General features: G+C 42.3%; 2 protein-coding genes and 1 long non-coding RNA gene across 5 annotated transcripts; 1 reads left to right on the top strand and 2 right to left on the bottom strand.

The window, feature by feature from the left end:
• Positions 1-8,784: 8,784 nt before the first annotated feature.
• Positions 8,785-26,278, bottom strand: LOC110495070 (nuclear transport factor 2). 2 transcript variants are annotated; one of them, XM_021570419.2, is made up of 5 exons: positions 26,185-26,278; positions 24,421-24,542; positions 19,503-19,574; positions 19,245-19,343; positions 8,785-9,704 (listed from the first exon to the last, which is right to left on the bottom strand). In XM_021570419.2, exons 2-5 carry the CDS (start codon positions 24,517-24,519, stop codon positions 9,591-9,593), a joined length of 384 nt encoding a protein of 127 aa, XP_021426094.1. In that variant the 5' UTR covers positions 24,520-24,542; positions 26,185-26,278; the 3' UTR covers positions 8,785-9,590. The 2 variants fall into 2 exon arrangements, with proteins under 2 accessions (XP_021426094.1, XP_021426102.1); XM_021570427.2 differs by lacking the exon at positions 26,185-26,278 and adding an exon at positions 25,486-25,659.
• Positions 26,279-26,621: 343 nt separating this feature from the next.
• Positions 26,622-35,026, bottom strand: LOC110495051. The gene is made up of 5 exons (XR_002469371.2): positions 34,068-35,026; positions 33,889-33,956; positions 31,277-31,412; positions 31,016-31,185; positions 26,622-26,939 (listed from the first exon to the last, which is right to left on the bottom strand). It is a non-coding gene; the product is annotated as an uncharacterized LOC110495051 (long non-coding RNA).
• A 192-nt stretch (positions 35,027-35,218) lies between these two features.
• On the top strand, positions 35,219-63,035 carry LOC110495034 (ran-binding protein 10). 2 transcript variants are annotated; one of them, XM_021570394.2, is made up of 15 exons: positions 35,219-35,647; positions 47,734-47,845; positions 48,088-48,140; positions 54,942-55,109; positions 55,301-55,323; positions 58,038-58,222; positions 58,320-58,432; positions 58,561-58,669; positions 59,445-59,593; positions 59,723-59,918; positions 60,054-60,193; positions 60,765-60,910; positions 61,384-61,495; positions 61,759-61,900; positions 62,121-63,035. In XM_021570394.2, exons 1-14 carry the CDS (start codon positions 35,449-35,451, stop codon positions 61,887-61,889), a joined length of 1,836 nt encoding a protein of 611 aa, XP_021426069.2. In that variant the 5' UTR covers positions 35,219-35,448; the 3' UTR covers positions 61,890-61,900; positions 62,121-63,035. The 2 variants fall into 2 exon arrangements, with proteins under 2 accessions (XP_021426069.2, XP_021426061.2); XM_021570386.2 differs by having other exon boundaries at positions 59,723-59,930.
• Positions 63,036-64,388: the final 1,353 nt, after the last annotated feature.

Raw genomic sequence — 64,388 nt, 5'->3', positions numbered from 1 at the left:
TCTGAGCCGTTGAATTGTGAGTCCACTTGGTCTCTGTACTGACGTTTTGCCTGTTTGATTGCCTTACATAGTTGAATAGTTGCAATAATAGCATAGTTGAATTGTTTGTACTCGTACATGTTCCCATTCACCTTGCCGCAGTGAAATGCAGTGGTTCTCGCTTTCAGTTTTATGCGAATGGTGCCAACTATCCACGTTTTTTGGTTTAGATAAGTTCTAATTGTCGCAGTGGGAACAACATCCTCTATGCTTTTCCTGATGAACTCAGTAACAGTCAGTATATACGCCAATGTTATTCTCAGAGCCATCCAAGAACATATCCCAAACCGTGTGATCAAAACAATCTTGTAGCATAGATTCCAATTGGTCAGACCAACTAAGAAAACAAATAACGTGTCCATCTCAAATATTCTGCACCCTTTCTTTAGCCTTGCTGAAGGCCAATAAAGGTTGCCAATAAACACAAGGTCATACTTTTTATACGTCTTTTATTTCTGTCTGCCACCAGAATAGTACAGTGGGGCAAAAAAGTATTTAGTCAGCCAACAATTGTGCAAGTTCTCCCACTTAAAAAGATGTGAGAGGCCTGTAATTTTCACCATAGATACACTTCAACTATGACAGACAAATTGAGAAAAAAAAAATCCAGAAAATCACATTGTAGGATTTTCTATGAATTTATTTGCAAATTATGGTGGAAAATAAGTATTTGGTCAATAACAAAAGCTCAATACATTTAGCTCAATACATTGTTATATACCCTTTGTTGGCAATGACAGAGGTCAAACGTTTTCTGTAAGTCTTTACAAGGTTTTCACACACTGTTGCTGGTATTTTGGCCCATTCCTCCATGCAGATCTCCTCTAGAGCAGTGATGTTTTGGGGCTGTTGCTGGGCAACACGGACTTTCAACTCCCTCCAAAGATTTTCTATGGGGTTGAGATCTGGAGACTGGCTAGGCTACTCCAGGACCTTGAAATGCTTCTTACGAAGCCACTCCTTCGTTGCCCGGGCGGTGTGTTTGGGATCATTGTCATGCTGAAAGACCCAGCCACGTTTCATCTTCAATGCCCTTGCTGATGAAATTAGCTTTTCACTCAAAATCTCACGATACATGGCCCCATTCATTCTTTCCTTTATACGGATCAGTCGTCCTGGTCCCTTTGCAGAAAAACAGCCCCAAAGCATGATGTTTCCACCCCCATGCTTCACAGTAGGTATGGTGTTCTTTGGATGCAACTCAGCATTCTTTGTCCTCCAAACACGACGAGTTGAGTGGAGGACAGAGGAGCCTCTTAAAGAAGAAGTTACAGGTCTGTGAGAGCCAGAAATCTTGCTTGTTTGTAGGTGACCAAATACTTATTTTCCACCATAATTTGCAAATAAATGCATAAAAAATCTTACAATGTGATTTTCTGGATTTTTTTCCTCATTTTGTCTGTCATAGTTGAAGTGTACCTATGATGAACATTACAGGCCTCTCACATCTTTTTAAGTGGGAGAACTTGCACAATTGGTGGCTAACTAAATACTTTTTTTTCCCTACTGTATATATTGTAAGTCTGTGAATGACAGCATAACTTAGAGACAGATGCCTTTAATCTTCTTTATTGAACCAGTGACACCAGCAAAATGTTTTAACCAGTAACCCCAACAGACAGGCTGGTAGAGGAAAAGCATCAGTTATGCAAGTCCTTGATTGACAGCAAAAAATAGTAACAATAGAAAATTAGAAACTGTCAACCAAATAAAAATAGAAAATAAGAACACACTCCCTTCCCAATCTGCCTTTACTGTTAAAATATTATAGCATGAGATAATTCTTGGTGATTTCCTTGTCACACAACAAGCAAGAACTGTTTCTCTGTTTTCCAAAACAATGTGTGTAATTAAAGGCGCAGTACTTACACTGTCCCTTCTGGCAACGAGACTGCAGTAAAGCTTAGACTCCCCTCCCTATGTATTTGGACAGTGAAGCTAAAATAACTAAATTTGTCTCTATACTCCATCTAGGATTCGAGATCAAATGTTTCGTATGAGGAGACAGTACAGAATGTCACCTTTTATTAGAGGGCATTTTCATCCATATGTTTAACCGTTTTAAATTAAAGGACTTTATGTATCTAGTCACCCGCATGTAAAGTATTTTGACAAATTCACTTATAGACTATTAAAGTAGTCAAAAGTTTAGTATTTTGTCCCATATTTCTTGCACTCAATGAAGCTCATCAAGCTTGTGACTCTATGAACTCTCTGGATGCACTTGCAGTTTGTTTTCGTTGTGTTGTTTGCCCAACTGAATGGTGAATGATAACTGGAGTAATTTTCTTTCTAAGTGGGTAAATAAGATGTTTCTGAAAACTTTAAATTAATCCTGAGAATACCATGTTTAAGAAAAAACATGAATGAATCGTGGAACAATGATGAGCAAGATGCCATTCAGAGGCTACATCAAAACATGCTAAACTCTCACCATTACCAATAACAAGGGAGCTAAGCATTTTTTGGGGGGGTATGACTTTCGTGCCTCTGTAACCTTATTACTCATCATTATTCATGATTCATTCATGATTATCCATAATCATGGCAGCATCTACATGAATGTAGAAGTGTTCAGAAACATCTTCCATTCTTACTTACTATAAAAAGGACTCCAAAATGGAACAAGTCATTATTCACCATTCAAAATGCATCCAACAAGTCTGTAGTCACACTCTTGATTTAGTGATTGTGTGCAAGGAATATGGGACAAAATACTAATCTTTTGACTACTTTAATATAAGTTCATTTGTCCAAATACTTGACTTCTTCAAATGTGGAGACTGTTTCCACATAATGTTTTCATTTGTAAAATGGTAAAACAGATAAAGCATGTATGAAAATATCTTCAAATAAAAGCTGACATTCTGCACTGTCGCCTAATATGAAACATTCTATTTCAAATCTAAAGTGCTGGAGTATAGAGCCAAAAGATATATATATATACACTGCTCAAAAAAATAAAGGGAACATTTAAACAACACAATGTAACTCCAAGTCAATCACACTTCTGTGAAATCAAATTGTCCACTTAGGAAGCAACACTGATTGACAATACATTTCACATGCTGTTGTGCAAATGGAATAGACAACAGGTGGAAATTATAGGCAATTAGCAAGACACCCCCAATAAAGGAGTGGTTCTGGAGGTGGAGACCACAGACCACTTCTCAGTTCCTATGCTTCCTGGCTGTTGTTTTGGTCACTTTTGAATGCTGGCGGTGCTTTCACTCTAGTGGTAGCATGAGACGGAGTCTACAACCCACACAAGTGGCTCAGGTAGTGCAGCTCATCCAGGATGGCACATCAATGCGAGCTGTGGCGAGAAGGTTTGCTGTGTCTGTCAGCGTAGTGTCCAGAGCATGGAGGCGCTACCAGGAGACAGGCCAATACATCAGGAGACGTGGAGGAGGCCGTAGGAGGGCAACAACCCAGCAGCAGGACCGCTACCTCCGCCTTTGTGCAAGGAGGAGCACTGCCAGAGCCCTGAAAAATGACCTCCAGCAGGCCACAAATGTGCATGTGTCTGCTCAAACAGTCAGAAACAGACTCCATGAGGGTGGTATGAGGGCCTGACGTCCACAGGTGGGGGTTGTGCTTACAGCCCAACACCGTGCAGGACGTTTGGCATTTGCCAGAGAACACCAATATTGGCAAATTCGCCACTGGCGCCCTGTGCTCTTCACAGATGAAAGCAGGTTCACACTGAGCACGTGACAGACGTGACAGAGTCTGGAGACGCCGTGGAGAACGTTCTGCTGCCTGCGACATCATCCAGCATGACCGGTTTGGCAGTGGGTCAGTCATGGTGTGGGGTGGCATTTCTTTGGGGGGCCGCACAGCCCTCCATGTGCTCGCCAGAGGTAGTCTGACTGCCATTAGGTACCGAGATGAGATCCTCAGACCCCTTGTGAGACCATATGCTGGTGCGGTTGGCCCTGGGTTCCTCCTAATGCAAGACAATGCTAGACCTCATGTGGCTGGAGTGTGTCAGCAGTTCCTGCAAGAGGAAGGCATTGATGCTATGGACTGGCCCGCCCGTTCCCCAGACCTGAATCCAATTGAGCACATCTGGGACATCATGTCTCGCTCCATCCACCAATGCCACATTGCACCACAGACTCTCCAGAAGTTGGTGGATGCTTTAGTCCAGGTCTGGGAGGAGATCCCTCAGGAGACCATCCGCCACCTCATCAGGAGCATGTCCAGGCGTTGTAGGGAGGTCATACAGGCACGTGGAGGCCACACACACTACTGAGCCTCATTTTGACTTGTTTTAAGACACATTACATCAAAGTTGGATCAGCCTGTAGTGTGGTTTTCCACTTTAATTTTGAGTGTGACTCCAAATCCAGACCTCCATGGGTTGATACATTTGATTTCCATTGATAATTTTTGTGTGATTTTGTTGTCAGCACATTCAACTGTGTAAAGAAAAAAGTATTTAATAAGAATATTTCATTCATTCAGATCTAGGATGTGTTATTTTAGTGTTCCCTTTATTTTTTTGAGCAGTGTATATATAAACTCAGCAAAAAAAGACATGTCCTCTCACTGTCAACTGCATTTAATTTCAGCAATCTTAACATTTGTAAGTATTTGTATGACCACAACAAGATTCAACAACTGAGACAAACTGAACATGTTCCACAGACATGTGACTAACAGAAATGGAATAAAGTGTCCCTGAAAAAGGGGGGGTCAAAATCAAAAGTAAGTCGGTATCTGGTGTGGCCACCAGCTGCATTAAGTACTGCAGTGCATCTCCTCCTCATGGACTGCACCAGTTCTTGCTGTGAGATGTTACCCCACTCTTCCACCAAGGCACCTGCAAGTTCCCGGACATTTCTGGGGGGAATGGCCCTAGCCCTCAACCTCTGATCCAACAGGTCCCAGACGTGCTCAATGGGACTGAGATCCGTGCTCTTCGCTGGCCATGGCAGAACACTGATATTCCTGTCTTGCAGGAAATCACGCACAGAACGAGCAGTATGGCTGGTGGAATTGTCATGCTGTAGGGTCATGTCAGGATGAGCCTGCAGGAAGGGTACCACATGAGGAAGGAGGATGTCTTCCCTGTAACGCACAGCGTTGATTGCCTGCAATGACAACAAGCTCAGTCTGATGATGCTGTGACACACCGCCCCAGACTATGACGGAACCTCCATCTCCACCTCCAAAATCAAAGCATCACCCCTGGTGAGACAAAACCACAACTCGTCAGTGAAGAGCACTTTTTGCCAATCCTGTCTGTGACCGTGGGTTTGTGCCTATAGGCAGGCAACGTTGTTGCCGGTGATGTCTGGTGAGGACCTGCCTTACAACAGGCCTACACGCACTCAGTCCAGCCTCTCTCAGTCTATTACGGACAGTCTGAGCACTGATGGAGGGATTGTGTGTTCCTGGTGTAACTCTGGCAGTTGTTGTTGCCATCCTGTACCTGTCCCGCAGGTGTGATGTTCAGATGTACCGGTCAGCTGTCCGTCCTGTCTCCCTGTAGCAGTCTTAGGCGTCTCACAGTACGGACATTGCAATTTATTGCCCTGGCCGCATCTGCAGCCCTCATGCCTCCTTGCAGCATGCCTAGGCACGTTCACGCAGATGAGCAGGGACCCTGGGCATCTTTCTTTTGGTGTTTTTCAGTCAGTAGACAGGTCTCTTTAGTTTTCATAACTGTAATTGCCTATCGTCTGTAAGCTGTTAGTGTCTTAACGACCGTTCCACGGGTGCATGTTCATTAATTGTTTATGGTTCATTGAACAAGCATGGGAAACAGTGTTTAAACACATTACAATTAAGATTTTTATTAATTATCTTTGAAAGACAGGTCCTGAAAAAGGGCTGTTTCTTTTTTTGCTGAGTTTATATATACACAAACAGGACCAGTCAAACGTTTGGACACACCAACTCATTTAAGGGTTTTTACTTTATTTTTACAATTTTCTACATTGTAGAATAATAGTGAAGATGTCAAAACTGTCCAAACTAACACATGGAATCATGTAGTAAACAAATATATTTTACATTTGAGATTCTTCAAAGTAGCCACACTTCGCATTGATGACAGCTTTTCACAATCTTTGCATTCTCTCAACCAGCTTCACCTGGAATGCTTTTTAAACAGTCTTGAAGGTGTTCCCACATTCTTTTTTTTTTTTTACCCCTTTTTCTCCCAAATTTCGTGGTATCCAATTGTTGTAGTAGCTACTATCTTGTCTCATTGCTACAACTCCCGTACGGGCTCGGGAGAGACGAAGGTTGAATGTCATGCGTCCTCCGATACACAACCCAACCAGCCGTACTGCTTCTTAACACAGCGCGCATCCAACCCGGAAGCCAGCCTCACCAATGTGTCGGAGGCTACACCGTGCACCTGGCAACCTTGGCTAGCGCGCACTGCGCCCGGCCCGCCACAGGAGTCGCTGGTGCGCAATGAGACAAGGAGATCCCTACCGACCAATCCCTCCCTAACCCGGACGACACTAGGCCAATTGTGCGTCGCCCCACGGACCTCCCGGTCGCGGCCGGTTACGACAGAGCCTGGGCGCGAACCCAGGGACTCTGATGGCACAGCGCTGTAATTGAGACGGTTTGGGATGAGTTGGAAAAGTACAGCGCCCTTAACCACTGCGCCACCCGGGAGGCCCCGTTCCCACATATTCTGAGATACAGAGAGACACAACGTAGGTGAACGGATGATTTTCACATGTGTGATTCCCACAGTGAAGCATGGAGGACGTGTGATGGTGTGGGGCTGTTTTTCCTTAACTTTTCCAACTCATCCCAAACCGTCTCAATTGGGTTGAGGTTGAGTGACTGGGGAGGCCACGTCATCTTTCCTTATTTGAGCTGTTCTACCCATAAATTGGACTTGGTCATTTACCAAATAGGGCTGTCTTCTGTATACCACCCCTAACTTATCACAACACAATTGATTGGCTCAAACTCATTAAGAAGTAAAGAAATTACACAAATTAACAAGGCACACCTGTTAATTGAATTGCATTCCAGGTGACTACCTCATGAATCTGGTTGAGAGAATGCCAAGTGTGTGCAAAGTCATCAAGGCAAAGGTTTGCTAACTTGAAGATTTGTTTAACACTTTTTTGGTTACTACATGATACCTACCATATGTGATATTTCATAGTTTTGATGTCCTCACTATTATTATATAATGCAGAAAATAGTACAAATAAAGAAAAACCCTGTAATGAGTAGATGTCCAAACTTTTGATTCATAACTCTAGAAGACCCAGAGTTACCTCTGCTGCAGAGGATAAGCTCATTAGAGTTAACTGCACCTCAGATTGCAGCCCAATAAATGCTTCACAGAGTTCAAGTACCAGACACATCTCAACATCAACTGTTCAGAGGAGACTGCGTGAATCCTGCCTTTATGGTTGAATTGCTGCAAAGAAACAACTACAAACCACTACACCAATAAGATGAAGAGACTTGCTTGGGCCAACAAACACGAGCAATGGACATTAGATTGGTGGAAATCTGTTCTTTGGTCTGATGAGTCCAAATTTGAGATTTTTGGTTGCAACCACCATGTCTTTGTGAGACGCAGAGGAGGTGAACGGATGATATCCGCATGTGTGGTTCCCACCATGAAGCATGGAGGTTGTGGTGTGATGGTGCTTTGCTGGTGACACTGTGATTTATTTAGAATTCAAGGCACACTTAACTAGCATGACTACCACAGAATTCTGCAGCGGTACACCATCCCATCTGGTTTGCGCTTAGTGGGACTATCATTTGTTTTTCTACAGGACCTCCAGGCTGTGTAAGGGCTATTTGACCAAGAAAGAGAGTGATGGTGCTGCATCAGACGACCTGGCCTCCACAACCACCTGACCTCAACCCAATTGAGATGGTTTGGGATGAGTTGAACAACAGAGTGAAGGAAAAGCAGCCAACAAGTGCTCAGCACATGTGGGAACTCCTTCAAGACTGTTGGAAAAGCATTCCCCATGAAGCTGGTTGAGAGAATACCAAGAGCGTGCAAAGCTGTCATCAAGGCAAAAGGTGGCTACTTTGAAGAATCTCAAATAAACAATTGGATTTGTTTAACACTTTTTTGATTACTACATGATTCCATATGTTATTTCATAGTTCTACAATGTAGAAAATAGTAAAAATAAAGACAAATCTATATATAGATATATATAGGCTTCACTGTCCAAATACATATGGAGGGCAGAGTATACAACCATAATTGCTGTAAAAAATACAAAAATAAAAAGCATAATTTGATGTATGCCTGTTCCCTATTGCAAAACTTCTCCAAAAGTACTCTGATGGCACAAAGTGCTCCCAATTGCCAAGAGCATCCTTCAATTCATTATTGGCTATTTATGCGGTGTTGTCCAAAAAAAAAAAAGACAGTTTAAGAAAAAAATAAAATAAATGGGAACCTTATGTCCATATACACTGATGATACAAAACATTAGGAACACCTGCACTTTCCATGAGATTGACCAGGTAAAAGCCATGATTCCTTATTGATGTCACTTGTTAAATTCATGTGGATGAAGGGTTGGAGACAGGTTAAATATGTATTTTTTTGTTGCATTTTATCTGCATCTTGCTTGAGAAAATCAGTGATAGAGCAGATCATATAAAACACTGTGCTATAGAACTACTGACTAGAACCTAAATTGTTGTCCATAAAATGCCAAGACAATTAAAATAAGAGTGAGGAGGTAGGTGTAAGGAGAGAAAGGCAGAGGAACAATGAGCTGAAATCATTAAGAAAAAGTCAACTTTTATTGTGTATCGTGGCTTTAGTATTCATTGTCACAGAGAGCAGTGAGCAGGAAATGGAAAACTTGCTGGTCTGAGGGGAGGGTGTCTTATTGACCATATTTTCTATGATTCTTTGGATCGCTGCAGCAACCTGATATGACAATGAATGTTAATATAAACTTAACAAAATAAGCTAAATGTAGTTGTATACACCAAGGCAAGCCACAACACAAAGGGGAGTAAGAGAAAACAACAGGATCTAAGAAATGTTGAGTCCAAACATAAAACTAAAATGGAAGAGAAAATGGTGCAGGTAGGTTGGTATTTTTTTCCTTTTCTGGCATCTTCAGATATTCAAGCTCCCCAGCATCATGCAGGTCAGCGTAGGGCAGTGTTTCCCAACTCCGGTCCTCACATACCCCCAACAGCACACATTTTAGTTGTAGGCCAAGAAAAAAAAACGAATTAAACATATCATGGGCATGATGATTAGTTGACAAGTAGAATCAGGTGTGCTTGTCCGGGGCAACAACAAAAATATGTAATGTTGGGGGTACTCAAGTACTGGGGTTAGGAAACACTGGCGTAGGGAACGAGACTGATGGTTCTGCGAGCTCTCAGCAAAGGAACACATCTCAATTCAGTTGGAGGCATGTAGCCTATGTGCCTGTAGGTCTCTGTGATTGACATCTGGAATCCGGTGTAATTTCTCTAACAGGTATGGAAGATACAGAGGGATGGTTGGGCATTTAGGTGTCGTCAGCCTTCCCTCATATCCTTCCTGCACACCTCTGGTGTCCTTAGCCGAAATTGTGCAGCGCGAGCCGGAACATGTCATTGGTGCATACCCAAGCATCATTAATGTTTTTCAGGATGAAACTCTGATGAAATCCCATGATGGGGTCCTCATCGGCCTGTAACACAAAGACAGAGCTTAGTCAAGTCACAGTTCTATGGCTGTGTATCCAATCCACAGTTGGGTGCATCTCTGACAAGGGTTGATTTTGGCTGGGTCCACAAACACAACAAACACATTCCTGATACTCTACTATCAATTAACTTATCCGGAGTGGCCGCGTTGCTAAATTCTCTGGATGCCTCTTCCCGATTAGCTAAACAACCGAAGCTTCTGCACATGTGTGGGATTCTCTACTTTACGCACAGTCTGTACTCGTTCGGCTGCCCGGAGAACAGGATACTCTGGCAAATTTCAGTTATGATGGAGAATGGTGCTTGTTTAATCATGTTAGATCAAACCTGAATAAATGTTAGCAAGAGCACATAATGATAGTATTCTACAAAACAGAATAGCATTGTATAACGTTACTGTGAGACAAAAAACACCACCTAATTTGTTATGGATTTCTGGATGATTGTGCTAATGGTTGTATTTCTCTCTCATGCGGCCAAAACGCAACAGCACGCGCCATAGGCAAAATATGTGCTTTGATTTGTTAACACAATCTGCAAAAAAATTATCATTGTACATAATTTAAAACACTGTACATAATTAAAGAAGATCTATACTGAACAAAAATAGAAACGCAACATGTAAAAACTGTTGGTCCCATGTTTCATGAGCTAAAAGAAAGATCCCAGAAATGTTCCATATGTACAAAAAGCTTCTCTTGCTCAAAGTTTGTACACAAATTTGTTTTTGAAGGAGTGTGCAAATGGCATGCTGACATGCAGCAATGTCCACCAGAGATGGTGGACATTGCAAGCTGAAAATGTCCCAGTTCTTCCATGGCCTGCATACTCACCAGACATGTCACCCATTGAGCATGTTTGGGATGCTCTGGATTGACGTGTATGACAGCATGTTCCAGTTCCCACCAATATCCAGCAACTTCACACAGCCATTGAAGAGGAGTGGGACAATATTCCACAGGGCACAATCAACAGCCTGATCAACTCTATGCATAGGAGATGTGTCACGCAGCATGAGGCAAATAGTAGTCACACCAGAAATTGACTGGTTTTCTAATCCACAACCTTACTTTTTTTTCTTTTTAAGGTATATACAGTGCCTTGCGAAAGTATTCGGCCCCCTTGAACTTTGCAACCTTTTGCCACATTTCAGGCTTCAAACATAAAGATATAAAACTGTATTTTTTTGTGAAGAATCAACAACAAGTGGGACACAATCATGAAGTGGAACGACATTTATTGGATATTTCAAACTTTTTTTAACAAATCAAAAACTGAAAAATTGGGCGTGCAAAATTATTCAGCCCCTTTACTTTCAGTGCAGCAAACTCTCTCCAGAAGTTCAGTGAGGATCTCTGAATGATCCAATGTTGACCTAAATGACTAATGATGAAAAATACAATCCACCTGTGTGTAATCAAGTCTCTGTATAAATGCACCTGCACTGTGATAGTCTCAGAGGTCCGTTAAAAGCGCAGAGAGCATCATGAAGAACAAGGAACACACCAGGCAGGTCCGAGATACTGTTGTGAAGAAGTTTAAAGCCGGATTTGGATACAAAAAGATTTCCCAAGCTTTAAACATCCCAAGGAGCACTGTGCAAGCGATAATATTGAAATGGAAGGAGTATCAGACCACTAAAAATCTACCAAGACCTGGCCGTCCCTCTAAACTTTCAGCTCATACAAGGAGAAGACTGATCAGAGATGCAGCCAAGAGGCCCATGATCACTCTGGATGAACTGCAGAGATCTACAGCTGAGGTGGGAGACTCTGTCCATAGGACAACAATCAGTCGTATATTGCACAAATCTGGCCTTTATGGAAGAGTGGCAAGAAGAAAGCCATTTCTTAAAGATATCCATAAAAAGGGTTGTTTAAAGTTTGCCACAAGCCACCTGGGAGACACACCAAACATGTGGAAGAAGGTGCTCTGGTCAGATGAAACCAAAATTGAACTTTTTGGCAACAATGCAAAACGTTATGTTTGGCGTAAAAGCAACACAGCTGAACACACCATCCCCACTGTCAAACATGGTGGTGGCAGCATCATGGTTTGGGCCTGCTTTTCTTCAGCAGGGACAGGGAAGATGGTTAAAATTGATGGGAAGATGGATGGAGCCAAATACAGGACCATTCTGGAAGAAAACCTGATGGAGTCTGCAAAAGACCTGAGACTGGGACGGAGATTTGTCTTCCAACAAGACAATGATCCAAAACATAAAGCAAAATCTACAATGGAATGGTTCAAAAATAAACATATCCGGGTGTTAGAATGGCCAAGTCAAAGTCCAGACCTGAATCCAATCGAGAATCTGTGGAAAGAACTGAAAACTGCTGTTCACAAATGCTCTCCATCCAACCTCACTGAGCTCGAGCTGTTTTGCAAGGAGGAATGGGAAAAAATGTCAGTCTCTCGATGTGCAAAACTGATAGAGACATACCCCAAGCGACTTACAGCTTTAATCGCAGCAAAAGATGGCGCTACAAAGTATTAACTTAAGGGGGCTGAATAATTTTGCACGCCCAATTTTTCAGTTTTTGATTTGTTAAAAAAGTTTGAAATATCCAATAAATGTCGTTCCACTTCATGATTGTGTCCCACTTGTTGTTGATTCTTCACAAAAAAATACAGTTTTATATCTTTATGTTTGAAGCCTGAAATGTGGCAAAAGGTTGCAAAGTTCAAGGGGGCCGAATACTTTCGCAAGGCAATGTATATGTGACCAACAGATCTTTGCTTCACGGAAACGTGGCTCACTGGAGAGACTCTGTCCGAAGCGGTGCAGCCAACGGGTTTCTCCACACATCGCGCAGACAGAAACAAACATCTTTCTGGTAAGAAGAGGGGCGGGGGCGTATGCCTTATGACTAACGTGACATGGTGTGATGAAAGAAACATACAGGAACTCAAATCCTTCTGTTCACCTGATTTAGAATTCCTCACAATCAAATGTAGACCGCATTATCTACCAAGAGAATTCTCTTCGATTATAATCACAGCCGTATATATCCCCCCCAAGCAGACACATCGATGGCTCTGAACGAACTTTATTTAACTCTTTGCAAACTGGAAACCATTCATCCGGAGGCTGCATTCATTGTAGCTGGGGATTTTAACAAGGCTAATCTGAAAACAAGACTCCCTAAATTTTATCAGCATATCGATTGCGCAACCAGGGGTGGAAAGACCTTGGATCATTGTTACTCTAACTTCCGCGACGCATATAAGGCCCTGCCCCGCCCCCCTTTCGGAAAAGCTGACCACGACTCCATTTTGTTGATCCCTGCCTACAGACAGAAACTAAAACAAGAGGCTCCCACGCTGAGGTCTGTCCAACGCTGGTCCGACCAAGCTGACTCCACACTCCAAGACTGCTTCCACCACGTGGACTGGGACATGTTTCGTATTGCGTCAGACAACAACATTGACGAATACGCTGATTCGGTGTGTGAGTCCATTAGAACGTGCATTGAAGATGCCGTTCCCATAGCAACGATTAAAACATTCCCTAACCAGAAACCGTGGATTGATGGCAGCATTCGCGTGAAACTGAAAGCGCGAACCACTGCTTTTAATCAGGGCAAGGTGTCTGGTAACATGACCGAATACAAACAGTGCAGCTATTCCCTCCGCAAGGCTATCAAACAAGCTAAGCGTCAGTACAGAGACAAAGTAGAATCTCAATTCAACGGCTCAGACACAAGAGGCATGTGGCAGGGTCTACAGTCAATCACGGACTACAGGAAGAAATCCAGCCCAGTCACGGACCAGGATGTCCTGCTCCCAGGCAGACTAAATAACTTTTTTGCCCGCTTTGAGGACAATACAGTGCCACTGACACGGCCTGCAACGAAAACATGCGGTCTCTCCTTCACTGCAGCCGAGGTGAGTAAGACATTTAAACGTGTTAACCCTCGCAAGGCTGCAGGCCCAGACGGCATCCCCAGCCGCGCCCTCAGAGCATGCGCAGACCAGCTGGCCGGTGTGTTTACGGACATATTCAATCAATCCCTATACCAGTCTGCTGTTCCCACATGCTTCAAGAGGGCCACCATTGTTCCTGTTCCCAAGAAAGCTAAGGTAACTGAGCTAAACGACTACCGCCCCGTAGCACTCACTTCCGTCATCATGAAGTGCTTTGAGAGACTAGTCAAGGACCATATCACCTCCACCCTACCTGACACCCTAGACCCACTCCAATTTGCTTACCGCCCAAATAGGTCCACAGACGATGCAATCTCAACCACACTGCACACCGCCCTAACCCATCTGGACAAGAGGAATACCTATGTGAGAATGCTGTTCATGGACTACAGCTCGGCATTCAACACCATAGTACCCTCCAAGCTCGTCATCAAGCTCGAGACCCTGGGTCTCGACCCCGCCCTGTGCAACTGGGTACTGGACTTCCTGACGGGCCGCCCCCAGGTGGTGAGGGTAGGCAACAACATCTCCTCCCCGCTGATCCTCAACACTGGGGCCCCAGTGTTGGGTGCGTTCTGAGCCCTCGGAGTGTGAGGTGTCAGGAAAATAACCTCACACTCAACGTCAACAAAACTAAGGAGATGATTGTGGACTTCAGGAAACAGCAGAGGGAACACCCCCCTATCCACATCGATGGAACAGTAGTGGAGAGGGTAGCAAGTTTTAAGTTCCTCGGCATACACATCACAAACAAACTGAATTGGTCCACTCACACAGACAGCATTGTGAAGAAGGCGCAGCAGCGCCTCTTCAACCTCAGGAGGCTGAAGAAATTCGGCTTGTCACCAAAAGCACTCACAAACTTCTACAGATGCACAATCGAGAGCATCCTGGCGGGCTGTATCACCGCCTGGTACGGCAACTGCTCTGCCCTCAACCGTAAGGCTCTCCAGAGGGTGGTGAGGTCTGCACAACGCATCACTGGGGGCAAACTACCTGCCCTCCAGGACACCTACACCACCCGATGTCACAGGAAGGCCATAAAGATCATCAAGGACATCAACCACCCGAGCCACTGCCTGTTCACCCCGCTATCATCCAGAAGGCGAGGTCAGTACAGGTGCATCAAAGCTGGGACCGAGAGACTGAAAAACAGCTTCTATCTCAAGGCCATCAGACTGTTAAACAGCCACCACTAACATTGAGTGGCTGCTGCCAACACACTGACACTGACTCAACTCCAGCCACTTTAATAATGGGAATTGATGGGAAATGATGTAAATATATCACTAGCCACTTTAAACAATGCTACCTTATATAATGTTACTTACCCTACATTATTCATCTCATATGCATACGTATATACTGTACTCTATATCATCGACTGTATCCTTATGTAATACATGTATCACTAGCCACTTTAACTATGCCACTTTGTTTACATACTCATCTCATATGTATATACTGTACTCGATACCATCTACTGTATCTTGCCTATGCTGCTCTGTACCATCACTCATTCATATATCCTTATGTACATATTCTTTATCCCCTTACACTGTGTACAAGACAGTAGTTTTGGAATTGTTAGTTAGATTACTTGTTGGTTATTACTGCATTGTCGGAACTAGAAGCACAAGCATTTCGCTACACTCGCATTAACATCTGCTAACCATGTGTATGTGACAAATAAAATTTGATTTGATTTGATTTGAACAGATGCATATCTGTATCCCCAGTTATGTGAAATCCATAGATTAGGGCCTAATGAATTTATTTCAATTGACTGATTTCCTTATATGAACGGTAACGCAGTAAAATTGTTGAAATTGTTGCATTTATATATTTATTCAGAGTAAATGCATATTACCATGAAATTAGAGGTAAAATGGTTGGCATGAACGTTTCACCAGTAAAATTTGAAGAATTATCATTCACAATTTACAGTGAGAAATGTGAAGGGAGGGTGAGCACAACAATGTGATTTTAAAGTAGAGCTAATGTGCAGAATGAGATAGACATTTCTTCTCTGGGGAAGAGGCTTCCAGGGGGAAGGGATGGGGGAGGAACTGGGCGGTTACAGTCAGCGGTTGCAGTTAGCCTCAGCCTAACTTATACAATCACACTGCTTGTGACAAACCCCAATTCCTGATCAGGCTATTCCAGTCAAACAGAGCACAAGCAGGTGTGAACAAGCACTAATGGAGATAGAGCCGCAGACAAAAAGCAAGTAATCCCTTTAGGTGTCAGTGGAGACAAGGCATACATAACTCTGTAAGGTTTACTGCTCAGTGATCATGATGGCATTGGCTCCTTCAAATGACACATTGGTGTTCTAAAAAGCTTCTAACAATCAGCAGCTAGCAAGTTGAAGGTCCACAGTGAAGATCAGAGCTAGCATATAATGCCATTATTGCGGCTGAGACTAGTTGCGATAATTGGTCAATACAGAATGACTACGTTGCCCCGTTCAAAAAATGCAGAACCAAGAACAGATATAGCCCTTGGTTCACTCCAGACCTGACTGCCCTTGACCAGCACAAAAACATCCTGTGGCGGACTGCAATAGCATTGAATAGTCCCCACGATATGCAACTGTTCAGGGAAGTCAGGAACCAATACACGCAGTCAGTCAGGAAAGCAAAGGCTAGCTTTTTCAAGCAGACATTTGCATGCTGTAGCTCTAACTCCAAAAGGTTTTGGGACACTAAAGTCCATGGAGAACAAGAGCACCTCCTCCCAGATGCCCACTGCACTGAGGCTAGGTAACACGGTCACCACCGATAAATCCATGATATCCATGAACTTCAACAAGCATTTCTCAACGGCTGGCCATGCCTTCCTCCTGGCTACTCCAACCTCGGCCAACAGCTCCGCCCTCCCCGCAGCTACTCGCCCAAGCCTCCACAGCTTCTCCTTTACCCATATCCAGATAGCAGATGTTCTGAAAGAGCTGCAAAACCTGGACCCAAACAAATCAGCTGGGCTTGACATTCTGGATCCTCTATTTCTGAAACTATCCGCCACCAATGTCGCAACCCCTATTACCAGCCTGTTCAACCTCTCATATTGTCTGAGATCCCCAAGGATTGGAAAGCTGCCGCGATCATCCAACTCTTCAAAGGACCCAAACTGTTACAGACCCACTGTATCCATCCTGCCCTGCCTATCTAAGGTCTTCAAAAGCCAAGTCAACAAACAGATCACTGACCATCTCGAATCCCAACGTACCTTCTCCGCTGTGCAATCTGGTTTCCGAGCCGGTCACGGGTGCACATCAGCCACGGCCAAGGTACTAAATGATATCATAACCGCCATTGATAAAATACCGTCTTCATCGACCTGGCCAAGGCTTTCGACTCTGTCAATCACCATAATCTTTTTTTTTTTTTTGTGATTTTTACCCCTTTTTTCTCCCCAATTTCGTGGTATCCAATTGTTGTAGTAGCTACTATCTTGTCTCATTGCTACAACTCCCGTACGGGCTCGGGAGAGACGAAGGTTGAATGTCATGCGTCCTCCGATACACAACCCAACCAGCCGTACTGCTTCTTAACACAGTGCGCATCCAACCCGGAAGCCAGCCGCACCAATGTGTCGGAGGCTACACCGTGCCCCTGGCAACCTTGGCTAGCGCGCACTGCGCCCGGCCCGCCACAGAAGTCGCTGGTGCGCGATGAGACAAGGAGATCCCTACCGACCAATCCCTCCCTAACCCGGACGATGCTAGGCCAATTGTGCATCGCCCCATGGACCTCCCGGTCGCGGCCGGTTACGACAGAGCCTGGGCGCGAACCCAGGGACTCTGATGGCACAGCTGGCGCTGCAGTACAGCGCCCTTAACCACTGCGCCACCCGGGAGGCCCAATCACCATATTCTTATCGGCAAACTCAGTAGCCTAGGATTTTTCGAATGACTGCCTTGCAAGGTTCACCAACTACTTTGCAGACAGAGTTCGGTGTGTCAAATCGGAGGGCATGTTGTCCGGACCTCTGGCAGTCTCTATGGGGGTGCACCAGGGTTCAATTCTCAGGCCGACTCTTTTCTCTGTATATACCAATGATGTCTCTCTTGCTGCAGGCGATTCCCTGATCCACCTCTCCGCAGATGACACCATTCTGTATACTTCCGGCCCTTCCTTGGACAGTGCTAACTAACCTCCAAACGAGCTTCAATGCCATCTCAGTTCACGATAACAACACCCACCCGTAGCACACATTCCAGCAGGTATATCTCACTGATCATCCCCAAAGCAAACACCTAATTTGGCCGCCTTTCCTTCCAGTTCTCTGCTGCCAGTGACTGGAACTAATTGCAAAAATCGCTGAAGATGGAGACTTTAATTTCCCTCACCAACTTTAAACATCAACTATCTGGAGCAGCTAACCGATCGCTGCAGCTGTACATAGTCCATCTGTAAATAGTCCACCCAATCTACCTACCTCATCCCCATACTGTTTTTATTTTATTTACTTTTCTGCTCTTTTGCACATCATCATCTGCTCATTTATCACTCCAGTGTTAATCTGCTAAATTGTAATTATTCGCTCCTATGGCCTATTTATTGCCTACCTCCTCATGCCTTCTGCACACACTGTATATAGACTTTCTTTTTTCTACTGTGTCATTGACTTATTTATTGTGTTATTGGCTTGTTTATGGTTTACTCCATGTTGTTTATTGTAACTCTGTGTTGTTATCTGTGTCACAATGCTTTGCTTTATCTTGGCCAGGTCACAGCTGCAAATGAGAACTTGTTCTCAAGTAGCCTACCTGGTTAAATAAAAGGTGAAAAAAATATATATAAAATACCAGTCGAACAAGCCAGCCTTCACTATGATCTAGGTTCAGATTCAACAAACAAACCACATGGTTGTCCCAGTTTTTGGTCATTTCCCCCCCACTTTAACCAGAGTGTAAAAACATTATCTGGTGAGTAAATATATATTTTTAACTCCCTGAACACACAGTGGTCTCTCATAATCAAACTCCAGTATGAATAAATCCCTCTATGGCATGAGATTAGTAAAAGCCCAACTGAACCATGGTCAGTCAGAACACAGATCCTTACTGACAGTAAGTAGGGAGAAGATGGGGCATTAGACCACAGACAGATCAAGGGTTGTGCTGGGCAAGCCTGAAGAACTCATTGGTGCAAACACAGGCATTGCTGAAATTGTTCAGAAAAAAGGTGTTCTAAAAGCCCAGGACCTGGTCATCATCTTGCCTGAGAGACAGACACATACAATAATATACAATAACCCTGACTTTTAAAGTACTTATCAACCTCGTAAAAAATAAGGGTATGTTTGTGTGTAACACAGGAATGCCTGGTCCATGGCCTCTTCTATTTGCTTAGGCAGATAAATAACATCATAGCTATTTATTAACTCGGTGAACAAATGGCTTGAAACTGTGGTGAAGCTGAAAACAGATGTACCTAGCTGTGCTTTTAACAATGAAGTTTGATCAAACAGACAGAACCGATACTCTTCATTTAAAGCAGGTGGGGATGTCTAGCATGCAAACTACTCAGCTGTTGGTTTAAGAAACTGGCAATATTGATTTTTACAGTGATATAATGAGAAATACTTACTTTTAGTTGTCCTACTACCATACTCATTATGCAGCTGTCAGGGGTGGGCTGGTGGTCTTGTGCTGTTATACTGTGAGCAATTTTTAAGAAGGGGAGAGTCTGAAAAAAAGAAATAAGAAACATGACAGATGTATCAGAGACAAGCACATTCCACCAGGATGTCTACTGGATATCCTGTTCAATCAGTATACTCCTGACATATTACTGACGTAGTCCATTCTGTCATCCTCAGGACAAATATTTTAAAATGTCACTCACAGAAAGTTTCTCAACAATTGCTGCCTTTCCCTGGAATTGCTGTCCTTCCCACGTAAGGCATGATGCATCAATCTGTTAAAAGGAAAAGCAGAGGCTTGAATTCATAAGCATAAGGAACATTGGTGGTATATTTAGGGTGGAAGGATGTGAAGTGCCAAATATTTTAAAAGCACGACTAGCTTTTCTACGCATACTCAAGGGTGTGAAGGAGTATGTAATAATTTAGGCAAGTGCCATGTGGAAGCATAGAAGAACGGGCTCTGCTGCTCTTATCTTATTCTTTGATGAAAATCAAATTGTTTGAGGCCAAATAAGATAGCAACCAGAAGCCTTCCAGTAAAACATTTTCATTATAATGTAAATGAGTCAGCTTGTGCAGTTCTCCTTCCATCTAAAAATGTAAATTGTGGGTGATTCTCATGAAACCAGTTAACCATGGCAGCAATAAATTGACTTCGAACACCATAATGTATCTGCAACAGTCAACTACCATTCTGAAGACTAAGATACCTAGTTAATGGCAGAGTGTATTATTTTAAATACATATCACATTTGTCTGACTTTAGTTAATTTTCACCCCAAATTCTCATTACCGAAATGCTTCTGGATTAAATCCTCAGGTCATTTTATACAATTTAACATATTTGAATAAAACATTATGATGTAGTTTGTCCATAAATAATACAAATGTTATACCATGTGAAGTTTACATTAATCTTTTATATGCATTCTGTAAAAACACAGTCTGTGGACATCTTTCTCATTACCGTAACAGAGTTCTTCCAAAACTCAAATTTGATTGAATAAAGTTGTATTCACCCATGATGCATTATCTAGAGTAGTCAGACGAGCACAAGTTCATTTAATTTCTTCACTTATATGCGGGAACGAGGATTTTATTCTCAAACACCCCCTTTAATACACTTGACCTTCACATTACCAAAATGACTAAAAACTTAAAATGAGATTATTGTGGACTTCAGGAAACAGCAGAGGGAGCAAATCGGTGTCCAAAAATACAGATTTCCGATTGTTATGAAAACAGGAAATCGGCCCTAATTAATCGGCCATTCCGATTAATCGGTCGACCTCTAGTACAGGTGCATCAAAGCTGGGACCGAGAGACTGAAAACCAGATTCTATCTCAAGGCCATCAGACTGCTAAACATCATCACTAAATCAGAGAAGCTGCTGCCTACATTGGAGACCCAATCACTGGCCACTTTAATAACTGGATCACTAGTCACTTTAAACAATGCCACTTCAATAATGTTTACATATCTCACATTACTCATATCACATGTATATACTGTATTTTATACCATCTATTGCACCTTGCCTATGCCTCTCGGCCATCGCTCATCCATATACTTACATATTGTCATTCACCCCTTTAGATTTGTGTGTATTAGGTAGTTGTTGGGGAATTGTTAGATTACTTAGATCGGAACTAGAAGCACAAGCATTTCGCTACACTTGCATTAACATCTGCTAACCATGTTGATGTGACAAATAACATTTGATTTAGATTTGACATATTTCCAGCATCCAAACAGTGGTGAATGGATACACAAAACACCAAAAAGTGTCATGACATTAGCGATTGTCATTAGGCCAGAATTTACGCGTCAACTGCTGTCTGTTTGTCTCTGTGTTGGCCACTCGTCTCTGCCTTGGCATTATATCCATTCAGAAACCTTTCATGCCTATGACATGCAGCCTATTTTTCTTGATATTTAGTTTTAAATATTGTAATAGGCTCATGTTTTACCAGTACGGCGTACCCTCACTATTTATTTTGCCGTGCTTTACAGGCATATCAGGTTATTCCATTTGTCCATGGGATGACATTCAATTTAGAAATTGTATTTTTATTTTACCTTTACTTAACTAGGCAAGTCAGTTATTATTTCCAATGATGGCCTAGGTTAACTGCCTTGTTCAGGGGAAGAAGGACAGATTTTTACCTTGTCAGCTCGGGGATTCGATTTAACAACCTTCTGGTTATTTTCCAACGCTCTAACCACTAGGCTACCCGCCGCCGCAATTTTCTAAATATCTTAGAAAATAAAAGGTTATTTTTGTCAATTGCATTAAGATCAGTGATTTTAGTATTATGCAAGTCATTTGGGCTTAACAAATGACACCGTTTGATGATGTATTGTGTTAATGAATATCTAAGAGCTCAGTAGTTTTTCAATGGCAAACTATGTAACACTCATTACCGAAACATGCATTCTCATCTCTGAAAATGTATTATGCACCAATATTTAGGAAATATATATATTTTTTTCAACATTTCAGTAATTTTGCCTTAATCTGATAGTGTGCCCTTTGTTCTTTATTCAAATATCTGTACATAAAAATAACATGTATGCACAAGCAATTATGACAATTATGACTTTTTGGAACTTTGGAACCTATATTTTGCATTTGTAATTGTGGAATTTGTGGTAAAATCAGAGGTTAAAGTAAAGCAGTACAGTCCAAAATAAATACTGGGCATATGCTGTACCAGTAAAACATAAGCCTATTACAATAATAAAAATAAAAAAATGTAATTTTATGGGGGACTATTACACCACTATTTATCATTAGCGCATGTCAGAGGCAGGAAACATTTGTGAATGAAAACAGGTGGTATAGCCTACGTTCCAAAATGCAATGTGGTTTGACGAGAACACTGAAATTATGCCAAGGCAGAGACGAGTGTCCGACTAAGAGGCGAGCACGGACAGCAGTCTAATGACAATCGCCAAATGTCATTACAATTCTTGGTGTTTTGTGTAACAAAAGTCTTTCCATTCACCACTGTTTGGAGGCTGGAAATATGTTTACGAGTGGATGAAGGTGCACAGGAAGCCTTGTAAAGGAGCACTTGGAAGTGATTGTTTGACAAATCAGATGAAAACATCATGACTGGTTGTTTATGCCACAATAAAAAGGAAATACATTTTAAAAGTTAAATGACAAATCTTTACGACGAGGCTAACAGAGATCCTATTGAATTCATAGGAATTCTATATGTACACTACCGTTCATAAGTTTGGGGACACTTAGAAATGTCCTTGGTTTTGAAAGAAAAGTAAATTTTTTGTCCATTAAAATAACATCAAAATGATCTGAAATACAGTGTAGACATTACTAATGTTGTAAATGACTATTGTAGCTGTAAACAGCTCTTCATTTTCTTGGCAATTTCTCACATGGAATAACCTTAATTTCTCAGAACAAAAATAGACTGACAAGTTTCAGAAGAAAGTTCTTTGTTTCTGGCCATTTTGAGCCTGTAATCGAACCCACAAATGCTGATGCTCCAGATACTCAACTAGTCTAAAGAAGGCCAGTTTTATTGCTTCTTTAAATCAGAACAGTTTTCAGCTGTGCTAACATAATTGCAAAAGGGTTTTCTAATTATCAATTAGCCTTTTAAAATTATAAACTTGGATTAGCTAACACAACGTGCCATTGGAACACAGGAGTGATGGTATCTGATAATGATAAAAAATGACGTTTCCAGCTACAATAGTAATTTACAACATTAAGTCTACGCTGTATCTCTGATCAATAAGATGTTGTTTTAATTGACATTTTTTTTGTGCTTAGGACATTTCTAAGTGACCCCAAACTTTTGAACGGTAGTATGTTGCTAAAGTTAACTAGCTTGGTTAAAATTGTGGCACTGAAGTCCCATACCGGGAAGAAATACCGGGAAGAAATAAAAATATACTTTCACCCCTGGGTAAAATGCATAATATCTGATCAAATACCTACAGATCCGATTCTTAGTGATCCAAGAAGAATAATAGAGAAAGATGTGTTTATGTGCCAGTTTCATGAGAATCACCCTGCTACCAATAGGGGGCACACAAACAATACACTGAATCAAGAACGCTCACTCAGCAGAATGTAAAGAAAAGGGTACAATCAACAGCTTGCTTGTTCTCACAATTGATAAATGGACATTACAATTATTTGAGCAGCTTAAAATATGTTACTATATGCTGTATATTACACATCTTATTGAAATATATTATGCTTTAGCTTGGAAGTGTCCAAGTAGTATGCATATTTGCATGTCCTCCACAGTCTAACTTGATGCTTCAGACCCTGTTTCTTTGGCCCAAAAAGTTCCTCAGATGAATGCTTGTCAAAACTTGTTTGATCTAGCATCAGTCTCTGAAAGACATAAACCAAGTAAAGGTTTGAACAGTTACATTGAAATAAGGAAAGACTACGGTACATGTATTGATTGAACAATCTTTACTTTGGTTAGCGTTTTGGATAGAATTATCAGGGAGCATTTGCTCACAGGAATGGCGATATGATACACTACTTTTCTATTTGAATAACAACAACCTTACATTAACAAATATTTAATTAATTGTTGAAATTCATTACTGAATTAGTTATTACAGATGCAGAGGAGGTGGATAGATGGTTGAAGGTGGAAAAATGGGGCATTCATGTGCTCGTAGGAACCGGGAAGTCGTAAGTCCGACATGATTGTGTTCTAGAACTGTTAAATTCGGACCAATTCTTCAAACAACAATATTTTAGCTAGCTTGACAAGATAGCTAATGTTGCTAATAATATAGTTAGCTAGCTTGGTTAACATTGACAATATGGTCAAACTAGCAACATTATCCACATTGATAATTTTGTAACGGTCAAAAACATGTTGTCATCCTTTGGTTGAAAGGTGAAAAGTTGCATCTTTGGGTAACAACATTTTCTCAGTTTCCCATTTGTAATGCCGACTTGGGAGGGTCATTCAAGTGAAACTTCCCATTCCTAACTCCAAACTTCCGATAACTCCCAACAGCACGTGAACGGTCCATAAATACAAGGGGCTGACAACAGGACAGAGTAACTATGATAAATATTCATTGGTACAGATTCACATTCTGAGACTCACATATATTGCTCCAAGCTGGGTCCTGTCAGTGTCAAAGAGCTGGTAGTAATGTTGCACAAAGCTGGATCCTATCTGTTCCCAAATTGGCTTTTCCCCCATTCTGAATCACCTGGCAACAAGCACTAGTGGAAGAGACAATCTTATAAGTATAGACAATCCAAAGATATAAACCAAACTCAATAAACCAAACTCAATAAATCTGGTCAAGAAGACCAGGTAGAGCAGGGGTTGGCAACAGGTGATTTTTACTGGTATTTATTGTATTTTTTGGTAAAACATTTTTAAATAAAGAGACTAAAATCACCAGGAATTCAGCACAACATTTGTTTCATTTTGGAAGTATATTCCCAAGTATCCCCCCAGGTATGAAATGATTGTATTTGAAAATAACAATCTATTTTTAGGCTTAGTTGTAGTCAAATTGCAGTATACATATTATTAAGAGTGCACGTCCAATTATCCATGATCTGCCCTACCCTACAGACATATGCAGGTTAGGCAAAGAGTATGTAGGAAATATATTTTGGAAATCAGTGCTTCAACAATACATTCACAGCACAAAACAAAAAAAACTGTACATGCGCTCCTAAAAAAAATAGCACTGTAGATAGTGTATTATTCTTTGGGTATTTTTTCCAGTGTTCATACCTATCCTGACCATACTAGTTAACATTAGTTGGTCTTGTTTTGATAAGTGCGACATCAATAACACAGCGCGTCATGCGTCTCCCCCACGCACGATAACTTTATACGAGGCTTGCATACCAAAGTTATTCACATGAACCTAGTAAATAGTCCTCCATTATAGTCATACTTCTCGGACTATAATTACAAAAATGTTATATTCATCGTTTAACATTAGCTACAAAGTTTTTTTATTTTAGTTAGCTACCAAGTTATACCAGCTAGCTAACGTTACTAGTAACTAACTTTCCCTGTGATCGTAAATTGACAGCAAACTACTTCACACAGTCCGCTCAATACATTAATTAAGTTAGAATGTCATCATAAACAATTTTGTCGGGATCTTTTGGCTGAACTCGCCAACCAAACTGGCTAACTCACGGTTTATAGCTCCTCTGCTAAACGCAACGATTTACGATAGAGTTGAGCAGCGACGACTACGGGCAGACTGGCGCTCCGACGTCACAACACGACCCATTCCAGCACCCAAACAGCCGCAGTTACACGGAACATTGGTGTGTAGTTGCGGGGTAGCACCCAAACAGCCCGCAGTTACACGGAACAGTGGTGTGTAGTTGCGGGGTATTCTTCGGCCGCTGAAATGGGTCGTTTTGATTTAAACTTCACTGTGTGTGACATTGGAACGCGAGTTCGCCCACACTGGTCAATGATTGAGTTGAGCGGCGAGTTTAATAGGCTAGGTTCATAGATAGCTAGCATAGGCAAGGCTAATAGCAAAGATCAAACGTTGGTTGTCTGGCTAGCTAGCAGTCCTGTATTGCTTATCTAATAAAATATAATCACGGCTCTAAAAAATAAAAACACAGTGAAGCTTGATTTACAAATTGAATGGCACGTGGTTTCGGCTGCTAAAAATACATTTTGAAGCCTTTTTTTTGGACCGGGCCCAGACAGAACATAGGCGTGTCTTAGTTAGCACTTTTGGCGAGCCAGCGCCTGTCAAAAAAAGGTATATCAACTAATTCAGTCTAAAACATAATACGATACTGTTGTTGCCAGAATACATTTTTTTTTTAATTCAATATATCATGGAATGCTTTATACAAACAAACAACTTACCGCGGACCCAAAACCCGTGCCCCGGCTCCCAGTTATGGCGATTCCACCAGTTTATGGCGCATGCTCAGGACAATAATCTGTCCTAATGCTTTGGGGGAAAGGGAAATGGAGTTCTTCAGTCTATACAGATGGTAGGTTTTAGATTTTCCACAAACACACACATTTTCCTCTTCAGACAAAACTATGGTACCTCTTATTCAGCCCATTTTGATGAAGGTGAATTACATTTGCTGTGTAAATGACATGACTGGGTAGAAAGGGCATGGATCAACATTACACAGGGTTTTTACATGGGGACATCCACAAGATAGCACAGTTCTATAATGGTATCCTGCACCAGTGATCAATTTAATAGACTGGCGAACATCACCTGAGACGTATGTGATAGCTTAACTTTGGAATGCTGATGTGGTTACATAAACTCTACACTATTGACACTGATTGTGGGAAACATTTTATTTATAGATCATTTCAGTAGAAACAATTACTTTGCAACGAGAGCAAAGAAAAAAAAATACAGTAAGATGCCTGACAGCTGACACTTTCTAAAAGTGCATGAGTCCTGTTGTGGTGCAGGCCCAGCCCTGGTTACATCTGCTACCAGGAGGTGCTGCAGGGCCAGCCTTGTGTCCATTTTTTGTTGTCTGCTGCTCTAGCTCCTCCTGGGGTATCTAGAAATGCCATTGTTAGGTTCCAGTCCAGTGTGGTAGAGTCCAGAGAGGGGTCAATGTTCTTGAAGGCAGCCACAGTCACCTCTGTGAATCACAAACACAATGCCCCTGATGATCCTTTCAAAACAAATCATTACTAATGCAAATGTCTGTGAACAAGGGGTATAACACATCTTTGCCACAGGTAACAGTCAGCAATGGCAGTCTAAGTCTTTTTCTTGTAAAGGTTGTGTTTGTGTGGTAGTACAGTATGCGACTGTATTGCAATAATAGCATGGAGTGGTGCTATTGTACACATACTTCTATCAAAAAGGGAGAGCGCGGAATTATGTGGACTGAGGTGTGAAACTAGGGACTGAGAACCAAAAACTATTGGTTATTACCTCTGTACGTCTTGTGGGGTGGCAGGTAGCCTAGTGGTTAGAGCGTTGGTCCAGTAACCCAAAGGTTGCTGGATTGAATCCCGAGCTGATGAGGTAAAAATCTGTCGTTCTGCCCCTGAACAAGGCAGTTAACCCACTGTTCACCGGTAGGCTGTCATTGGAAATAATAATTTCTTCTTAACTGACTTGCCTAGTTAAATAAAATATATATATTTTTAAATGTATAGTATCATTTTGGTGTTGACGAATGCCCTCTAATAATCTATAAACCCACTCCCCAGGCTTTTCCCCATCTTGGCTCTCCTCATGCTGGTGTAGAAATTCTGGAAGATGGCTGCTCTCATCTCTCTGAAGATAAATACATTTAGAATAAATATTACAGAGTCAAAGAGTGTGTGAAATATGAACTGATTATTTTGAAAGCAAAAAGGTAACAGTTCACCTTCCCATCCTCAATGACCTTCTCCTTCCAAACCTCATAGATGTATCTCATATCAGCCTTCTTTAGCCTATGGTTCCTCAACTGTCCCTCATAGCACAGGTACATGGGCACATCATCAGAAGTACCCTAAGTGGACACAGGCTGAAGACATGTTGACCATGCCATTATTTTCGGAAATGTGTTGTTGATGTTCAGGTAGTTAGAAAGTTCAGCAGGGAGGGAGGTTTACCAGTCCAGTGTAAAGACTGAGATCTTCTACTAGCATTATATCCAGACGCCGCTTGCTGGATTGGTCCTTAGAGAGCTCTGACCAACACTCACTACCTCCCAGCACATCTGTAATCACACAGTTGTGTAAATGTTCTGATCTAAAACTGTTGATAGTGATTCTGTCACAAAGCAAAACTCTACAGTGGCTTGCTAAAGTATTCACCCCGCTTGGCATTTTTCTTATTTTGTTGCCTTACAACCTGGAATTAAAATAGATTTTTGGGGGGGTTGTATCATTTGAATTACACAACATGCCTACCACTTTGAAGATGCAAAATATTTTTTAATTGTGAAACAAAAAATAGATAATAGCAAAAAAATGAAAACTTGGGGGTGCATAACTATTCACCCCCTCAAAGTCAATACTTTGTATAGCCACCTTCTGCAGCAATTACAGCTGCAAGTCTCTTGGGGTATGTCTCTATAAGCTTGGCACATCCATCATTCTTCATGGCAAAACTGCTCCAGCTCCTTCAAGTTGGATGGGTTCTGCTGGTGTACAGCAATCTTTAAGTCATACCACAGAATCTCAATTGGATTGAGGTTTGGGCTTTGATTAGGCCATTCCAAGACATTTAAATGATTCCTCAGGAATTCACTTGAGTGTTGCTTTAGCAGTATGCTTAGGGTCATTGTCCTGCTGGAAGGTGAACCTGTCCCAGTCTCAATTCTCTGGAAGACTGAAGCAGGTTTTCCTCAAGAATATCCTTCAATTCTGACCAGTGTACCAGTCCCTGCTGATGAAAAACATCCCCACAGCATGATACTGCGATGGTGTTCTCAGGGTGATGAGAGGAGTTGGGTTTGTGCCAGACATAGCGTTTTCCTTGATGGCCAAAATGCTCAATTTTAGTCTCATCTGACCAGAATACCTATTCCATATGTTTTGGGAGTCTCCCACATGCTTTTTGGCAAACACTAAACGTGTTTGCTTATTTTTTCTTTAAGCAATGGCTTTTTTCTGGCCATTCCGCCATAAAGCCCAGCTCCATGGAGTGTACGGCTTAAAGTGGTCCTATGAACAGATACTCCAATCTCCACTGTGGAGCTTTGCAGCTCCTTCAGGGTTATCTTTGGTCTCTTTGTTGCCTCTCTGATTAATGCTCTTCTTGCCTGGTCCGTGTGTTTTGATGGGCGGCCTTCTCTTGGCAGGTTTGTTGTGGTGCCATATTCTTAAAATTTCTTAATAATGGATTTAATGGTGCTCTGTGGGATGTTCAAAATATCCGTTTTTTTTTTATAACCCAACCTTGACCTGTACTTCTCCACAACTTTGTCCCTGACCTGTTTGGAGAACTCCTTGGTCTTCATGCTACCGCTTGCTTGGTGGTGCCCCTTGCTTAGTGGTGTTGCAGATTCTGGGGCCTTTCAGAACAGGTCTATATATACTGAGATCATGTGACACTTAGGTGCACACAGGTGTACTTTAAATAATTATGTGTTTAAATAATTATGTGACTTCTGAAGGTAATTGGTTGCACCAGATTTTATTTAGGGGCTTCATAGCAAAGGTGGTGAATACATATGTACACACCACTTTTCTGTTTTTTATTTTTTAGAATTTGTAAAAATTTCTTAGTGATCCCTTCCCGTGCCAATCTCGTTTGATAACACCCAGTGAAATAGCAGTGCGCCAATCCCGTTTGACAACACCCAGTGAAATAGCAGCGCGCCAAATTCAAAAACAGAAATACTCATAATAATAATTCATAACTCATACAAGTGTTATACATGGGTTTAAAGATTAACTTCTTGTTAATCCAGCCACAGTGTCAGATTTCAAAAAGGCTTTACGTTGAAAGCAAACCATGTTATTATCTGAGGATGGCACCCCATCAAACATACACATGAAAATCATAATTCAGCCCGCCAGGCACAACACAAAAGTCAGAAATAACATATAATGCATGCCTTACCTTTGAAGATCTTCTTCTGTTGGCACTCCAATATGTCCATTAAACATCACAAATGGTCCTTTTGTTCGATAAATTCTGTCGTTATATATCCAAAATGTCTATTTATTTGGCGCGTATGATTCAGAAAATACATCGGTTCCAACTCCCGCAACATGACTACACATTATCTAATTAGTTACCTGTAAACTTGATCCAAACATTTCAAACAACTTTCCTAATCCAACTTTAGGTATTTTTAAACATAAATAATCAATCAAATTTAAGACGGAATAAACTGTGTTCAATACCGGAGGAAAACCAAGTGGAGCGTGCTTTCAGGTCGCGCGCCTCAACCACAACAGTACACTTCACTCGACCCTCATTCTGGACAGCCCTACTTCTTCATTTCTCAAAGGAAAAACACCAACAAATTTCTAAAGACTGTTGACATCTAGTGGAAGCGATAGGAACTGCAAGCAAATGCCTTAGAATTCTAGATTTCCATTGAAACCCCATTGAAAAGAGAGTGTCCTTGGGCTTTCGCCTGCCAAATAAGTTCTGTTATACTCACAAGACATCATTCAAACAGTTTTAGAAACGTCAGAGTGTTTTCTATCCAAATCTAATTATATGCATATCCTAGCTTCTGGGCCTGAGTAGCAGGCAGTTTACTTTGGGCACACTTTTCATCCGGATGTAAAAACAGTGCCCCCTAGCCTTAAGTTTTAAACAAGTTATTTTTTTCATTTCACTAAACCTATTTGGACTATTTTGTGTATGTCCATTACATGAAATCCAAATAAAAATAAATTTATATTACAGGTTGTAAATCACCAAAATAGGAAAAACGCCAAGGGGGATGAATACTTTTGCAAGGCACTGTAAATGCTTTCGGCATTACTACCAACAATACCATAGTACAAATGGGAAGGGGAAAAATACTGAAAACCTAAAGCAGTTTTTCCTATGTGATACCTGCTCCCATTCAGGCCTCTCTGAAGCCATTCAGTTCTCCCCGGAGGCTGTGACCTGCTTGTGCGCCTCAAGCAGTGTGTCATATTCAGTTTTTCTGCAGGGTCTCCATATGGGAAAGGTGCAAATAGAGATTCCAAACGAATTGAAGTGAATCTGCTGTGGTTGAATAAAATATTTTACTGTAATGTACTGTACCTTGAGCAAGTTCTCTTTGTGGGTATGGTCCAGCGTCTCCCAGTCACGGCGGGGCATTACATCTCCATACTCAGCATGCGATCGATTTAGCTCCACCTCGGCTTTAGTCAGGTCCTCTCGACACACCTTCAGAGCTAATTTCTCTTTAAATGGGTCCTATATTTCCACTTCTGATGGAAAGGAACGGGTGTTAAGAGTTGACATAACCCTGCAAACCTCTCTTCCATCAAGACTGTTGATGAATCATTATTTTTTCACCACCTTTCAGCTCTTCCTCTGGTTCCTCATCTGGTCCATAGCTCATGCTGCTGATGTTGGTGATGAGCAGCGTGCGAGCATCACATTCCTCTCTGTACATTAGATACTGAGCGGCGAGGTCTTCCTGCAGACAACACACCTGGGAAGAACAAGACAAAGAGCGATGAAGGAGGGTTCAGCCCATGCGTGGATGACATGAAACAGTGCTGCTCGGAGGTATTTTCAGAGCAGCAATGGTGTGATTGAGACTGACCCTAGTTGGTAAGCACTGTACCTGGTTCTACAGGGAACTTTGTTTCTCCCTCATGTTTTTAATAAACATTTGAAGCTGTTGGATCTCTTGCTTCAGGCCCCAGAGCCATATACTACGAAATCAGGTTTGAGGACTTAGCAAGGTAACTTTGGTCAACTCCGATTTCAATTAGGGATCACCGGTACCACGAAAGTGGCCCACCTTTTACCCAGGTATATTTCTATGGCAAACAAATCCTTCAGAACTAACCTGCTCCAGGCTGCTCTATTTATCCTTAATGAAGTGCCTGAGACACGAATTGAGGACCAATTAAATCAGATACCCTCCCTCTCGTAAAGATTGTGTCATCATCCCCTTCATTTGAGAAACTGATTAAATAGTTTTATTTTGTGTGTAGAAAAATTATGTTAAAATAACTATCACATTACACATTTAGTTAAAACAGTATTTGCTTTCCAAACTGTATGTTTTTTGCAACTGTCAGTTTAACTTTCGCAAATTTTAAAATTTGCGAAAGTTAAACAGTCACAACCAACCATAGACATATAAACCATATATGGCAGTTCCCATTCAAGTCAAGACTGGCATCCATTGCTAGTGTACTCATGAGTTTAACAGTCAAATTGATAGGGTTAGATGTTCCAACCCCATTCTATGGATGATATGTCTTTGGCCACAACCCAACAAGCTGTTCAGAAGGAGCAATAGGAGTGCGGAAAAAGGTGCTTGTGCATTGATAAGCACACCAAAGACGGCATTAGTTGTTGGATGGCAGGTAGCCTAGTGGTTAGAGTGTTGAGCCGGTAACCAAAAGGATGCTGGATCTAATCCCCGAGCTGACAAGGTACAAATCTGTCATTCTGCCCCTGAGCAAGGCAGTTAACCCACTAAGTCTTGGTGGTTCCAAACTTCTTCCATTCAAGAATGATGGGGGCCACTGTGTTCTTGGGAAACTTCAATGCTGCTGACATTTTTGGTACCCTTCCCTTGATTTGTGCCCCGACACAATCCTCTCTCGGAGGTCTACTGACAATTCCTTCAACCTAATGGCTTGGTTTTAGCTCTGACATGCACTGTCAACTGAGGAACCCTTATATAGATAGGTGTGTGCCTTTCCAAATCATGTTGAATCAATTGAATTTACCAAAAGTGGACTCTAATCAAATTGTAGAAACATCTCAAGGATAATCAATGGAAACAGGATGCACCTGAGCTCAATTTCGAGTCTCATAGCAAAGGGTCTGAATACTTATGTAAATAAGGTTCTGTTTTTTATTTTATCAAAAAATCTGTTTTTGCTTTGTCATTATAGGGTATTGTGTGTAGATTGATGAGGAAACAAATGTATTTAATCAATTTTAGAATAAGGCTGTAACATAACAAAATGTGGGAAAATTGAGGGGGTTTGAATAATTTCCGAATGCACTCTATATACTGTGTTCTATTCAAAGCTCATCCTATATAACTACTGCTGTACACACCTTTTCTATTCATGTACTGTCCATAATGTCTATACACACCATCATATATACATATATAATTATATTCTGGACTCCTGACATATTCCTGACATTGCTCGTTGTAATATTTAAAATTTTCCCTTTTTATTTTTTGGATTTGTGTGTATTGTTTTGCATTGTTAGGTATTACTGCACTGTTGGAGCTAAGAACATAAGCATTTTCCTACACCCATGATAACATCAAAAAAATGTGTACGCAACCAATAAAATGTGATTTGGTCCCCTTCTCACATTGCTGAGACCAGAACCAGATGAGCACGGAGGGGCACTAGCTCACGGATCTAGTCCCATAGGTATGCTGCAGAAATAGACATTGCAGTCAGATCAAATCCAACATCCTATAAGCATGAAATATGTAAGCCCCTCTCATACTTCCACTCATCCTTGTTGTGCTGTCCAGGCTCACATTCACCATAACACTATAGGCCTATATGCCACAATCACAAACATTCCATGCTGCAATGCTACACACCAAATGTGATTTCATTAAAAAAAGTATGTAAGACTGTAGCGGCTTGTACAGTATATATGACAGAGGGCAGATTTTGTGACTTGACAACCAAGTTATAGGCTGTATTCCTTATTGTAGTTAGGTAAATACCATGTAAATACCATGTACCAAACCCATGAAAATGTATGGATAACATGTATAAATTAAAAGGCAGATGGATGGGACGTGAAGTTTGACTTTTGGCAGAAGTGGGTCAAGAGCCTGCAGCTCCCTCTACAAGCTGCTCCAGAATCGTCGCTTCCCCACATCTGTAGCACATGATTGGTATCAGTCAATTCTTCCACAACTTTTAACTCTTTCATATGATACAGTCTTTCATATGATACTCCACCTGAAGTACTGTCTCCTCCCCTGCTGAACAACTTGAGTGGAGACATGGACAGGCCAGGTTGAGTAAACCTTACAAAACAATTAGCAAGCGAGGGGAAAGAATAGTTTAGTATGTGTCCATATCGCTATATCCAAAATATTAGAATCACGTTAGCTAACTGCTAACATTATATATCTTACTCTGTTTGATGCTAGACTCTACTGATGAGCCAGGACCTCCACTTGCCGCCCATTTCTTTTTTCGGCGTCATGTTGTTGATTGTCTGAGAAGTGATATGGAAACTACTACAATTAGATAGTTAGCTAGAAACATGTATTATTATGATTAGCTAGCATCATAGATAGTTTAGCGATGTATCTATCTGAGTGAGCTAGCAAGCTAAATTAGAGGCCACTTTCCGTTCAAACGACGACAAATGAAGCAAACAGGGGCGCTAGTTAGCGAATACATTACTGTAATAACACGTCGTCCCTCTTCCATTCGGCTAGCTATTAGCTTCAGGGACCCGGATGCATTGTTACGTTAACAACAATGTTACCATGGAAATGAAGGACCCAGGAAGGACCCCAAATAGTAGCCCATTCCGCTCCAGATACTTTTGTATCACAGGAGAACATTGCCAAAGAGAATGTGTAAAACAATATTTGGCTCAGGATTTAGTAATGTAGTGCATCGTCAATGTCTTGAACGGGAACAGTTTTGAATTTTTTTTTTCTTCTGCTCCCTTGAGTTTTCAAACACTAATCTTGCTCAAATACATCTATCAAGCATACCAATTTCAGAATCAGCCTAGGGAAAAGCAATGCTCTCGAGTTGAAATGGATGCAGCTGGCAGTTTGTCTGGCTCAATTAGGAATTGGAATACTAGTTGTAGTGGTCCGTTAGTTTCTTATTCAAACGACAGAGCAGCGGAATAATTCAGTTTGAGTCGTTAGACAAACTGGCTGTGACTGGCACACATAATCCACTAACATTGCATTTAAAAAATCTGGATTAGTTTGAGAAATATTTGAGACACAAAATCTTAATGAATGCATGCCAGAATGTAAATAATATGAGGAATTGCATTTCACAAATATCTTCTATAATAAGACTTGCGAGTTCAATATGTCCTGGGGTGTTATCATTAGTCCAAACAATTGCAACAGGGTTCCTATTGGACACATTCAGGTAGGTCCCTCCCCGTTCCCTTTGCTTCCGTTTAAGAAACGCTTTGCAACATAATCGGCGTAATAAATACGCCCCTGGTCCCGACCGTCAACAAAATACGACCGCATACAACCACTCGAAAACTACATTTCCTAGCTTCCTTTTCACGGACTCAAACTGAAAAAATGACCAAAGAGGGGTTCGGAGCGGGTCTTCTGTAGTCGATTCTGAAAATCTTTCGAGCGAATAGCCCTGTATTCAACTACAGTACCCACACGTCACTGTCAGTCCTACTCGAGAGCGTTGGTTAGTCAGGGATATCACACCACTGTCTATCTCACTCTCCCCCTGTATCAACGCATTGACATAGCTAGTAGAAGACAATAAAAAATAAAACATTTCAAGCCGAAGATGGCAGAGCTTGGAGCGGGGAGCCTGCTGTTGGGGGATCCTGCTTTTAATTACCAAGAAGCCGAGCTAAATGAACGATTGAAGCGGCTCTACCCGGCCGTAAATGAGGATGAGACCCCCTTACCCCGATCATGGAGCCCCAAGGATAAATACAGCTACATCGGGCTCTCACAGAACAATCTGCGGGTGCATTACAAAGGTAAAGTTATACAGAAGTGACAACTGGTATAACATTTAGTACCTAGATGTCTCGAATATGTTATTTACGATAGACTCTCCGGAGGTTCAGCGTCGTGTCTCTATGCTATTATGTGTATACAATCTCCCTGATCTAGTTTGAGCTGCCTCTCGGTCCCTCTTTGCTTTGTTTCACAATAGCAGAGCGGAATGCCCATTGCCCAAATGGTTGACAGTGAACTCACTAACCATGACAAGCATATCCGTTTCTTTGACTTACGTTCAACTCAAACGGTCTCTTTGTTTACAGTTAATTGTGTCTTTACAAGTTGGCTAGCTACCGCTTACATTTGATCATAATCGAAATATTAACCTAACTATAAATTGTGACAGCTAACTACTATGCCACAATTTGTAGCTAGGTACCTAGCAATAACAAGCGACGCACAGCTAGTTCGCTAGCAACGTTATCCAAGCCAATGCTAATTGCACGCCATCGCTGTTAGCCAATGCAGTAACTAGCTAAATAATAGCACGCAAACATTAGCTAACTAGTACTATCGAAATGCACCATTGTTTTATTTGTATATATGAGTAACTAACAATATAAAATGTAGCTACTAACGTTAATGTTAGCTAGCTAAAACTGAACTCTGACGTTAGCTTACTTAGCTATGTAGCTGCTATCGTCTCTTCCTCTGGTTCTAGCTGGCTAAAAGCAAGTCTTCATACAGTTGACATGACTAGACGTTAGAATGTGTTTGTATTTTGTGATAAAATAAGCACCAATTTAGAACAGGGAAACATTGTGCTCTGTTGGCTTGCCAGTTCATGAAGTCGTTCTGTGGCTGGACTATTATTCTAAATCATTATACATTCTGGATCCAACTACTGAGCACAGCTAAGGATTCCATAGAGATCTTCATGTACTGAAAATAACAAAATCCTCTACCATTTCAACCCAGCCAGCAGCTACACTTCCAGTTGCGACATGGGAGGAGACCTCATCGCATTTGTTGTGTATAAAGACCTGCACAGAGATTTATGCAGGTAGTTTAGCGATATATATTTTTTTATTACCACAAACAACTTGTTGGTGTGCAGACAGTAGCCCGGGTGTATAAATACAATTGGTTCAGATAGTTATTTAAGTGTTCTGCAGAAAATCAAAAGTAGGAATTGACAGCTATCCATCTAGAAATCATCATGCTATAATGTGTGTTGTGTAATCATAGAAAGAGAAACATGCTACATGTTTAGTCAACTGTCAAGTCTAATCGCACAACAGTGCTATGATTGAGTCATTATAGGACCATAGTCTGTGCTTAACACAAGATCAGGAAAACAAAAATCACACCTCATTAATAGACAGACCAAGGCCCTGGTCAGTGTAAGGTCCTGGTATTAACATACACTTGAATCTACAGAAATAATAGGCTAGCTATACAATTCTCTTAACATTAGGTGGCTGCGGTGGTAGTGCTGGATTCAGGCCTAAGTACACTGCTTTGGTCAATTGTTGTCTGGAGTTGAAGGTTGACAAGGATTTCATGATAATTTGTGACTGATAATTGCATAATCCCATTAGTTGATGGTGGCTCAAAAGCTGCGTGTTTGTTATTTAGGCTGTGTTACATGGTTGGTCGATTGAGGGACTTACAGTGCAGTCAGATGGGGGACATTTTGAGGATGTCTTTTTTTGTGATCATATTTTTTACATTTAGTAATCATAATTGTCAGCAAGCATGAATACAGCATTAGGTCTAGTCTGTAATTTAAAGTTATAGGCTTGTTACTCCCTCTAAAATCACAGAAGCCACTGTGTTGTCAGTTCCTGTTTCTTTTTTATGCTATTTTGACCAGTGTGCCAGTTTCCCTTTTGGCCTTGGTACTGTTGATTATACATGGTGGAGCTGGAGGTGTGAGATATCTCAGGATTGCCTATATCTCAAGCCTAGAGATATTAAAGAGTTGCATGTCTGCAAGGCCTGCACAGTATAAGTTCCACTGATTCATGTAAGGCCCTGAGCTATACTGAGGAGACCTTGTCTTATGTCAGGTGGTGTCGCTCCTACGTGACCCTTGTCCATCAACCTCAGTACAGGCATAATTTGACATAAGACAATGCTGTGGAGACTGTTAAGGCTTGTATAGTCCTGTTAGGCTACGTTTAGACAGGCAGCCCAATTCTGATCTTTGTTCCACTAATTGGTATTTTGACCAATCACATCAGATCTTTTCACGTCAGAGCTTTTTCAGAACTGATCTGATTTGTCAAAAGACAAATTAGCGGAAAAATGATCCGAATTGGGCTGCCTGGCTAAATGCAAACATTTGCCATCTGGCCCATAAGGCCCTATGATTAGGCCTGAGTAATAATAATGTCTATCTTCAGCCTAGACTATTGACATTTAAAATTCTTGTTTTTCAAACTGGCATGTATTTTTAAGGCCTTTTTCCTCTCTGACATTTTAGTTGTGTAGGCCCTCTATCCCTGACCTTAATTGTTAATGAAAGGAGGGCCATCTTTAGCTACAACGTTGTTTCCTAATTTCTATTGATGATGATCTTACGTCCTGTGCTCATCATTGTTTTTTTTGTTTTTTTTAGAAAAGGGCATCAGCTTACCTGTTGAACATAGCCTAAGCTACAGTATTGTCTGATTCATCAGTGTGTTTTATGAAGTGGTGGTATAGGATTTGGATTTGTGTACCATAGTCACCCATTGTAAATTATTGGTCTTTGTACTTGCTTTTTTTTGTGTGATTTAGCCTGTATAGATTTCTGCAAGTTTTCTATTTTATGCCTAAAGGTTGTATAGTGTTATTGTGTAATTATATAGCCTGTAGGACATATGGCTGACTTTAAGCATGCCCTGCGATTCCTTTAAGCTGATTTGTAATGTTTGCCCATAGAGAGGGTTTTCTGTCGTCTGAAGAAGAGGGCTGAAATCATGCATGTTCAGTCAGAGGTGACATCACCAGATTGTGTGTTGGTTTCCCCCAGTCTCTGTGTGAAGCTGTGATGCAGCGTTTGCTAATGTTTCTCCCTCATGCTTTTCCTCTCATTTTCTTTAGTTTTTTTCTGTTTCCTTCTTGTCTATTTATTGTCTTCTGTCGTGGGTAGTACTGCACTACATTCTTGTTTTGACCACTGACTTGACCATGAGGGAGATCCTTTGACTCTGGACTGGGGACTTAGAAAGAGAGAATCCATGAGCAGTTAAAAAAAAAAAAAATCTAACTAGTAAAAACACAGTGGAGTAAGAACGCCCCACAATATGGTCAACAATTTGCTCTATAACCAGACATGTTGTTTACACAGCATAAAATGGTGCACGTTAATAGCAACATTTGAGTATGCCTACATTATGCTCTAATAACACATTGTTAATCAACTACTTAGGCTTATGTGGATGTTAAACAACATTTGGCCTCTAAATAATTGTGTGTGTGTGATTGACAGAGACAGCGAGAGAGTCTCACTCCCAGGACTATGTAGCTCTGAGTGCTGTATGTTGAGGTGGTGGTGTTAGCTGGAGGTATTTATAGGCACAAGTGTGTTCATGTGTTGTATTTATTATGGCTGTTTGTACGGTCATAGAGGGGCCTGCTGGGCTTTGGTTACAGAAAGGAGAGGGCTGAAAATAGAAGTGATTAATGTTGCTGATGAAATCAAAGGTGATAATAAGTACACTGCTTCTCTATTAGTCATAATGACTGTGGCAAAGCATGACTGGTTGATTAGTGGATTTGTACAATATGATCATGAACATGGCTGTGCTTTACTGACAGGGACACAGTACAGAGGAGAGGTACAGTACCACTTACATACAGTGTATACATACCCCTTCCCTTTTCCTACATTTTGTTACGTTAGAGCCTTATTCAAAAATGTATTAAATATCAATTTTTACTAATCAATCTACACAAAATACCCCATAATGACAAAGCAAAAACATGTTTATAGAAATGTTTGCAAAAAAATAACTGAAATATTGCTATTACAGAAGTAATTCAGACCGTTTACTCAGTACTTTGTTGAAGCACCTTTCGCAGTGATTACAGCCTCGAGTCTACTTGGGCACACCTGTATTTTGGGAATATCTCACATCCTCTCAATCTCTGTCAAGATGGAACGGGAGCATCGCTGCACAGCTATTTTCAGGTCTCTCCAGAGATGTTCGATCGGGTTCATGTCCGGGCTCTGGCTGGGCCATTCAATGACATTGAGACTTGTCCCGAAGCCACTCCTGCATTGTCTTGGCTGTGTGCTTATGGTCGTTTTCCTGTTGGAAGGTAAACCTTCACCCCAGTCTGAGGTCTTGAGGGCTCTGGAGCAGGTTTTCATCAAGGATCTCTCTATACTTTTCTCTGTTCATCTTTCCCTCGATCCTGACTGTCCCTGCCGCTGAAAAATATCCCCACAGCATGATGCTGCCTCCACCATGCTTCACCATAGGGATGGTGCCAGGTTTGATCCAGACGTGATGCTTGGAATGCTGGCCAAAGAGTTCAATCTTGGTTACATCAGACCATAGAATCTTGTTTCTTATGGTCTAAGAGTCTTCAGGTGCCTTTTGGCAAACTCCAAGCGGGCTGTCATATGCTTTTTACTGAGGAATGGTTTCTGTCTGGCCACTCTACCATAAAAGCCTGATTGGTGGAGTGCTACAGAGATGGTTGTCCTTCTGGAAGGTTTTCCCATCTCCACAGAGGAACTCTGGAGCTCTGTCAGGGTGACCATTGGGTTCTTGGTCACCTCCCTGACCAAGGCTCTTCTCCCCCGGGCGGCCAGCTTTAGCAAGACTCTTGGTGGTTCCAATCTTCTTCCATTTAAAAATGATGGCCACTGTGTTCTTCGGGATCTTCAATGTTTCTCGTTGAGAATGTCTGATGCTTGATGCTTATGGTTTCATGAAATAAGACAAATGCCTCGAGGGCACCTGAGATCTAGATAACCATAAGAAAAAACACAAACCTGGCCCAACCCTTTTCCTGCTCCTGCTGGCTTTCGCAGATTCTGCCATTACTCTCATGAAGTTGCAGTAATAGGCTACACGAGGAGTCTGCAACATTTCTCATGTGAAATGCATATTTATCTTAACATTTATTTGCTATATTTGTGGGGTATTCTTTACCACCTTTTTCTCCCCAATTTTGTAATATCCAAGTGGTAGGTGGTCTTGTCCCATCGCTGCAACTCCCGTACAGACTCAGGAGAGGCGAAGGTTGAGAGCAATGCGTCCCCCGAAACACGCCCCCGCCAAGCTGCACTGCTTCTTGGCACATTGCTCGCTTAACCCGGAAGCCAGCCGCACCAATGTGTTGGAGGAAACACTGTACAGCTGGCGACCGAAGTCAGCGTGCATACGCCCGGCGCCACAAGGAGTCACTAGAGCATGATGGGACAAGGACATTCCAGTCGGCCAAACCCTCGCCTGACCCAGACAACGCTGGGCCAATTGTGCGCCGTCTCCATGCGACACAGCCCGTGATCGAACCTGGATCTGTAGCGACGCCTCTATCACTCAAATGATGTGCTTTAGGGCCTCCCAATTGGCGCAGCGGTCTATCTTACCATTTCTACCAATCTTCGTGCCAGTTGTGGTTTTCATATTTTCACATTTCCGTGAAACAGTTTCATTTAATTTAAAATAACGTCTTCATATCTCAATCATTGTCATGTGGGTAATCAAAATTCTATCTAAATTAAAATGATACAATCCTAAAGTAACTTTTTGCCATTGCCAACTATGTAAAAAAAAATAGGTTACATAAAGCCAACAAATAAAAACTTTGCAGCCTGCAAAGAAAATATCCAGATAAAATTAAGTATCGTATAAATCACATTGGCTACACATGGCCTGTCTATAACAAACAGGAAACGTATCAACTGTGACTGACCGCCTTGATTCAGTCTTATGTAGCAACATTTGAAATTGTGTTTTTTACATTGGATGAAAGCAGAGACGCAGAGCTACAAAATGGTATGTCATACACTGCATGTGAGGAGCAATGGGAAAGTAATTCTGCTTTGAAAGTTGATAAACTTGTATCCCCACTTTTGAGAAAATAGCCCCCGAATGTTTTGGTACACCTACTGGAGAGCTCTAATTTGTCTACACCCATTCAGCGTTGTTCACACCCTCTTACGCCAGCCCCACCTATCTCTTTAAGAATTCACACGTGAAGTCATGTGTTAAACAGGGAGTGGTGTAGTAAAGATTAAGACTAATTGGTAAAAGTAGTAGCCTACAAGAAGGAAACATTCCAGGTAAACAAAGTGTCCAGATAAAAATATTTGATGACACTCTTGTCTAATTTGGTACTGCAAAATGGTTACGGGCATAGTAGAAATATCAATATAATGGAAAAAAAAATAGGTGTCAATACCAAGTAGCGAAAGAACCAAATAATATACAGAATGTACAAAAACAATATCAATGATACCAGTGATAGATGAGGTAGTTACAGTTGAAGTCGGAAGTTTTCATACACCTTAGCCTTACTTACACCTTTGAACTCAGTTTTTCACAATTCCTGACATTTAATCAGAGTAAAAATTCCCTGTCTTGGGTCATTTAGGATCACCACTTTATTGTAAGAATGTGAAATGTCAGAATAATAGAGTGATTGATTTCAGCTTTTATTTATTTCACCACATTCCCAGTGGGTCAGAAATGTACATACTAATTGAGTGTATTTGGTAGCATTGCCTTTAAAATTGTTTAACTTGGGTCAAACGTTTTGGGTACCCTTCCACAAGCTTCCCACAATAAGTTGGGTGAATTTTGGCCCAGTCCTCCTGACAGAGCTGGTGTAACTGAGTCAGGTTTGTAGGCCTCCTTGCTCGCACACAATTTTTCAGTTCTGTCCACAAATGTTCTATAGGATTGAGGTCAGGGCTTTGTGATGGCCACTCCAATACCTTGTCTTTGTTGTCCTTCAGAGATTTTGCCACAACTTCGGAAGTATGCTTGGAGTCATTGTCCATTTGGAAGACCCATTTGCTACCAAGCTTTAACTTCCTGACTAATGTCTTGAGATGTTGCTTCAATATATCCACATAATTTTCTTTCCTCGTGGTGCCATCTATTTTGTGAAGTGCACCAGTGCCTCCTGCAGCAAAGTACCCCCAGAACATGATGCTGCCACCACCGTGCTTCATGGTTGGGATGGTGTTCTTCGGCTTGCAAGCCTCCAGCTTTTTCCTCCAAACATAACGATGGTCATTATGGCCAAACAGTTCTATTTTTGTTTCATCAGACCAGAGGACATTTTCCAAAAAGTACGATATTTGTCCCCATGTGTAGTTGCAAACCATAGTCTGGCTTTTTTATGGCGGTTTTGGAGCAGTGGCTTCCTGCTTGCTGAGCGGCCTTTCAGGTTATGTCGATATAGGACTTGTTTTACTGTGGATACAGATACTTTTGTACCTGATTCCTCCAGCATCTTCACAAGGTCCTTTGCTGCTGCTCTCGGATTGATTTTCACTTTTCGCACCACAGTACGTTCATCTCTAGAAGACCGATTGCGTCTCCTTTCTGAGCGATATGACGGCTGCGTTGTCCCATGTTGCTGAAACTTGCGTACTATTGTTTGTACAGATAACTTGGTACCTTCAGGCATTTGGAAGTTGTTCCCAAGGATGAACCAGACTTGTGGAGGTCTACAATTGTTTTCTGAGGTTCTGGCTGATTTCTTTTGATTTTCCCTTGATGTCAAGCAAAGAGGCACTGAGTTTGAAGGCAGGCCTTGAAATACATCCACAGGTACACCTCCAATTGACTCAAATCATGTCATTTGAGTCAATCAGAAGCTTCTAAAGCCATGACATAATTTTCTGGAATTTTCCAAGCTGTTTAAAGGCACAGTCAACTTAGTGTATATAAACTTCTGACCAACTGGAATTGTGATACAGTGAAATAATCTGTCTGTGAACAATTGTTGGAAAAATTACTTATCTTAAAGTGGTTGAAAAATGAGTTTTTGACTGTGCTGCTGTCTTTGCTGGATGACATGCCTTCATCAATCAAGTAGTTGACTTGTGTTCCTTCATAGCAGACACCAAACAAGCCACACTTGCGAGGAGTTTAAAAGTAGATGGGACCTGGCTGCATAGGGTCGGAAGGATAGTGCACCTGCAAACAACAAAATAACATTCATATAAATTAAAATTAATTGTCTCACCCCTGTCAGTCTGTCTTTACACAGCTCAGTCATAGGCATTTGCCTGCTTCATGTGTGTATCTATCCATCTATGTCCTTAATCAGTATAAAGGAGGACATATTGCTTACCTGTTGAACAAAATCAAAGCTGTAATGCATCCTGATGTCTTTGCTTTCTGGTTCAGTAGGGGCCCCCAGAGACAACTGCAGGTTCTTGACAGGTGGTCTTGCAGTCAGCAACCATCCTCTGGTGGACCGACCGCTCACTCTGAACAAGTGCTTGCATGGGCCAACTCTATTTTTGATGGGAGACATTTGACAATTCTTCTTGTATGACTGGTGGAGGAGAGTCTGGTGTGTTCTACTGATGCTGAAAGACAAATTCCAGATACAAATATTTTAGCATTATTATACAATAGATAGCCATAATCCCCATCAGACACACTTGGTTAATGTGATGGGTCATGTAATCATCTGGAAAAGTGCAACAAGTGTCTTGTGGTCAAGCAACAACAAATGCGCTCCTTGACTGACAGGAGGTGGGGCGAGGTCTGTGTGGAAAGCAGCATGGAGAGGGAGATGACTCTGTCAGTCAAGGAGCGCATTTGTTGTTGCTTGACCAAAAGACACTTGTTGCATGTGCTGCATTGACAATGCAGATGAAACACAATGCAGCACATGCAACAATGTTGATGACAACAATGCTGTTTTCACTTTCCTACTTAATATAAATCCACTAGCGTTCTAGAATTACACTATTAGGTTGTTTCTTACATCTGCAAACAGCTGATTTGTCTTTAGCAAGTTGGCCTAAATCTTGTTAGCCGCTGATGCTAATCGCTAGCTAGCTAATTAATGTACTGAGTCAGAGAATTTATTTAGCTATACAGCCTGATAATTCCAGTGATTGTGTAGACCTAAATCAACATGTTGTTTGTGCAACAGTATCTTCTAAATCAAAGAGGAATAGGCGAAGCATGAATAATGTTAGCTACATGAAGTAGCTAAAATAAATCATTAAATGTAGCCAAAGATTACAGGGTCCCCTGTTACACACCACGTATCACATTTAACAAACCAAATACCAAACCGTTGCAGGCATCCATACCATTATATCGTAAAATACGGAATAACGCCCAGCCCTACATCGACCAGCAAGGAGGGTTATATTAGTATGTAACACACGGCACCCGACTGCAAGGCGCTACATAGGGTAGTGCATACGGCCCAGTACATCACTGGGGCTGAACTCCCTGCCATACAGGACCTCAATACCAGGCAGTGTCAGAGGAAGGCCCTAAAAATTGTCAGACTCCAGCCACCCAAGTGCTACTGGAGAGCCAAGTCTGACCAATAGGCACCTGAACAGCTTCTACCCCCAAGCCATAAGAGTGCTGAACAGTTAATCAAATGTCTACCCGGACAATTTACATTGACCTCCTTTTTATTATTGAATTTTCTTAATTGTTTTGCACTGATTCCATTGCACTGGCTCTATGCACACCCTCACACATACTACACTGACACTCCAACACACACATACATTTAGGGTAGAAAATGTACAGTGGGGCAAAAAAGTATTTAGTCAGCCACCAATTGTGCATGTTCTCCCACTTAAAAAGATGAGCGAGGCCTGTAATTTTCATCATAGGTACACTTCAACTATGACAGACAAAATGAGAAAAAAAATCCAGAAAATCACATTGTAGGATTTTTTATGAATTTATTTGCAAATTATGGTGGAAAATAAGTATTTGGTCACCTACAAACAAGGAAGATTTCTGGCTCTCACAGACCTGTAACTTCTTCTTTAAGAGGCTCCTCTGTCCTCCACTCGTTACCTGTATTAATGGCACCTGTTTGAACTTGTTATCAGTATAAAAGACACCTGTCCACAACCTCAAACAGTCACACTCCAAACTCCACTATGGCCAAGACCAAAGAGCTGTCAAAGGACACCATAAACTAAATTGTAGACCTGCACCAGGCTGGGAAGACTGAATCTGCAATAGGTAAGCAGCTTGGTTTGAAGAAATCAACTGTGGGAGCAATTATTAGGATATGGAAGACATACAAGATCACTGATAATCTCCCTCGATCTGGGGCTCCACGCAAGATCTCACCCCGTGGGGCCAAAATGATCACAAGAACGGTGAGCAAAAATCCCAGAACCACACGGGGGGACCTAGTGAATGACCTGCAGAGAGCTGGGACCAAAGTAACAAAGCCTACCATCAGTAACACACTACGCCGCCAGGGACTCAAATCATGCAGTGCCAGACGTGTCCCCCTGCTTAAGCCAGTACATGTCCAGGCCTGTCTGAAGTTTGCTAGAGAGCATTTGGATGATCCAGAAGAAGATTGGGAGAATGTCATATGGTCAGATGAAACCAAAATATAACTTTTTGGTAAAAACTTAACTCGTCGAGTTTGGAGGACAAAGAATGCTGAGTTGCATCCAAAGAACACCATACCTACTGTGAAGCATGGGGGTGGAAACGTCATGCTTTGGGGCTGTTTTTCTGCAAAGGAACCAGGACGACTGATCCGTGTAAAGGAAAGAATGAATGGGGCCAAGTATCGTGAGATTTTGAGTGAAAACGTCATTCCATCAGCAAGGGCATTGAAGATGAAACGTGGCTGGGTCTTTCAGCATGACAATGATCCCTAACACACCGCCCGGGCAACGAAGGAGTGGCTTCGTAAGAAGCATTTCAAGGTCCTGGAGTGACCTAGCCAGTCTCCAGATCTCAACCCCATAGAAAATCTTTGGAGGGAGTTGAAAGTCCGTGTTGCCCAGCAACAGCCCCAAAACATCACTGTCTAGAGGAGATCTGCATGGAGGAATGGGCCAAAATACCAGCAACAGTGTGTGAAAACCTTGTGAAGACTTACAGAAAACATTTGACCTCTGTCATTGCCAACAAAGGGTATATAACAAAGTATTGAGAAACTTTTGTTATTGACCAAATACTTATTTCCCACCATAATTTGCAAATAAATTCATTAAAAATCCTACAATGTGATCTTCTGGATTTTTTTTCTCATTTTGTCTGTCATAGTTGAAGTGTACCTATGATAAATTACAGGCCTCTCATATTTTTAAGTGGGAGAACATGCACAATTGGTGGCTGACTAAATACTTTTTTGCCCCACAGTATATGCCTTAATTAAAAAAATTGGTATGTATGTATGTATGTATGTGTATATATACTATTAGCTTTCATTTGACATGCTCCTATGAACTTCACATGTTGGTGCTCATGGAAATGACCTTGCAGCTGCAATCTAACTTTGTGGCAACATGACCAAATTCACTTAGAAATCTGAGTTATAGATCTGTTAATCGCTTTGACAGCAGGTCTTAAAAGCGGTGGATCTGTTCTATGTGTGCTGTTTCTATGCCTACCATTTCATTTTTGTTCTTTTACTTTCGGGTTTGTACACCAGCTTCAAACAGCTGAAAAATACAATATTTTTGGTTATTGAAAATATATTTCACAGCGGTTTAGATGACACAGTGACTCTTGCTTGTTTTGTCACAAACTGAAATTAGACTAACTATTATTTTAGCAACCAGGAAATGGCAGTGATTTCTGCAAATTGCAACTCTTTAAGCATGAATGTATACTCCTATGAAAGGAACTTTTGAAGAGCTATCAGATTTCTTGTCATAGAATTTGAGTATGAATTTGCATGACATATGATTGTAAATTGAGGTAGGATTGACAGGGATATGGTTGAGTTTTTAAAGGGTTTAGTAATACGTACAGTATGAGGGTTTTCAGGGTCCTTGGGGAGAGAAGCCATTTAAAGCAATTTTTTTCTGGTTAGATTAATGCACTCTTGACATTGACCTTTCCAGGTTGACAGAGCAGTGGGTTGTTTGTGTGGTGTACTATACTGACTGTAACACAAAGTTTTGCTCCTTTTGTAGGTCATGGGAAGAATCACAAGGATGCCGCGTCTGTGCGTGCCACTCATCCCATACCAGCCGCCTGTGGGATCTACTACTTTGAAGTGAAGATTGTCAGCAAGGGCAGGGATGGGTAAGGGTTTGCTGATACTTGGTACTGTTCTGACCTCCCACCTTTTTTATTTTAACCTTGTGGTTTGTTTACCAATGTTAGCTATTGAAAATGGCGTGTAAAGAAACTAAAGAGAGCAGTAAATAACTGAAGGCAATTTGGGGACTGAAAGGATTTATCAGCAGCTATTGACTCATCAGACTGACTCATGTTGTCTAAACTGATGATGTTGTCACTGACCTTTGATCTCCTGTTGTCTCCAGGTACATGGGGATTGGTCTGTCTGCCCAGGGAGTCAACATGAACAGACTGCCTGGTGAGTACGAGGGAAGGCGGTGGCAGACTGGAATTTTTAGATTGTAGGATGAGTGTGGGTTTTGGAGGTCATAGGGTTCACAGCTAGAACCCTGCCCATAATCTTTGCTTGATTGGTTAAGTATTGAAGGACAAGGAGTAGTGTAAGGTTTGCTTGTTCGGCTGTAATAGATTGTGGACAACTAAACCTGTGTTTTTATTATCACAACTCAGACATTGTTCATCTACAAAATCTATATCCAGATTTGTTTCCAGATGTATTGTCAGTGCTCCCTAGTGGTGCAACGGTCTTAGGCACTGCATCTCAGTGCTTGAGGCGTCACTACAGACACCCTGGTTCGAATTCAGGCTGTATCACAACCGGCCGTGATTTTTTTTTTTTTTAATTTATGAATTAAAGTCTGGAGTACCTGGAATGGATGGATCGAGATTTAATGTCACTGTTACAGAACATGCCTGGACTTGTTTGCGCAGAGACTTTAGTAATGAGAGATGACATTTAACATGCAAAATACCACCCAATACCTTTGTCTGACCTGTATGAAGGTCAGGTGAAAGTGGAGCTGCCACAGACAGGACGGCTCACATTCATTGAAGAGGAAGGGAGAAATACAGTTGTAATGGTTGTTCATTTAGTAATCCTCTCAAGGCCATTTCATTCTCAATGCAGTATTTTCCTCAATCATATATTCCACAATACAGTTATGTTTAGCCCATTGTAGAATAATTCAAATATAGATCAAATTGTTTAGTCTGCAGCACTTCTGGTTCAGTGAATGAAGCCATCCAAGCAGAGACACTCTCATGCCAGGGCCTGATGAGATTGGATGTAACCAAACAGGCTAGTAGATGAGTGTGTGCCACCAAACACGGAGAGTACAGAGCAGTATCAGTGTATGAATACAGGGCCATCTGCATCCTGGCTTGGCCCACTGCTCAGCAGTAAATAGTTAATCAAACACTTTTCATTTCATCACCAGTTAAAGGTGCACTATGCAGAAATCGCTCCCTCATTTCCTGGTTGCTAAAATTATAATAGTTTGTCTAATTTCAGTTTGATAAAACAAGCAAGCAAGTATAGTGTAGAGCGGCTATTCCCAAACTGGGGTGCGCGTACCCCCAGGGTTAGTCCAAATAGAAATGTGATTCACGTTTTCCAACGGGGCGATACATTTGGGTGAGTTTTTTTTTCTTTCTTGCCTGAGTAGTCTCGTTTCACTGCCAAAAATAAAATTAAACATCCAATCACATTAACCGCGACTTGGTCTATAAAAAAAGTGGTCAGAGGCCTCCCGGGTGGCGCAGTGGTCTAGGGCACTGCATCGCAGTGCTAGCTGTGCCACCAGAGACTCTGGGTTCGCGCACAGGCTCTGTCGCAGCCAGCCGTGACCGGGAGGTCCGTGGGGCGACACACAATTGGCATAGCGTCGTCCGGGTTAGGGAGGGTTTGGCCGGTAGGGATATCTTTGTCTCATCGCGCACTAGTGACTCCTGTGGCCGGCCGGGCGCAGTGCACGCTAACCAGGTCGCCAGGTGCACGGTGTTTCCTCTGACACATTGGTGCGGCTGCGCACTGTGTTAAGAAGTAGTGCGGCTTGGTTGGGTTGTGTTTCGGAGGACGCATGGCTTTCGACCTTTGTCTCTCCCGAGCCCGTACGGGAGTTGTAGCGATGAGACAAGATAGTAACTACTAACAATTACTACTAACAAAACCACGAACTTGGGGAGAAAAGGGGGTAAAATATATATATATATTTTTTTTTTTAAGTGGTCAGATTAAGCAAATGCTAAACTATTGTTTTGCTAGCATAGACTGTAATATGTTCCGGGATTCTTCCTAATGGCATTGAGTAGTACACCACATCAATCTCTGGCTTTATCAATAAGTGCATCGAGTACGTCATCCCCACAGTGACCGTACGTATATACCCCAACCAGAAGCCTGGCAACATTCGCTCTGAGCTGAAGGGAAGAGCTGCCGCTTTCAAGGAGCAGGACTCTAACCCAAAATCTTATAAGAAATCCTGCTATGTACTCTGACGAACCGTCAAGCAGGCAAAGCATCAATACGAATTGTACTATACTGGCTCCGACGCTTGTCGGATGTGGCAGAGCTTTTGCAAACTATTACAGACTACAAAGGGAAGCACAACCGAGAGCTGCCCAGTAACACAAGCCTACCAAGACGAGCTAAATAACTTCTATGCCCACTTCGAGGCAAGTAACACTGGAAACATTCATGAGAGCATCAGCTGTTCCGGACGACTGTGTGATCACGCTCTCTGCAGCCGATGGGAGTAAGACCTTCAAACAAGTCAACATTCACAAGGCCGCAGGGCCTTGTGTACTCTGAGCATGCGCTGACCAACTGGCAGGTGTCTTCACTGACATTTTCAACCTCTCCCTGTCCGAGTCTGTAATACCAACATCTTTTAAGCAGACCACCATTGTCCCTTTGCCCAAGAACACTAAGGTAACCTGCCTAAATGGCTACTGACCCGTAGCACTCACGTCTGTAGCCTTGAAATGCTTTGAAAGGCTTGTCATGGCTCACATCAATACCATTGCCCCAGAAACCGTAGACCCACTCCAATTTGCATACCGCACCAACAGATCCACAGATGATGCCGTCTCTATTGCACTCCACACTGCCCTTTCCCACCTGGACAAAAGGAACACCAATGTGAGAATGCTATTCATTGACTACAGCTCAGCGTTCAACACCATAGTGCCCTCAAAGCTCATCACTAAGCTAAGGACCTTGGGACTTAACACCTCCCTCTGCAACTGGATCCTGGACTTCCTGACAGACCGCCCCCTGGTGGTAAGTAACAACACATCCGCCACGCTGATCCTCAACACAGGGGTCCCTCGGGTGCTTGCTCAGTCCCCTCCTGTACTCCCTGTTCACTCATGACTGCATGGCCAAGCACGACTCCAACACCATCATTAAGTTTGCTGATGACACAACAGTGGTAGGCCTGATCACCGACAACGATGAGACAGCCTATAGGAAGGAGGTCAGAGACCTGACCATGTGGTGCCAGGACAACAATCTCTCCCTCAATGTGATCAAGACAAAGGAGATTGTGGACTACAGGAAAAGGAGGACCGAGCACGCTCCCATTCTCATCTACGGGGCTGTTGTAGAGCAGGTTGAGAGCTTCAAGTTCCTTGGCGTCCACAACACCAACAAACTAACATGATCCAAGAACACCAAGACAGTCGTGAAGAGGGCATGACAAAACCTATTCCCCCTCAGGTGACTGAAAAGATTTGGCATGGGTCCTCAGATCCTCAAAAAGGTTATACAGGTGCACCATCGAGAGCATTGGTTGCATCACTGCCTGGCATGGCAACTGCTCGGCCTCTGACCGCAAAGCACAACAGAGGGTAGTGCATACGGTCCAGTACATCACCGGGGCCAAGCTTCCTGCCATCCAGGACCTCTATACCAGGCAGTGTCAGAGGAAGGCCCTAAAATTATCAAAGACCCCAGCCATCATAGACTGTTCTCTCTGCTTCCGCACGGCAAGCAGTACCGGCGCACCTCGTCTATGTCCAAGAGGCTTCTAAACAGCTTCTGCCTCCAAACCATAAGACTCCTGAACATTTAATCAATTGGCAACCCAGACTATTTGCACTTAATTCTTCTTGCTGCTTCGGATATGGCTGGAACAATGCTGGGAGAAAAGGCCCAAAAAACTATACAGACAATGCTTTCATCAAACAACACTGTTTCACAACGTATCAGTGACATGGCAGGAAATGTTTCGCATACAAGCCAGTGAATTATACATACAGCTGGTTGAGTCAACAGACGTGGCGGGCCTGGCTCAGCTCCTGGTATATGTCTGTTATGTTTATGGGAGGGGGGGTTCATTTATGGAATGCATCCTCTTCTGGTAACCAGGACAACAGGATAGGATATTGTTAAAGTACTGGACAGCTTTGTGACATCAAATGGCCTTTGGTGGTCAGGATGTGTATCTGTACTCATGGCTCAAAAGCCATGACAGGGAAACATAGTGGATTGTTAACACGCTTTCAAACACTTTCTCCCGATGTCACTTGGGAACACTGCAGTATCCACTGAGAGGCTCTTGCTGCCAAGGGAATGCCTGACACCTTGAAAGACGTTTTGGACACTACAGTGAAAATGATTAACTTTGTTAAAGCAAGGCCCCTGAACTCTCGTGTATGTTATGCATTATGCAATGATATGGGCAGCGACCATGTAACGCTTTTACAACATACAGAAGTGGGCTGGTTATCAAGGGGCTAAGTATTGACGTGTTTTTTTTTTAATTGAGAGACGAGCTTAAAGTTTTCTTTACTGACCATCATTTTCACTTGTCTGACCGCTTGCATGATGACGAGTTTCTCACACGACTGGCCTATCTGGGTGATGTTTTTTCTCGCCTGCATGATCTGAATCTAGGATTACAGGGACTCTCCGCAACTATTTTCAATGTGCGGAACAAAATTCAGGCTATGATTAAGAAGTTGGGGCTCTTCTCTGTCTGCGTTTAACAAGGACAACACACAGGACTTTCCATCATTGTATGATTTTTTTGTGTGCAATTGAACGCAAGCTTACGGACAATGTCATGTGATATAGCGAAGTACTTTCCGAAATGGACGACACAAATAACTGGATTCGTTATCCCTCTCATACCCTGCCTCCAGTCCACTTACCGATATCTGAACATTGAAATTGCAACAAGCAGTTCTGTGAAAATGGACTTTAATCAGAATCCACTGTCAGATTTCTGGATTGAGCTGCGCTCAGAGTATCCTCCCTTGGCAAGTAGTGCTGTTAAGACACTGATGCTCTTTGCAACCATGTACCTATGTGAGAGTGGATTCTCGGCCCTCACTAGCATGAAAACTAAATACAGGCACAGACTGTGTGTGATAAATGATTTTAAGACTGAGTCTCTCCAATACAACCCAACATTGCAGAGTTATGTGCATCATTTCATGCACACCCTTCTAATTAATCTGTGGTAAGTTATTCACAATTTATGATTAACAAATCAAACATTTTTGTAAGATGGCAAAATTATTCATTATTATTGGTCCTGTAAGAGCTCTTTGTCATTTCCCAATAGCTGGGTTGTGACGACAACTCACACTCATTCTTATGTTTAATAAATGTGTCATATAGTGTGTGTGTGTGTGGCAGGCTTAAAATTATGGCAAAAAAACACAATTTGAGTCAGGTGACCCTGGTGCTAGAGGTGGTACTCAGCTGGAGGTTGAATGTTTGAAGGGGTACGGGACCACTGGTGTTGAGAATCATTGTACCGTCTAAACCGCTGAAATTTATTTTCCATAACTAAAAATATAGTATTTTCTGCTGTTTTGAAGCTGGTGTACAAAACTGAAAATAAAAGATGCAAAGGTGAAACTTAAGAACAGGCAATGGGGGATGAGCATAAAGTGCATGTAGAGAATACATTCTTGCTTTAGTCCATCATGTACTCTCTCGCCCTTTCCCCCCCACACCTATGCAGGCACACACACTATCTCACACACAAGAAGAGATCACTGACTGTTAGTGGCTGCTGTGACACAGGAGGGTGGGTATATTTCTGACCTAGGCCCATGGGAGCTATGTTTCCTCTTGTCCACTGATGCGATTCCCTGCCAATGAGATCATTCCTCCAAGCTGCGCTGACCAATTGTATGACCCCTTCCTGTGTCACCTGCCTATTGGGTTCTCCATGGCGCCTGAGGCCTTTGGAATGCTTTGGACTCATCCAGCCAATTCTACATGCTCTTGCTGATTTCAACTGCTATTCATTCACACCCTGCTCTGATTGCTTCAAATGTATCTGTGTTACACAATGGTTGGAATATGGTGGAAATGGGGTGCGCTGTTGTGTTGGAGAGTTTAGTTGTATGAACATTGTTTATGAATATTTATTTTGTTACTGGGTTTCTAGTACAATATATGCCAACAGACTTTTGTACATTTGTGTAGGTGGTTGTTCAGGTCCTGGCTGTAATAGTTGTAAATTCCTTGTTGACCTCTGTGTGTCTGATCCCATAGTGGAGCCCTGCCCATTTCATTAGCATGTAGGGAACACTGAGCCCAGCTTTAGGAGTAATATCCCTGTCGGCGCTGCTCCGCAGATTAATCTAATACCTCACAGTTCACACACGACCTACTTTCTCTGCGCCACTTTCTCTTTTTGGTTGGTGACAGACCCTGATTGAGCCGACAATATACATTCTGCAGACACACACGAGCCGACACAGTACACCCCCCCACACAAACACATGCACTGAAGATCTCTCCATACAGAGCTCCCTCTGCCCATGCAGTCTACTCTCCTTCCCTGTCCCTATTGATACCATGCACACACGTAAGGCTCTGTTTTGAGTATGACTCATCGGTCAGTGCTTCTATTCAGAGACTGATGCCTCTCGCTGGCCACCCAGAGTATTGCACATGCTACACAGGACACAAGTGGGGATATCCAAATGAAAGAGACCATTTGTCAGGCTCAGCTCCTCCCGTGTCACTGTCTTTTATGGGGATATTATTGCTCCATCACACCGCTGGCTCACCCATCTCACTCCTTCTCCTCTCTGTATGAGTGGCACTGCCCTAACCATTAACTGATGCATATTCATCTAGCTAGATGTCAGATGAGAATAATTACCTGTAGTTGTAAGCTTATGGAAGTGTTGAGTTTCTCGATTTGTTTCCACCATGTTGTTAATGTGTAATATTCATGTACCATAGGTCTAGATTTCCTTTCATCACTTCTGCCTTTGTCTCCTATCCCAGGTTGGGACAAGCACTCGTATGGTTACCACGGTGACGATGGACACTCCTTCTGCTCTTCAGGGACTGGCCAACCATATGGCCCAACCTTCACCACTGGCGATGTGATTGGTTGCTGTGTGAACCTAATTAACAACACCTGTTTCTACACCAAGAATGGCATCAGTCTAGGTGAGAACTGCACAACAACAGTGCAGGGAAATAAACATCCAAGTTAACTGTTATATGAAAATGCACTATCCTTCACACATTTTGATATGTTCCCAGGCGATGTATACCATTCTCTTTACTTGATTGTAAATTCTAACATTTTTAATATCTTCCACTCCATTAACATTTGTTTCTCTCTGTTTGTTCTTCAGGTGTAGCATTTACAGACCTCCCTGTGAGTATTATACTGAAATGTGGACATATTTTATTCAATGTCAAGGACTTCTGTTGTTTTACATGTGTGGTATATTGTATAGCAGGGGTCTTAATCCAATTTTGCCCAGGGACCCCCTCCCAGTCAAACCGGCAACCCAGGGACCGCATCATACGTTAGCAAACTATTTATTTTACGTCCAATTATAATTGTAAGAGGTGTAAACTCAGCCTGTTAGCTAGAAAGGTAACTCCAAACTTATTTTTGCTATGAGCAGCTGTTTAACTGGTTAAACAAAGGTTAGTAATGTGTTGAATGTCCAAGTCAAGAAAGCTTACCAGCAGCCAGCAACACCTGCTGCACTGGTAACCTGTTTACTGGTGCTTTCTCAATGCCTATGTCAGATACTCCAGTGAGTGTAGTTAGCTCCAAATGAGTGGAATTTGCTCAATATTAGGAATTGAGAAACAAAGTTCATATAATTGGAAATAAGATATTCTCCTATTTTCTACTGTAGATATGTAATTCAAAACATGTTTATTCTATTGTTGTGCTTCTACACCTGCATTGCTTGCTTTTCTGGGTTTTAGGCTGGGTTTCTGTATAGCACTTTAAGATATCGGCTGATGTAATGAGGGCTTTATAAATACATTTGATTTGATTGTTGCTAGCGATATTCATAAAAACATATTTTTATATTGTTGCGGAACCCCTGCAGGGACCCCCAGTTGAAAACCCATGTATAGTACTCTATACTGTTTCTTTGACTTCCTCATCTGACATTCTTTACTGGTGCCATTTTAATAGTATGTGTAGTAGCCTTGAATATTATTTTGAATAGCATGACTGTTATCTTTAAATTAGGGTAATTCAGTAGCGGTAGTTTTGCTCCTTCCATTAATGATGATGATGATGATATGAATGTCCTATATTATTCAGGGTTGCCATGCCAATGTCATCGGAGGGGGTGGCTGCTGTTTTACTGGCTCCGAACCAACTGTGCTATTTTGTTCGTTTTTTCACATTGTTTAAATTATTTTTGTACTTATTTTGTACATAATGTTGCTGTTACCGTCTCTTATGACTGACAAGAACTTCTGGACATCAGAACAGCGATTACTCACCTCAAACTAAATGAGGATTTTTTCTTTAACGAGTCCGACGCGGAGGATATACTGCTTTCTAGGGAGCGGGCCCAAATCCCTGTTATTTGCGTGAAGAAAAGACGGAGATAAAGGGAGTGGAGGTCGGGCTGCCTTCTGAGAATTCGTAGGCGAGTGAGTAAACCTCCAGCCCCAACAGATCCACAGATGACGCAATCTCAATCGCACTCCACACTGTCCTTTCTCACCTGGACAAAATAAACACCTATGTGAGAATGCTGTTCATTGACTACAGCTCAGCATTCAACACCATAGTGCCCACAAAGCTCATCACTAAGCTAAGGACCCTGGGACTAAACACCTCCCTTTGCAACTGGATTCTGGACTTCCTGACGGGATGCCCCCAGGTGGTAAGAGTAGGCGACAACACGTCTGCCACGCTGATTCTCAACATTGGGGCCCCGCAGGGGTGCATGCTCAGTCCCCTCATGTACTCCCTTTTCACCCACGACTGCGTGGCCAAACACGACTCCAACACTATCATTAAGTTTGCTGACGACACAACAGTGTGATTACCGACAACATTGAGACAGCCTATAGGGAGGAGGTCACAGACCAGGCAGTGTGGTTCCAGGACAACAACCTCTCCCTCAATGTGAGCAAGACCAAAGAGCTAATCGTGGACAACAGGAAAAGGCGGGCCCTACTAGTCCACATTAACATCAACGGGGCTCTAGTGGAGCGGGTCAAGAGTTATAAGTTCCTTGGTGTCCACATCACCAACGAACTATCATGGTCCAAACATACCAAGAGTTGTAACGCTTGCACGACAACATCTTTTCCCCCTCAGGAGACTGAAAAGTTTTGGCATGGGTCCCCAGATACTCCCAAAAATTGTACAGCTGCATCATCGAGAGCATCCTGACCGGTTGCATCACCGCCTGGTATGGCAACTGCTCGGCATCTGACCGTAAGGCGCTACAAAGTATAGTGCGTACGGCCCAGTACATCACTGGGGCTAAGCTTCCTGCCATCCAGGACCTATATTCTAGGCGGTGTCTGAGGAAAGCCAAAAAAAATGTCAGAGACTCCAGTCACCCAAATCATATACTGTTGTCTCTGCAACCGCACAGCAAGAGGTACCAGTGCGCTAAGTCTAGGACCAAAAGGTTCCTTAACAGCTTCTACCCCAAAGCCATAAGACTGCAGAGCAATTAATCAAATGGCCACCCGGACTATTTACATTGACCCCCAGCCCGTCCGCCCCACCTACCGACATGTACAAATGACCTCGACTAACCTGTACCCCTGCACATTGACTCGGTACCCCGTATATTGCCTCGTTATTGTTATTTTATTGTGTTACTTTTTATTTTTTACTTCAGTTTATTTGGTAAATACTTAACTTTTTCATGAACTACATTGTTGGTTAAGGGCTTGTAAGTAAGCATTTCACGATAAGGTCTACACCAGTTTATTTGGCGCATGTGACAAATAGTTTGATTTGATCAAATTATCAAAATTAAAGGCAAGTTCTTCCTATTATGGCCAGATTGGGAATTGTGCGCTTGCCAAGGTGTGCAAAGCTAACATTGTATATACCTGTGTTCACACCTTACCCTCTACCCACAGCCAAACCTGTACCCCACAGTGGGCCTGCAGACTCCTGGAGAGATTGTGGATGCTAACTTTGGCCAGCAGCCCTTTGTGTTTGACATTGAGGACTATATGAGTGAATGGAGGGCTAAGATCCATGGCATGATCGCCCGCTTCCCTATCGGCGAGAGACTGGGGGAGTGGCAGGCAGTGCTGCAGAAGTAAGGGATCCTTATCGACATGACACTTTTCACCCTAACAGACTACTGTGTCTTTCTCTACTACTGTAAGGCTAAACCATGTCTTTGATTCTTCCAGTATGGTATCCACCTACCTGGTGCATCATGGGTACTGTGCTACGGCCACAGCCTTCGCCAGGGCCACAGAGACCTTGATCCAGGAGGACCAGACCTCCATAAAGAACCGGCAGAGTGAGAACCACACACAGGCTCCACACTCACATTACCACAGAAACACTGAGGACCAATCAGAGTCATACATTTACTCAGTCATACATTCAATCAGTTTTGAATGATAATATTCTTCTTTCTACTCACAGGAATACAGAAGCTGGTATTGGCAGGGCGTGTTGGAGAGGCCATCGAAGCCACACAGCAGCTGTACCCTGGACTTCTAGAACACAACCCCAATCTACTCTTCATGTTGAAGTGAGCAGCCTTGAACCAACTATGGGACTCTTATGGGAGTGTTAATCTAAAGGTTACATTTAAGAAGTATTGGAATTGTAAGGCTTATTTAAGCTGCTGGAGCATTTTGTCAGTAAAGCTCTGGCCTGCTGCCCAGCTGTGTGTTTATGGCACAAAGACATTAGATTACATTAATAAATACTGTGGTCTGCTAAGAGACATTTGGAGATGCAGACCCACTGCTAGGTGGCCATTTTTTATGGCTCTCTTATAGAGGAAGAGAGGGGCTTGTTGTAGCAGTTACACAGAGAGGGAGGAGGGGAGGGGGCAGGGTAAGCACAAGGTCACAGTTGTTGCCGCCGAGGGAACTCCTGATTTGATTGGTCATGCCTGTTGCTCCATTTTGTCATGGAAGACGAGTGAGCAGAACAGAACAGGCGCTGATCTGTTTGACATTCATCCTGTCATAGTGACATGTATCCATAAAGCCAGATACTCATACTCTGTAACCAGTCTGACTTGTTCCTGACACATTTACACATTTCAGGGCACAAAGACATGATCTTATACAGCCCCACCTTTGCTGACTTCTGAAAGCAACTGAAGTTTTGCAGTAATTATGGTTGACAGTTTTCATTCAGACTGTTTTTGTTCAAGCAAGTGATATTTGACAGTTAAGCAGAATGAAAGGTTTAATATCAGATGGTACAATGTATTCCAGGACAAAGCATGTCAGACATTGTAGCAGATTGTAGACTAGATGTCAGACAGATTCATGGTTGCCCGTATCGCCCAGGTGTCGGCAGTTTGTGGAGATGGTGAACGGTACAGACAGTGAGGTACGATGCTTTAGTATCCGCTCCCCCAAGTCCCAGGACAGCTACCCTGGCTCCCCCAGCCTGAGCCCCCGACATGGAGCCACTAACCCCAATCTGCACAGTGCAGGTAAGGGAAACACACCTTCACACTTGCCTATCCATCTGCCCAGTGTGTTAAAAACACAAAGGAGATAAGCGAGAGTATTGTCTATCTATTGAATGTGTCTGTTTCACCCTGGCTCTCTGTCATCTCCAGGAGCAGACAGCCCCACATGCAGTAACGGGGTCACCCCTCCCAACAAGAACAAGAGCCACAACAAGTATCCAGGCGTCAGCTCTGCCTCCTCCTCCTCTTCTTCCTCCCCTTCCTCTGTCAATTACTCTGAGTCCAACTCCACTGACTCCACCAAGTCCCAGCCTCACAGTGGCACCAGCAACCAGGAGGAGACCAGGTGTGTGGCAAGGCAAGGGTCTATGTGTTTATTGTTTTTTAGCGTTGTGTTTTTAACTGGAGTGGGAGAAAAGCAGACCATCTGCGATATTATGACAGATGACTGAACCTGTCCCTGTGTTTGTCTCCTCTGCAGTGACAGTGAGATGGAGATCGAGGCTGAGCACTACACTAACGGGGTGGCAGAGAACCCCTCTGCTCGGATCATGAATGGCACTTACAAGCACCAGGAAATCCTGCAGGCTCAGGACATCAGCCTGGGTAACGGAGTGGCAGGTACAGACACTTGACACGTGCGCACACACATGCGCTTACTGTTTTGATTGTCAGGCGCACACACCTTGTCCCAGGTGTCAATGTCACGAACACAATGTTTTCTTGGTCACTTTTGTCTATCTCTCTGTCATTCTTTCTCTCCCTCTCTCTGACTGTCACTGTGTGTCTGCTTTTCTCCGTTTTTCCTTTCTGGCTGGCTGGATATCTGGGGATGTGTGTTTCTAAATTGAGCTCAAACATAATCCAGTCAGGCAGATGTTTGTGTCGTCAAGGTTGCTAAATGAAAGTTGACTGAGAACACTTTCATTTAGAACAACGACCTGGGGAATAGTTACAGGGGAGAGGAGGGCAGATGAATGAGACAATTGTAAAATGGGGATGATTAGGTGGCTGTGATGGTATGAGGGCCAGATTGGGAATTTAGCCAGGACACTGGGGTTAACACCCCTACTCTTACGATAATTGCCATGGGATCTTTAGTGACCACAGTGAGTGTGTTATTATGTGAAGTGTCAAATGCACTCTGTCCGTGGCTGCGCTTTGACTCTTGTGGCTGTGTGTGTCCTGGTAGAGGATAGCTGTGCCTCCAGACAGCTGTGTGGAGGGAACCAAGCAGCCACAGAGAGGATGATCCAGTTTGGCCGTGAACTGCAGGGCCTCAACGAGCAGCTGTGCCGTGAATACGGCAAGAACGTCACACACAAGAAGATGCTGCAGGTACCGGTGGGGGGGGGATTCACACAGTAGAAGACTGGCACACTGTTTGACACTGGCGGCGTTCACACAGGCAGTCCAATTCTAGTATTTATTTTCCACTAATTGGTCTTTTGACCAATCACATCAGATATTTTCCAGAGCTGATCTGATGAAGTGAAAAAAATATCAGAATTGGACTGCTTGTGTAAACACAGCCTGTGACTTACGAATTGTATAATTGTCAACCACCGAATGGGGAAGGTTTGGTTTATGGTTATACTGCAGTTTACACACTACTACTTGTATATGACCATTGGAAAGTCTGTCCCTAGTATTGTTCTCTAACAATTAAGGTAGAGCCACTGAAAGTGTCTGATGTTCCCTCTGTGTAAGACAGACCATTATACTGCTTCCAAATCATAGTCCTTAATGGGCTTTTACTGGTCCTGCTGTTTTCTATCTCCCTATCCCTTTCTCTCTCTCTTTTATCACAGGATGCCTTCAGTTTATTAGCATATTCGGATCCCTGGAACTGCCCAGTGGGGCAACAGCTAGACCCAATGCAGAGAGAGAATATCTGCTCTGCTCTTAACAGCGCCATCTTGGGTAAGGCTAAGTTTCACACACAGTACATAATGTCATGAGTAGTCCGATAAAAATAACTTTCACTCACACAAGCTATTTTTCTTTTTCTACAATATTTGGGGGGGGGCAGTAACTCCCAGCACCACACAAGTAATAAGCTTGGTAGTGTGTATGTTAACTCTCTTCTAATGAATACACACTGCACATTTTCCCATGTACATGTTTGACTCACACATGCTTTATTAGCTAATGTACACACCCCGATGTTGTCTTTTGCCCCTCAGAGTCTCAGAACTTGCCTAAGCAGCCCCCTCTGATGCTTGCTCTGGGTCAGGCCACAGAGTGTGTCCAGCTCATGGCCAGGGTCCGCTCAGGGTCCTGTTCCTTCGCCAGAGTAGACAACTTTTTGCACTAGCCCCAGTCCAGGTGAGTCTGGACAGACACACACATACTTACTTCCCTCCCCTTATAGCACCACATCAATGCACTGTTTTACCTATAAGGAACTTTTTAAGAATGTTTTTGACTACACATGGCCCATGCTGTTAGCGTCAAGTTGGATTGTAGGGTTACTGTTTGGAGTACAGTAATAGTGTTGCATAGATTACAATACAGCAGTTCCAAAAATGTTTATTTCATTCCTAAGGCAATGTTCAGGACTAAGAAGAGGTCTTTCCAATGGGTTGCCAGATGACTGAGGAAAGCATGTGTTTGAATTTGTGTGTCGCTTGCCATTTGGCAGAAGCAGATGGACAGGGGAATGAGTAGAACATGACAGGAAAGTTTATTTTTAATTTAGTATTATCAAATACAAAATGTGTGACTCTATTTAAAGAATTCATTATTATTCTGTTTATCTAGTCATGTTCTAGGTTTTATTTAGTCAGTTTGTTGTGCTCATCTTGGAAGGAAAAAAAATCTAATTCCGTTTTTGTTTTTGAGTGGATTTCAATTCCCTACACAGTGTTTTAAAGATGTTCATCATATCAAAGAAGTTCATGTTGGCATGCTTTGTCGTTACCAAGCAAGATACTCTGGTTTCTTTCATTCAGAACTCAGGTATTCACAGCACATTTGTCATTTCAGTTTGGGATATTGTAGACAGAGGTAGGTTTACCCAGCTGTTCAGTGGCTCCAATTTAGGACCTTCATTTTTTTGGTTCAAATTCTTACTACTTAGTATGACTTAACTCCAGAAGCTAATTTAATTTAAAGTTAAAGGTCTGAATTGGCTTCTGAAAGTACACATGGCTATAAGCCACTAACCTGCTGGTCACCTCAGAGCCCCATACAGCAGCATTCACCTCAGATCAAACAATGATGACACTGATTCATTTGTGAGTTTTAATATAAGTGTAGTATATTTCCAATCAAGTGTCTCCACTAGTTTGATTTGTAACCTACAGTAAAAATACACAGACATACAGTACTGTGGGGAATTTGGAAATCACTCTCTGGTTTTTGACTTGCTAATTATATTGAAGATATGAAGTCTGACGTTGAATATATATATATATACACACACAATTTAATGATATATTCAATAAAAAAGTTAAACTGATTGCCAAATATAAGGCTTTTAATTTGACCTCCCCTTTTCTAATAACCAATGGTACCTGCCATTGGCCACACTTAATTCATACAGTCAGTCATTAAATCTTTTCATACCAGTGCTTTGACAGCCAGCCATTATCTTATCATTGCGAACATGCTTATTTTTCCGCTTTCTTGCGGTTCTATTTTTCTCACAACTAATGTGAAGCTGTCGCGTTAATACATAAACTCAACATAGACTCGGTCACTTTTACAAACATGTGACCTTAACTTTGTTCCTTTGTTTTTGTTTGTTTATTATAGTCAGTTGAATGTTATTTTTTTTCTCTCTTTCTTTCATTACAGTATGTATTCTCCTATTTTTAACAGATATTCTCTTGGCACATGGGACAGTTGTCGATCATTGATGTATTAACGCAGTATTTCACCCAGCCAGCAGGAGGCGCTCCACTGTGTGTTGAATGTAGTTTAGCAGATTATATTATGTTTGTGCTTCAGATTTGCTGCTGGCCACCATGAGATTGATATTGACATCCCCTGTACCTGTAAGACATATTGCAATGTGTTTCATTAACTCTTTTGACAATCTTGCAAAGCATGTTTGTGAAGCAAAGGGGTGGTGGGGGTAGAAAACATCAGCTTCTGTGTTGTTAGTGTTTGGTAGACTTTAATATGTTCACAAAGGCCATTTAGATTATTTTTTTTTACCCAATCTTTACATTTGGACAATGTCTATCGGCATCATGGGCTTATACCTGCTAAAATATATACAAAACAAGAACAAATACCTTAACTTAATGTCTACCCTGGCCAAACCCTAACCCAGACAGCGCTGGACCAATTGTGCACCGCCCTACAGGAGTCCCAATCACGGCCGGGGCGGCAGGTAGCCTAGTGCTTAGATCGTTGGGCCAGGTTGCTGGATCGAATCCCTGAGCTGACAAGGTAAAAATCTGTCGTTCTGCCCCTGAACAAGGCAGTTAACCCACTGTTCCCCGGAAGGCCGTCATTGTAAATAAGAATTTGTTCTTAACTGACTTGCCTAGTTAAATAAAGGTTAAAAATAAATATTGTATTGCAGTAGGAAGTAAAATACTTTATTTATTTTATCTTTATTTAACTAGGCAAGTCGGTTAAGAACAAATTCTTATTTACAATGACGGCCTACCCTGGCCAAACCCTAACCGGGACGACGCTGGGACAATTGTGCGCTGCCCTATGAGAGTCCTAATCACGGCCGGTTGTGATACAGCCTGGAATCGACCGCTGCACCACTCGGGAGCCCTTTATCCCGAACCTGTTAAAGACTGACATACTGGGTTGGGCACATCATCTTTCAAGCACACCTATACACACTGTA

This window comes from Oncorhynchus mykiss, chromosome 2 (genome assembly GCF_013265735.2).
Source record: "Oncorhynchus mykiss isolate Arlee chromosome 2, USDA_OmykA_1.1, whole genome shotgun sequence".
In the NCBI taxonomy this organism is placed as follows: Eukaryota; Metazoa; Chordata; class Actinopteri; order Salmoniformes; family Salmonidae; genus Oncorhynchus; species Oncorhynchus mykiss.
The sequence above is the reverse complement of the archived record's forward strand: the minus strand, read 5'-3'. Positions and strand labels throughout refer to the sequence as shown.

Bases quoted from the DNA above. Each gene is read 5' to 3' on its own strand.
- LOC110495034 (XM_021570386.2), top strand. From the start codon at position 35,449: ATGGCAGAGCTTGGAGCGGGGAGCCTGCTGTTGGGGGATCCTGCTTTT. The intron at 59,931-60,053 runs GCAAGGGTCTAT...TCTCCTCTGCAG, and splicing joins GAGACCAGGTGTGTGGCAAG to TGACAGTGAGATGGAGATCG. The intron at 60,194-60,764 runs GTACAGACACTT...GTGTCCTGGTAG, and splicing joins CCTGGGTAACGGAGTGGCAG to AGGATAGCTGTGCCTCCAGA.
- LOC110495070 (XM_021570419.2), bottom strand. From the start codon at position 24,519: ATGGGGGAAAAGCCAATTTGGGAACAGATAGGATCCAGCTTTGTGCAA. The intron at 19,575-24,420 runs GTGAGTCTCAGA...TCCTTTTAACAG, and splicing joins CCCAGCTTGGAGCAATATAT to ATTGATGCATCATGCCTTAC. The intron at 9,705-19,244 runs GTAAGTATTTCT...TTTGTGTTACAG, and splicing joins TGGTAGTAGGACAACTAAAA to GCCGATGAGGACCCCATCAT.